Source organism: Temnothorax americanus, unplaced genomic scaffold (genome assembly GCF_048541705.1).
Source record: "Temnothorax americanus isolate GAGA-0224 unplaced genomic scaffold, ASM4854170v1 Scaffold199, whole genome shotgun sequence".
Classification (NCBI taxonomy): domain Eukaryota; kingdom Metazoa; phylum Arthropoda; class Insecta; order Hymenoptera; family Formicidae; genus Temnothorax; species Temnothorax americanus.
The window spans coordinates 50,251-114,528 of NW_027509337.1; the positions used below are offsets into that span (position 1 = coordinate 50,251).

The 64,278-nt window shown below is 43.1% G+C and overlaps 2 protein-coding genes and 3 pseudogenes across 2 annotated transcripts; 1 reads left to right on the forward strand and 4 right to left on the reverse strand.

The window, feature by feature from the left end:
- Positions 1-25,811: 25,811 nt before the first annotated feature.
- Positions 25,812-27,584, reverse strand: LOC143896769 (uncharacterized; annotated as a pseudogene).
- A 7,229-nt stretch (positions 27,585-34,813) lies between these two features.
- Positions 34,814-35,482, forward strand: LOC143896763 (E3 ubiquitin-protein ligase rnf146-like; annotated as a pseudogene).
- Positions 35,483-38,824: 3,342 nt separating this feature from the next.
- LOC143896767 (uncharacterized) lies at positions 38,825-39,376 on the reverse strand. The gene has a single exon (XM_077404779.1). The coding sequence runs from the start codon at positions 39,374-39,376 to the stop codon at positions 38,825-38,827; it is 552 nt and encodes a 183-aa protein (XP_077260905.1).
- A 7,826-nt stretch (positions 39,377-47,202) lies between these two features.
- LOC143896768 (KRAB-A domain-containing protein 2 pseudogene) lies at positions 47,203-56,268 on the reverse strand (annotated as a pseudogene).
- LOC143896764 (uncharacterized) lies at positions 49,527-53,166 on the reverse strand. The gene is made up of 4 exons (XM_077404777.1): positions 52,796-53,166; positions 51,552-52,711; positions 51,082-51,449; positions 49,527-50,235 (listed from the first exon to the last, which is right to left on the reverse strand). Exons 1-4 carry the CDS (start codon positions 53,094-53,096, stop codon positions 49,527-49,529), a joined length of 2,538 nt encoding a protein of 845 aa, XP_077260903.1. The 5' UTR covers positions 53,097-53,166.
- Positions 56,269-64,278: the final 8,010 nt, after the last annotated feature.

Consider the following 64,278-nt stretch of genomic DNA (forward strand, 5'->3'; position numbering starts at 1 on the left):
AATAAGTCCAATATAATAAGTGCAATTATATGGTCGATCTTGTTGCCTGTCATGGCACGCGGTATACCTTTTCCAGCTTTTTTACCTGAAATCAGCGGCCCGATTATATGTGTGTACTTGTATCCCCCATTGCCCTTTATTTGAGCGTGAGCATCATAATTGCGTTTATGAACACTCGTCATCAACAGAATGCTCTTGTACGTTTGCATATCGTCCTCCGTGTAGATATTGTCATCGGGATATTTCTTAAAGATTAATTCGAAAAGACCGCGTGTGCCATTGTATTGTATGCCGTCGATAATTATGTTGTCCGCATGGTTCACGTCAAAACGTTTATTACCGAGCATCATTCCATCGTTGGTGAATTTAACACCGTACGCGATGTCCATACCGCTTTCTTCATCGCCGCTCAGAACTGCCCCGATGTACTTTTGGCTCAATGGACTCAATTGATTTCGCAACGTTTCTTGACCCTCAGATGTTTGCAACTGCTGTCGAACGGACGTCACGAGTGAGTCATCAGTGGTTTCAAAAACATCTTCGTTTGCGAGCACTGTGTGTTGTACGGAAGACGCAGAGGTTATCGACGGTTCATTCGGTGGAGCAACTTTCGATCGTTTCGGTTTACGCGGTTGTAAAGTTTTTGTTATTTTGCTCAAATTAAATGGCACATTTATCGATTGTTTCAACGTAACCGGAGTTGAAGCCATTACAGAGTCGTTAAACGAGGCGTTTGGTCGTTGTCGTTTGAGCTTCGGCTCTTCGTCTTCCCACGCCGTTTCATTCTCAATCTTTGACACGTCAGATTCTTTGCCAGCAACGGTGTTTTCGGCAATCTGCCTTAGAGGTTCAATGACGGGCTTAAAGTATCTCTCCAACGCAATATCTTCCTCTATTTTACCAGTTTTCAAGGCGTGATATTTTTTGCGAATCGAATTGCTCGTTTTCGCAATATCTTTCACGATCCTCTCGCGCTCTCTAATCTCCTCGCTGCTGTCCATGTTGCGCTAACGTTGTTCAATCGACGCGTCGACAACAACTAACCACGTTTTGGTATCGCAAAGTCGTTAAATCCTTTTCTGTATCGACCATTCGAAATCGCGCTGTCCTTGTCTATCACCACGAATCCGTACTTTTGTTGCCAACACGTATGACACAATTTACTGAAATCATCGTAAGACATATCTGTGTTTACGTGATCGCTGTATATGTGTTTCAGATTGGTACCATCCTGTTTAAACAGAATCAATAAATTTGCGTTGTCGCGTATAAGATGCTTCGGTAACTTCGCATACGTCTGACAAAGATAGAAAGAGTCAATGTCCGCGTGCCGGCCCATTGCAAAGTATTCTCTTATCGTATCCTGCTTGTCGCGTGCCACGTCATCAAAGATAAAAATAGAATTCGGGAGCGCCTCGCTCGGCGGAATGACGTCACTGTTATTCGAGAACGTAAAGTAGCCAATCTCTTCGATCGGTGTTAGTATATTCTCCAAATATTGATATTTCGGTTGTTGCAACGATTTCGAGTATACATACACGTTCTCGAAACGTACACCATGCGGACTTTCCAGCAAGCTTATCAAAACGTTTGTCTTGCCGCAATTCGACGGACCGCAGATGATACCGCGTATATAGAAATCGGTAGCATGCCTCCATGTTTGCGTACCTCTTTTGGCATCCTATCATCAAAGTTTGTCACTTTGATCGTCCGCGATTGTCGTACGAACCGCATTTTACCTCCCCTCCACAACGAATGAATAATAATATCCAGAAAGCTGGCCTATTTATAGAGACGTGTAGAGCTGAGATGCTCAGTCGTTAAAATGTTTTTGCTCGTGTCGGATAACAGCGATATTTACGATTTAACCGCCGAGCAGTTAAAGTATATACCAAAGGTCATTCTACTGCGACAGTTTTATAATCACATAGATTATTTGTGGGATAAGCTTCCCAAACATATCAAGACAGATTCGGAGGTTCAGCAATATCGGCGCTGTTTAATACATTATAATTTGCCGTGTCAGCAAACACACATCGACGGTCCGCCGCCGCTGATAAAAAACTGCGGCGAATGCCACCGAAGATAGGTCGAGGTCTGCTGAATCGCGCGATAAACGCGCTTCCCATCGAATTACATATCCCCGGCTATCAATTTTGCGGACCGGGAACTCGCTTAGAAACACGATTGGCAAGAGGTGATCGGGGTATTAATCCATTGGACGCGGCGTGTCGTGAGCACGACATAGCCTACTCGCGTAGCAGCGATCTCGCAGAACGACACGTGGCGGACAATATACTCGCCGCGGAAGCGCGAAAACGTGTCATCGCGAACGATTCGACTCTCGGAGAGAGAGCTGCGGCTACAACCGTCTGGGCGGCCATAAAGGCTAAAACGAAACTCGGTATGGGTTTGAAAACGAAGAAAAAAGGGAAGACCAAGCGAATACTTCTGGTAGCGAAACGCGGCGGTATCCTACCGATCTTGCCGTTATTAGGGGTTCTCGGCTCGTTGGTCGGCGGAGCGGCAGGAGTCGCAAAAGTCGTGAATGACAACAAAGCCGCGCGACGTCAGCTGGAAGAGATGCAACGTCACAATCGCGCCATGGAAGGTCACGGACTTTATCTCGCTCCGTACAAATGCGGACGGGGAGTCTCAAGAAAAAAAAACGTCGAAGGGACGCTAAAAATTCCCAAGGGTGTAACTACCAATGTGCAACTGCAACAATTGGCAAAACGTATGCGCATTCCATATTTTAGAGGTGTTTTCATGCGCGACTCGTTACCGATCGGCGGCATACATCGAAACAAAAGCGGTATCGTGAATTTGGATAATACTGAGGGACCGGGTACTCACTGGGTGGCGTATGCGAAGAAGGGAGATCGTGCCATATATTTCGACAGTTTTGGCAATCTTCGACTACCGAGAGAATTGGCGCAGTATCTAGAGAACAATGTAATAGAGTACAATCGCACGCCTTATCAGCGATACGATCAGAGCAATTGCGGACAACTGTGTCTGCGTTTTCTACAGTCGGTTGACAATCAATTTAAAGACCGGCGTTACGCTGTTTAATTTCAGTATTCATTCAAACATGTCACTGACATTTACGCTCACCGGCAAGAGCAGCATCCTCGCGGTAAGCTACTTTCCCGCCGTGGATTTGAGCGATGGCGATTACGAGCTCGGTCTAACAGATTTTGAAATCTATCACACGATACTGAATATAAATTCGTCGAACAATAAATTCTACTATGACGACGACGACAAAGAGATTACCATTCCCGAAGGATCGTACGAACTGCGTGATATAGACATGTATCTGAAACGCGCTCTTTTATGGGAAAAGCCCATCCAATAATGTCTCGACAAACGAAGATGAACCGCACCCATTGATTATTATTCATGCTAATAGCAATACGATGAAGAGCGAGATCAAGTGCGCTTATCGGATAAATTTCACAAAACCGAACAACATTGGATCGCTGCTGGGATTTTAATAATAATAATAATAATAATAATAAACTTTATTAACGGGTAATAAACCCTTTAGCGTACAAAGAGAAAAGAAAAAACAAGAACAATAAGATAAAATAAAAATTTTACAACATAATATGGAGAAATTCAGGTTACAAGAGTAGTCGAGAAAGTTTTTGTTTAAAAGTTGATACAGAGCCACCAAAAAAGTCAACCCTATTGGAGAAATTACTTGCAGATATTATTAGCCTATTTACACACGAATTTGCGCTATACAAAGTACGGTGATACTCGAAGTGGAAGATGGAGTACTGTCTTAATTCTCTAGTCGGGATGTTAAAATAGATACGTTCCAACAAAACCGGACAATCAATAGAGTGATTAAGAAGCTTAAAAATAAATGTAAGATCAAAGGTTAGTCTCCTATTTTCTAACGATAGCAGATTTAATCTATCTAATATAGTGCAGTATTCATGGCAAGTAATTGACATGGGATTACCTAGCCGATAAGCAGCCATACGCAGGAATTTGTGTTGCACACGTTCAATCAATAGCTGATGACATTCAAAATACGGAGACCAAACTATGGAACAGTACTCCAACTTGGGGCGAACTAACGTACAGTATAATAATTTTAAAGTGGTTATATTCTTAAAAAATCTACCCCATCGGAGGATGAATCCAAGCGTTCTATAAGCAGATGAAACTATTGATTGTATATGTGTATTAAATGATAAGTCTGCACTGAACAAGACCCCGAGATCTCGAGCTTCGCGCACTGCTGAGAGAGGTAAACCATCAAGAGTATAGTTATATAAATATGAGTTACGTCTACGAGAAAAGTGAATAACAAAACATTTAGAGACGTTAAGCCGAAGACAGTTCCTCCTACACCAGGCCTCAAGTTCAAACAAGTCATGTTGTAATAAAAGCGCATCAGCAGGTCCATTAATCCGGCGGTATAATTTAAGGTCATCAGCATACAGTAAGAAAGAGCAGAATTTAATAAAAGCAGCTATGTCATTAATAAATAAAACAAATAAAAGAGGGCCAAGATGTGAGCCCTGCGGCACTCCAGACAAAACATTTATACTTCTAGAGAAGCTATTATTAAACTTTATGACTTGAGACCTGTTTGATAGGAAGCAGGATATCCAACGCAAAAGAGAACCTCCGAACCCTAGAGATCGAAGTTTACACATTAATATTGTATGATTAACTGAGTCAAACGCTTTTCTAAAATCGGTATAAACTGAGTCAACCTGGGATCCACTCTCAACAGTAGAAGTTAAAAAATCATAGTAATTAACAAGATTTGTCGTTGTCGAGCGTCCCGGTACAAATCCAGGTTGTTCCTTTATAATAATGTTTTTACATAGGAAGCTAAGTTTTCGAGCAACAATGCCATCAAAGATTTTCGGCATAACATTTTGTTTACATATAGGACGATAGTTAGTGACTGATTGACGGTCGCCACCTTTAAAAATCGTAGAGACAAGACATTGCTTCCAAAGAGATGGGAAGGCACCATCCCTCAGTGACTTATTAAAGATCAGCCACAAAAATCTTGACGCGATAAAGATACATGATTTTAGTAATAAAGGCGGAATGCCATCCAACCCCGCGGAGCAGCTCAATGGAAGCTCACAAATCTCGTTATACACATCCGAAATTGATATGTCCAGGGATAAAAGATCCAAGGGGTGATTTAAGTTAAAACCGCTGTCAGAGTATTCGTCGATTACATCGCTACTAATATAAACAGATTCGAAATAATCAGCGAAGCAGTTCGCAATAGATTCATCATCCTCCAGTAAATGATCATTATGCAGAATCTGAGAGGCGCAATGCTTGGAAGATCTGATGTCTCTGATAAAGCCCCAGAAAAGATTGGTATTATTCGACAGCGCATGTTCAGATTTATCAATAAAATCAGACCAGCAAACAGCAGACAGAGATTTACATCTAGCTCTAAGATGAGAGAAAGATAGATAATCAGAGAATGAGAGAGTGCATTTATATCTTAAGTGTGCCGCCTTCTTGGCCCTGATTAGAGAAATTAATTCCTTGGTGAACCATGCTGGATAAGTAGATTCAAAAATAACATAAGAGGGAAGTATTAATCGCAAAGTTCAAGTGAGAGTAAAGTAGCTCAGTGGCCTCATCCACAGGAATATTAGCAAAAGCAGAGTCCCAGTCAATCTGACCTAAATAGTCATCAATTGCAGAAAAATCGGCACGTTTAAAACACGGTCTGCAGAAAGAATTCCCTGCAGGATGAGCAGCAGTGGGAAGTGGCAGGGCAAATTCGAGAGCAGGATGATGTGTGTCGCAAGGAAGGAGAGGCTCAAGGGAAGCATGTACGTGAATACCATCGAGAGAGGAAAAAATCAGATCAAGCTCGTTCCCCAGCGCATTGCTTATATTATTGTATTGCCGAAAGTTGCAAAGACTAAAATATTCGTTGACAATATCAGCTTGTCTTAATTGTGAGCCGCCCCTGACATTATAATTCAGAGATGAATTGTTTTGATACCAGTTAATATTTGGCAGGTTAAAGTCACCAAGAATAATAAGTTTAACATTAGGATAAGAAAAACAAACATCCAGCACGGAACGACAATGAGATTCATAAACATCAGGCGAAGAATTAGGCGGAATATAGACAGCGACAATAATAAATACGCGACGGCCGATCCTTACTTCGACAAAGAGATGTTCAATATTAGAAGGAGATATTTCAATACAGCGGCTGGGAAAACAATTACGGACAGCAATTAAAACACCGCCGCCCCTCGAGTAGATGCTAGTATGTTTATCCCTGTCATATCGGAAAACTTTAAAATCACTTAGGCCCAGCTCAGCATCAGAAACACCAGAATTAAGCCACGTTTCGGTAAAAATAACAAAGTCAACTTTCAGCACGGAAGAATTGATCGAACACCGCAGATCAGCCAATTTCGTCCTCAAACCTCTCACATTCTGATAATACGCTAAAGGGTGATAGTCGCGTTTTTTTGGCGCCTATTAGTGGAAGTTTTTACAATTTTCGGCACACCGTTAATAAATCTCAAAGTCATGTCGGTAACACCAGTGTCTTTAAGCGATTCAAACCGCTTCTTAACACAAACGAAATGATCACGCTGTTTCTTGGTTAAATCCTGTTTGATAGCAACTGGCCCAGAGTAACTATTCTTCCTCCTCAGTATGTCGATGGCGTCAGATCTGGATGGCAGTGAGACTCGCAAAGGTCTTGCATGACCCTGTATAAAAGTGCCGAGTCTCCGGATCTTGATACGAGGAGGATTTAAGGGCCGTATCTTGCGTATTATTTCCTCGGCCGTGGCCAGATCATTCGAACCGTCATCAGTCGAGGAAGAGGGAGAATTTGACTCCTCAATGTTATAAAAAATTAAGTTTGAGGATCTTCTCTCCCTCTCGGAAATTTCCTCCATTATTTCCTCGTGATCGATGGAGGCGGAGGCGGATGATATCTTGTTCTCAATCTCCGTGACTTTCTCAGTTAGCCCCTGCATCTCAGCTGCAATCTGCTCGATATCAGCACGATACAAGCTCGCAAGCTCTTCCCGAAAGATAGTGAACTCTTCACGGATTATAGCTCTAATTTTTCCGATCAAATGATCTGTCAGGTCAAAAGAGCCCTGAGAGCAGCAGAGAAATCTGCCGTCGGAGTGAGGGTGACCCGTTCGGGCTAAGCAACCAGGATGAGAGGCGATGCCGCAATCTTCGCAAACAATCGGTTTAACCACTGTCGCACCGCAGCCCTTGCAAGTCGTCCTCCTATCCATGGTGAAAAATGCGAGTACAGGAAGCAGGAGAAGTCAAAAATCCAAGACCAGTAAAACAACCTTCGACCGAAACTTGTATATGTTAGACTAATAATAAACACGTCTGTACTCTCCGACGGACTGTATAAGACTGTGTTTCAGCGAATTCAATTCAATTTTCAGCGAATCGCGTGCTGGAATCGCGACAATGGCACGAATCGGATGTTCCGCTAAATATCATCAACGTAAACATCATTCGCATAGAGTCTAACGTGACAGCGGGTGCATACAGCAACGACAAGTACGTGCACACGATACACGAGTTTTCACCGAGCGTGCCACCAGGATATAAGATATCGGAAACGCCGGCACAGATCATTTACCTTCCGATCATCGTACGGAGCATTTCGGACTTGACGCTTCGCGTCGTGGATCAGGACGGTCGATTGATTGATTTTCGCGGAGAAGAGATCTTCGTTAGACTGCATATACGAAGACGACAGCGATAACGTGAGATGCTCGTACTGAACGAAGCTGAGCAGGTGCGACAGACAAGAAACAAAAAGATAATCCGATTGCCAAAGAAGAAACTCCCTGCATCGAACATTGAATTTTTGAAATTATTGGGTTTCGTCGTACGAAATGGCTAATATCTTAAACATTGGAGGTAAACCGATCTTTAACGACAGCGTCGTCAAGATTGAGACACACACGTACAATCCGTACGCTAACACAACGTTTGGACATAACGATGAGATAAGAATACCCATACAACAGCAGGATATACACGTTGCCGTGTGAAAGCTTTCTCTACGTTGAAGGACGATTGGTAATAAAGAGAAGGAATGACGAATCTGTGACAACGCTTGCGAATAATTGCGTGGCGTTCATGTTCGATGAGATTCGATACGAGCTCAACGGTGTGGAGATTGATTGCAACAGAAACGTTGGCATAACCAGTACCATCAAGAACTACGTATCGCTATCGTATAATGATTCTCAACTCATGCGGAATGCTGGCTGGGACGTTACATCAAGCATACCGGAAGGATACTTTAACTTTTGCGTACCGCTCAAGTTGTTGCTGGGCTTTTGCGAGGATTACAAACGCGTCGTTGTTAATGCTCGTCACGAATTAATTTTGATACGTGCGCGTAGCGATAACAATTGCATTGTAAAAAATCTTGCGACGGAGCCGGAAATCGAATTGTTTAAAATACAATGGCGAATGCCTCACGTTACGTTAAACGAGGTCAATAAGCTATCTATGCTAAGGGCCTTGGAAAGCGGGCGATATCTTAGTGTCAGTTTCCGTTCGTAAGATCTGTACGAGTATCCCATGTTGCAGAGCACGACCAAGCATTCGTGGGCCGTCAAAACGGCGACTCAGCTGGAGAAGCCGCGGTACGTTATCTTTGCGCTGCAGACCGGCCGCAAAAATATTATGTCTCAAAATGTTAGCGTATTCGATGCCTGTAATTTGACCAACGTGAAACTTTATCTAAACTCCGAATTTTATCCGTACGACGACATGAATCTGGATTTTACTAAAAATCGATATGCCGTTCTTTTCGATATGTATGCGCGTTTTCGTAAAACTTATTACGGATACGATTCCTTCGATACGCTTTGCAGCTTGTATACAATCCTGATGGAAGGACCTTTTGTTGTCATTGATTGCTCGCGACAAAACGAATCTGTCAAGAGCGCCACCGTGGATGTGCGAATAGAATTTGATTGTAAAGAAAATGTACCTGCAAATACTACCGCCTATTGTCTCATCTTGCATGATCGTGTAATCAAATACTGTCCGTTGTCGAACGTAGTGCGCAAACTCATGTAAATTGCAATATCAGCAGATATTGCAATATACGCAGATATTACAATATAAGAGACACTGATGTACCGCGATAAGATACAGATTGCTCCGCCATTTCGTTATGATCGTACCGACGTTTGTCGATCTGCAGGGATTCACCGTCGGGATGAAATTTGTCGTAAAGGAGGTGGCGGTTCTGAGAAACGGGACCGTTTTGGCACATTACATTTTTACATGTTCCATGCCATGGAGTCTCCTCGTGAAATCCGACAGATCATGCGCTTCCTAGTTGATTGCGAATCACCATGGACTACGATGAGAGGACGGAAACGTGTCCTACAGAATGGCGAAACATCTAATTACGTCGGCCGTACTTGGAGAGGGCGACGAGACGTCGACTCTTGTGTACGTCAAGGGATGCCAGAAACGAGAATGGCTGGTGGATCTGCTTGAAAATAAAGCGAGAAGACATCTAAAAATTGAGACTTTGGATGCAGATTACGAAGATATCGAATCTTTAAATAATCTAGATATTACTAATACTGTAAGATGTGGAAAACATGTTAAAATTTGCGCATTACAAAATGTATTAAAAATATTTAACTGGTGGTCGCGACACCTGAAAAAATTATGATTTTTTTGAAATAAATTATATATATATGTATATATATACGTTTTATTTCCTTTTCCCACATACTTTGTAGTATAATATAGATGTTTTAGCTGTTCAGAAGCTGTTTTTAGTTGTTTAAAAAAAGTTTGATAGCGGTTCAATAGCAGTTATACAGATCGCAGTTATACAGATAGATGTTTTAGTTGTTTGATAGCTGTATAAAAGCTGTTTCTAGTTGTTTAAAAGAAGTTTGATAGCGGTTCAATAGCAGTTATACAGATCGCAGTTATACAGATCGCTGTTATACAGATAATTGTTTAAAAGCTGTTTTTAGTTGTTTAAAAGAAGTTTGATAGCGGTTCAATAGCAGTTATACAGCTCGCAGTTATACAGATCGCTGTTATACAGATAATTGTTTTAGTTGTTTGATGGCTGTTTTTAGCTGTTCAAGAGGTTTTTAGCTGTTTTTTAGTTGTTTTTAGTTGTTTGATGGCTGTTTTTAGCTGTTTCAGAGCGGTTCAAGAGCTGTTTTAGTTGTTTGATAGCTGTTCAAAAGCTGTTTGATAGCTGTTTTATAGCGGTTCAATACCTGTTTGATAGCTGTTTGATCGCGGTTCAATAGCAGTTTTACAGATCAAATCACCGAAAGTCAATGGCGCGATATCGTTTTCGAGAACATACGTGTCTCGCGGTGACATCATTGCACACGTGCAAAACTGCACATCGCAGATTTTTCGGAAGGCGCAATTGTATGGATGCTGAGATGAAATTAGATATGATAAACAAACGATGTGACAATTGTGAGATGTAGAAGGATGAATTTGAAGGTACGCTCAGTAGTCGAGGACTGGAAGTAAGAGTCGGTTGGCATACTTGATAGTGTTCGGACGTGTTTGTCTTGTCGAAAAATTTCAAGTGTCGCGACTGTTTGTACTGTCTGCACTGTGTGATTTTAACAATAGCATCGTGTATTGCGTCTTTTGAGGCATACAACGTTCTGTAAAAATGGATTTCGAAGAATTACAGTTTGAAGGACATAAAATGGAAGTTGAAGCAAACGTTGAAGAAATGGAAGTGAATGACGAGGAAGAAATGGAAGTTGATGACGAGGAAGAAATGGAAGTTGATGATGAAGCATTATTGTCGGACGATTCGTGTTATGATAGTGAATTGGCTGATGAGGATATTCCGGACGAAATTTTCAAAGGTTTAAATTAAGCAGAAGTGAATATGTTACACCCTCTGACAAAGATGTGTTGCATATACTCTTATTTTACTCCAGGACATGTGAAGTTTTGTGCGTCATGCATTGTCAGAATACGCGGATTGTTCTCGATGTTATACGCTGTTCGCAGACATGACACATGTCCGTATATCCTTATAGATGGTCTCTTTTGTTCATCTTGTGGAGACCCATTATATCTGATTTCACCGTGTAATCTGTGTCCCATGTGTGTTTTTGTGTAAATTTTAACTGTGTAAATAGCCTGTGTAAATAGCCTGCAGTATTTTAATGTATACATATTATTGTGTAAATTAAGAGACAATGGCCTGAATTCTGAAGGTGACTGACTCAAGAGTTAAGGATTTCTGGTTCAAATCCTGCGATGGTAAGCAAATTTTTTTATGTATAATATAAATTTATTTAACGCGATCGTGAACGAGAACGCGAACGGGGGAGAGAGACCGCGCGAGGGAGAGATAACGCGAACGGGAGCGAGAGAGACCGCGCGAACGAGAAGACGCGCGCGACCGGGGGACGGGGGAAACATCTACGATGGAGAGACAACGCGAGCGGGAGCGTGTGACGTCACGCTGACCGGCGCGGCGAAACGCGGGCCCCCTCGCCCCGCTCCGCGGCAAAAATGCGTTCGCCTCGCGTCGCCGGAAAACGCGGACCCCCTCGCCCCGCGGCGCCGGAAAACGCGGACCCCCTCGCCCCGCGGTGCCGGAAAACGCGGACCCCCTCGCCCCGCGGTGCCTGAAAACACGGCGCCCGAAAAACGCGGTTCCCCCCTCCCCCTCCCCCCGCGGCGCCCAAGAACGTAGTTCTCCCTCCCCCACCCCGCGGCGCCAAGAACGCGGTTCCCCCTCCCCCATCCCGCGGTCCCCCCCCTCCCGCGGTTTCCCCTCGCCTCTCACCAACCCCCCGCCCGCGGTCCCCCCCGCCCGCGGTTCCTCCCTGCCCCCTCACCACCCTCGCCCTCGGTATGTGGTCCAGAACCGGCCTAGCTTATCTACTTCCCTCATATCGGTGGACTATGGTATACAGCTCTTAAGATGGCGAACCAATTGTTGTATAAACCGCACGATCAAGCACACTAACTGACTCTCATTTCTAGTCCACAACTACTGAGCGTACCCTCAAATTCATCCTTCTATATCTCACTATTGTCACAGCGTTTGTTTAACATATCTAATTTCACAATGATCTCAGCATCCGTACGGATGCGCCTTGCAAAGAATCTACGATGTACAGTTTTGCACGTTTGCGATGAAGTCACCGCGAGACACGTATGTTCATGAAAACGATATCGCACCATTAACTTTCAGTGGTTTAATCTGTATAACTGCAATTGAACAGCTATCAAACAGTTATTGAACCGCTATGAAACAGCTAAAAAGAGCTATGAAACAGCTATCAAACAACTGTGAAACAGCTAAAAACAGCTATTGAACCGCTATGAAACATCTAAAAACAGCTATCAAACAGCTTTTGAACAGCTATCAAACAACTAAAACAGCTATCTGTATAACTCCGATCTGTATAACTGCTATTGAACCGCTATCAAACTTCTTTTAAACAACTAAAAACAGCTTTTAAACAGCTATCAAACAACTAAAAACAACTAAAAAACAGCTAAAAACAGCTAAAACATCTATATTATACTACAAAGTATGTGAGAAAAAGAAATAAAACATTTATATATACATATATAGTTTATTTCAAAAAATCATAATTTTTCTGGTGTCGCGATCATTGCTTGTCCTCGGATCATATTTCCACCAACCATTTCGACCTTCGTAAAACCATTGGTACTCTTCCTCGGGATGTTCCGACTCCTTCTGAGGCTCCTCTACTTCCACCAGCTGAGGTCTCTTGAGAAAATCCGGTGGGATCTCTTGACGACACATCGGATACCGCTTGCTCTGATTAGCGACACCCTTTACGCACAGATAGCAGTATATATGGCTGCAGGGTAATTGTGCTGGATGGATACAAGGCTGCAGGCATACTGCGCATTCTGGCATAACAGTGGGACCTTCCTTTTCCTCGGAATCCTTATCCTTCTCTTTAATGCCGCCGCCAGATTTCTCCGGCACGTCGAGCTTCGCTTGCGCCATGGCAGGACGAGTCGCGCGACCGCCGACAGGGTCAGAGTCTCATCCGACGAAGCCCGATGCAGCTCTCATGCATGAACGACATAGTGCAAGTGCACCACCCGTTGAATAATAATAAAAAATAGTACGCACTTTTTTGTATGTAAATTTAGTGCAACGATTTCCTCACGCGACACTATTCTTTCAATGACTTCTTTTCGACCATCTTCTTCATCGCTGAAGTAATCACTGTCGTCCGTTAACGCGCGATCCATATCGGAATTATTGTCATCTCGCTATAATTTTTTCCAATCGATGTACCGACGCGTAAGACTTTCAAATCACAGACTGTGATTTTGACTCGCTTTATTCTTTCTTATATACTTTTTCTATTGCCTTTCCTCTTGTTCCCACTAGAGCATCGCGTATTGTTTCTTCTGTTTTAGTGCATGGTGTGCATACACTGCAAATTTTACAATTTCGCATAAGTCAATGGAGCGATATTGTTTTCAAGAACATGTCGCGACATGTCTCGCGATGATTTCATCGAACACGTGCAAAACGGCAAATTTTGCAAATAGCGCCGATGTATGACTGCTGCAATTATACAGATCAAATCACCGAAAGTCAATGGTATGATATCGTTTTCAAGAACATACGTGTCTCGCAATGATTTCATCAAACACGTGCAAAACTGCAAATCGTACATTTTTCGATAAAAAAGCAAACGATGCATCAGCATCATTAGTAGGATATAAAATGACGAATCTGGGGGATACGCTCAGTAGTCGAGAATTGGAAGTCGTGAGTACAACAAATTGTGTTAGAAAAAAGATCGTGTACTAACATGTGTTTTGTAGAAATACCGCGAGAAATTAAATTGAAGAGAACGGTGATAAACGTGCAATCAATAGACAATGCATGTTTCACATGGTCAGTGGTGGCTGCTCTGCATCCAGCCCAAAGAAATGCAGAACGGGAATTGTCGTATCCACATTACACGTCGGTGCTATATCTTACGGACATTGAGTTTCCAATGATGTTGAATCAAATTAAAAATTTTGAAAATCACAACGACATCTCCATCAACGTGTTTAGCATCGAGAAAAAAAACAAGGAACTTGCAATCCTGCCAATACGGATTACTGATCAAAAGATGGACAGACATGTAATTCTGCTGTACGTGCATGACGATAACGTGGGACATTTTGCATGGATTAAGAACCTATCCCGCCTCGTGAGCTCGCAAATCAACAGGCACCGTGGTCGGAAATACTTTTGCGATCGGTGAGTATACATCCTAATAAATAATAAAAATAATTTTTACGTAAAAGATATTACCTTTTTTAAAAAAAAGGTAAAAAGAGGCGCCAAGTACACGTATAGTAGTGTATATGTTGTTACCTAAAAAAAAATGAAAGTGGTAGTATTATATCTCGAAAAAACTTAAGTAACAAGTGGTAGACTTTTATATCTCGAAAAATCTCGAAAAAATCTAAGCAGTAGTATCTTTATTTCCGAAAAATTATAACTCAAGTGATACACGTCACAAAATTATGTTTCCTTATCAAAAAGAAGAGTCGCGCTTCAAGTGATCTATTACAATTACAAAAAAGAAATGATATCTCTTTAAATTAGAGCGCCAATTACAGAGAGAACATGTATATTGCCTCAAAAAATAATTGTTGCACTACTTTGAAAAATCTTTACATTGTGTCAATTAGAAAAGAATGTATGATAACAATTTTATAAGATTAAAAAATTTTATTTAAATTTAACAAGGGAATACAAGATAATTAAATACAAAGTTTACATGTGTATTTTTTAATGGTCACAAAGAATTACAGAGGTAACAGTACAAAATACAAATATTTTATTAAAATATTTAATCCAACGAGAAAATACAATTTGTATTTAAATATAAAATTTATATATGTATTTTTTAATAGAATAAAATATTTAATCACAAAGAATTACAAAGGTAACAGTACAAAATAAAAATATTTTATTAAAATACATAAATTTTTCTTGTAAAAAAACTTGGCGCTGTTAGACCTCGAAATTTTAAATAAATAAGGACAACAGTAAATAAAAATAATTCAGAGAAAAATGCGATGGGAGTAATATTAAATAATTATCAGCGTGGATGTGTTAGTGAATGATATGGGTGTGCGTGACGACGCGGACGGCGGATAATGCGGCTTATAATTAAGTATAAAATAAATTTATTTATTTATTTAAAATATATTGTTAATACCGCTGTAAATATATTGTAAATACATTTAGATATTTAGGAAAATAAATGACTCATATGTATATATGTATATTTTTATACTGTAATAAATTTTACAATACATTATTCTTGTGTATCCATGAATTGTGTGAATTTTCAAATCCTAACCACTTTACATAAACCTCATCCCCTCTTTTGCGCAAAACTTTTTCAACGAGATACACGTCGGGATTAGCAACGCGATGTAACTCGTATTCATTGAAGCCACCGGCGACGGATTTTCCGCAGGAATCTTCCAACAGATACGTCACGGGATTAGTTTTCTGCACTTTGACGATTCTAAACACCTCCATGGTTCAATTTGGTGTGTGTATCTTTTCTTGAAGATTGTCTTGAATTTACTCACGCGTACCGAGTCGCCCACTTTGAATCGCGCGAGAGCAGCGATCTTTACGTGGCTGTACACCGTTGTTAGGAGCTTGTCGGCAATCGCGGGAGTAACATCGATGGGTCGCATGCCGATAGTTCGATGCTTTCGCGCGTTATAATCCGATACGAGACCCGGCAGCGAGTCAATCCATTTGTAATTTCCATTGCGCGTAAACATTTTCCACATGTCGTTCTTGAGCGTGCGATTGAATCGTTCGACGACCGATGCCTTCATTACGGAATAGGTCGAATAGTGATTGATATTATGTTTCTTCAAGAGTTACTGCACGTTTGCGTTGTAAAATTCTTTTTCCTTGTCAGTCTGCAGATTTTTCAGGCATCTCCTGCCGTCTCGAATTATTTTCACAATCGCCGTAGTAACCTCGGTTCTGCTCTTGGCCTTGAGCGTACTACGGCCCATGCGTGCTTGCTCAGCACGTCGATAACGGTGAGTATTTAGTGGTAGCCTCTGTTGAATCGCGTGTATGGGCACATCTCGACCACATCCACCTGCCACAGGTCATCGTATCCGCGCATTATGACGCGTCTTCGCGAATAATTTCTTTTCGCAGGAGCATGTAATTCTTCCACCAGCCTCTGTTTCTCAAAGTAACACTACCCAAATGTAAATCGCCGATTTTGATAATTTTTGAATGTGTTGTAGTAGACGTAAAAATAAGACATACGTATTTTTTTTTATCGGCGAAAAACCTTATTTACACCCCTTTGAATTCATGGGTATCGATTTAATTGTTTTGTATATAAGGATTTAGTATTTTCGGCCCGAACCAAATAAAATAGTTGCATCATAAAGAGATATGAAAAATGAAAAATTTTCGACTCGGTTCGATCATTTTTAGGGGGTAAACCACCCCCTAAATTTGAAACAAAAATTTAAAAAATGCCCAGAATTGCAAATTTTATTGAAAAATTTTGAAACAAATATGTGTTACACTCGCATCCAAAACAAAAGTGAGATTGTTTGAAGGTTTAAGGGTGACCGCCCTTTTATCGAATTTCTTACGTAACATTTAACATTGTTCGGGCGTCGCTTTTCGACGGTCGCCCTGAATCTGGATTCCGCTCAGAGTTGAGCGAGAAGTGTGTGTAACGCGAGTCGTAAATTCGCGGGAGGAATGAGAATTAAAGCACTCGGAACACAGATTGCACAAAGAAATATATATTCTTTATTTCAAGAACGGAAAAGACGCGAGGGGGAACAACGGATCGTGCGCCGCGAATTCGGAAATCTTCTGAGTCGTTCGTACTTTCTGCCAAGTATCGCGAACGGAAATCTTGTCTCGGCTTCTCGTGTCGAAGCCTCTCGCGGAGCGGAGATCTTGTACGCGTCGAACGGAAATCTTGAGCGCGCGGCAGAAGAACGATCGCGAGCGGAGCACGAGCGGAAGTTTTCGGACCCCTCGCTAAGTAGTACACTTAATGAAGAACTATAAGTAACTTAGATCCGCACTTTGAGACGAAACGAGCGAGTAGCGATTCAAGCCGCGATTTTAGAGGGAGAGAGCCGTGCTGTCTTTAGACGAGGATTGATACGCGACGATTTTCGGCTATGAATTCTGGCCCACGACTTGAGGCTAGGAATCCTCAGCAACGACTGAATGTCCGGCGAGCGAATTCGCCGTTTACTTAAGAGGGTTGTTTTTCAGGAACAAACGCGCGATGAGAGCTGAATCGCTATTTGTCCGTATGGTCATATCACGCGTCACAACAGCCGTTTCCGTGCTTCGACAAATAAGGGAGCACTCTCGTAACGCGTGATCGCGATCGATGGGCTTCGAGGGCCGGGGATCGCGGGGAACGTATGTTTCGTCCAAGTTCGACAGAGCTCGAACCACATAAACATCGGTATTTCTCGATGTGAAATATAATAATGTTTTCGAGCCGATGTTTCGCGTAGGAAAGTTCGACGGATCTCGAACAAGCATTATCCCGAAATAATGGTAAACAGTTTCATTTATCGTCAAATTAATTAATATTTACAAACTAGTCTGATCAACCCTTCAATTCTATAAGGGGGTAAGAGAAAACCTTTTTTTTTGTTGGGGGAATCTTCTACCACAGGGAAGGCCCAACGCCGCGCCGGCGGGCCCAAAGGCCCAACCGGACCCGGCGATGGCCGTGCCCTGTGACCCCTCCTAAAAGGGGAAGACCCCTCCACCCCCTGGGCGGGGCAGAGGGAGTGTGGGATTCGACGAGCCAGACCGAAGTCCGACCCGCCGCCTACCCACTAAATCCCCAACCGGTAACCCTCGCTATGACCATGAGGGGAGGCCCCGGGAAAGCCCGAAGGCATCACATTCGTGGGCCCCCCCGCATGTCGCCCTTCAGGGCAAGCCCTCCTAATTTCTACAAGTGGTGGATGAGTGCCACCACCTCATCCACTACCCCCCCTTCGGGAGTTGCCTGTCGGCAGCGGACGAAAGTCTTTCCCAGTCCTCTCGCCCGCCCCCCTGTGCGGGGGAGAGAGGAGGACGACGACGACCGCCGGAGCGACCGCCACCGCCCGTTCCTCCCTCCCCCGCGCCCGCAAGCGAGCAGGCGGACGCCACGGTCGCCGGAGCAGCCGCAGCCTCCTGCCCTCACGCGCCGGGGGCGGCACATGTGACCGACCTCCGTAGGGTATCGGCCCAAGCCAAATCCCCCGGCGCGCACCTCCGCCGGCTTCCCCGGCAGCGAAAGAAGAGCGGCAGGGGGGCGGACCCCCTCCAGAGAGAGGATTGTCCGCCCCCGTGCCGCTCACACCACCCTCCTCGAATAACTCGGCACACCCGCTCCGCACAAGTGCGGTGAGTCGAGAGAAGCGGGTGCCCCGGGACGCCGCCCCGTCGAAGGCCGGCGCCCCATGGTTGCCATTTACGCTGTGACAACGACGACGACGACGTTGCTGCCTATGTTGGCGTCGCCGAGGAGTTTTAGGGCCCGGGACCCGGGGAGGGGCCCCCCTCGTCGTCCTCTTCACTCTCTTGAGGGGAGGAGGGAGGGGAAACCTCTCCCCTCTTTACCCTCTTGTCCGCCTCCTTCCGCGACATCACTTGATCGCAGAAGTTGGCGAACGCCTTCCACCTTATCTCCCCCTCGCGGCCAGGCTGCACAATCGCAGCCACCACGGCCGGAAGGGAGAGATCCTCACCTATGACTACCCGGAGGACACGGCGCTGCTCGTCCCAGAAGGGGCAGAACTCTAGGGTATGTTGCGCCGTGTCCGCCACTTCCGGGTAGTAGTAGCAGCGCGTGGTGCGCTCCTTCCCGATGCGGTGCAGGTACGCGCTGAAACAACCGTGACCGGTCAGCACCTGCACCGCGTGGAAGGCCAGGTATCTAAACTTCCGGCCTTCCACCCAGTCCGCGAGTACCGGCTGGACAGCCTCCGCGGTCCTCCTTCCATAACTGGCTTGTCGGGGGTCCGACAGCCAGTCGGACCACCACCGAAGGAGGGCCTCCCTACCTTGGAGCCTTAGCAACGCCCTCGCCCTAGGGACGATGACCTGTCCGCGCCCGCGCATCGCCGCGATGCTCTCGTACATTGTTGCGTGCATCCTTGCGATAAGATGCGCGGGCGGTATTCCGGCGAGGACGGTTGCCCCCACGTGCGATACAGTCCGGTAGGCCCTGGCGGCACGGATCGCAACAACCCGCTGATGTACCGCCGCCAAGCGTCCACGTAGGCGGGCCGATTGGCCCACCTTTTCCCACCATATCGGTGCTGCGTAAAGCAGCACCGAGTGGACCACCGCAACGTAGAGGCGACGCATGCGCCCTCCTGCCCCGCCGAGGTTTGGCATAAGCCGAGCCAGACAATTAGCCACCTGCAAGGCTTTCGGGGCTACACGGGCCACGTGCTCGCCAAAGCTCCTTCCGCTGTCCAGCCACATGCCAAGGTATTTCACCCACGGAGTGGTCGGGACTCGTACCCCTCTGATCGAGAGACCAAGCCCCTCCGGAGGTGGGCCCCTCTCCCTCTTGTTGTAGAAAACTGTAAATTGAGTTTTCGGGGGCGCCACCTCTAGGCCCAATCTCTCGATCGAGCGCACCACGCTCTCAGCTGCTATATTGGCCAGCCTGTAAAGCTCCTGCCACCCCTCCCCGCTGACTCCCAGGTATATGTCGTCGGCATATCCCGAGAGCCAGCAACACGCGGGGAGGGGAGTTCTGAGGACCCGATCATACCCAACGATCCATAACAGGGGCCCCAGGACCGATCCTTGAGGGACCTCGCATTCGATCAGACGAGTCCTCAGAACACCGTCCCTGTCTGTGAATATCAGACTCCTGTCCCGAAAATAATCTCGGATGACCGCGATTAAGTAATTGGGGACGCCGTACGTTCTCAGGGCGTCCCCTATCACGGGCCAGGGGAGAGAGTTGAAGGCGTTTTTGACATCAAAACCGATGCCCGCCACTACCCTCCCTTCCGCGATTTCGGCCTCCGTCCGAGAGAGGACGCGTTTTATTGCGTCAATAGTCGATCTCTCGGCACGGAAGCCAAATTGGTCATCCGAGATTCCCTCCTTTCCCCTTCGGGACAGGTGCTGGACGAGGCGCTCGGCGATTATTCGCTCAAATATCTTGCCCGCCTCGTCCAGCAGACAAATGGGACGGTATGCGCCGGGCTGGTCCGGAGACTTACCCGGCTTTGGCAGGAACACCAGGCTGGCCATTTTCCATTCTCGGGGGAATCTGCCGGCTCGCAAGCAGGCGGTATATACCCGCCTCATGTCGCCGGCGATTCCCCCCGCGGCCAAGGTCCACGCGCGACCTGGAATGCCGTCAGGGCCAGGGGCTTTGCCTCTTCTGACCCTCTTGAGAGCCCTCGACAGCTCATCGTCGCCGACCTCCCAAGCTACCTCCCACTCGTAATAGGCGGTGGGGGGAAAGTTGACCTCCCCCCCATCCGCAGGGGGGAATAGTTCGCGGACTATGCGTCCGACGAACTCGGGGGCCAGCGACTCAGCCGTCAACGGGGGCGTCCACGGCTTCAACCTGCTTAACACAAGCCTATAGGGGCGCCCCCAACGGATCCTCGTTCACACTGTCGACGAGCTCCTTCCAGGCCCGCTCCTTGGCCGCACAGATCTCACGGGCCAGGTCCTGGCGGGCGGAACGCCAGGCCCGCCCGGCCTCCTCCTCGGAGAGGGCATCGTCACAACGTCGTCCGGCGCGCGCCCTTCTCCATCGGCGCTTGGCGCGGACCGAGGAGCGCCTAAGAGCGGCCAACTCCTCGGTCCACCAGTACGCCTGTCTACGGGGGGGCATCGGCGTGAGCCGGGGCATGGCCACGTTACACGCACGCGACACCAGCCTTACCATGTCCCCAGCGATTTCATCGACGCTATCTATGTCGGCCTCTGCCCCTCCAAGATTCGCAACCTCTCTGCCCTACGTGAGGGCCAGGATCGCAGCCTGTAGAAGGTCTGCGTCCAACTTCTTAAAGGCCCATCTGCGCTGCTTTCTGCCAGCGGCTAGACGGCGGGTGAGCAGACCCGGCGGGTTTCCCCGGATCACCATTTCAATGTACTGGTGATCCGAGAGGGTCTCCATGTCAGAGACCACCCGCCAGTTGTGCAAATCGCGAGAGACGAGGGGTGTGGCCCACGTGAGGTCCACGATGGACCCCCCCGCTTCCGCACGCACGTGTTCTCCCGGCCTCTGTTTGCCAAGCAGAGGCCAAGACCTGCCGCCCACCGCTCGGTGACGTCGCCCCTGTAATCGGTCCGCGGGGAACCCCATAGCGCGGACTTCGCGTTGAAGTCCCCCGCGACCAGGACCCGGCCAGTTGTGCATGATCGCACGCAGCCCTCGACCTCGGCGAGGAGCTGCCCGTATCTAGCACGGGTCCAACTGGGAGGGGCATAGATCGCCACCGCGCAGAGGGGCCCATACTCAATGGCAACGAAGCCTTCCCCCGCACATTTAAGGCTGCACGGGGGGGGACGTCGGCGTTGCTCTCACTGTTATCGCAGCGGAGCCACCCTTGTCGCCAAACTAACAAGGGTGATTGCGGGGTACGCGATATGGCTCCGCCACGATACCCAAACCACACCCGCGCTCGGCCAAGACCTGGCAGAATAAGTCCTGGGCCGCGCGAGCGTGGTTCAAGTTCGCTTGGAGGATTTTGAGGGCCATTTATATGTAACCCACCCGATCCTCCGGTTTCTCCTCCTCTTTGTTTGTCGGGGTGGCATCCCCTGTATCCTCGTTTGCCTCCGTCCCTACGTCTCCCGACGACGACAGCGGGACATCCTCCTCGAACTCCATTTCGAGCGGAGGGTCATTGGCGGTGTTTTCCACCTCCTGTAATGCCCTGACATCTTTATCCACAGGGAGGATAGTAAGGTGGAGATGGATTACCCGTCTCGGTTCGGTCTATGGTCTGTTCGACCTCCATCTGCTCCGGCAGCGATGTTGTGATAGTCGCTGCCGATGTGAGGGCCAACCTGACTCTCGGCAGCCTCTGCGGTTTCGGGGGCTCTGCAGCTACGGTCCCCTCAATCGCCAGGCCTGCTACCTTTTTCCCGGCATGTGTGACCTCAAAGCCAGTGATTTTGAGGTCTGTCTGCGCCTTCCTTTTGGCCCCAGCCCGGGTTGAGACACCGGAAGTCGACCTTGCGGGGTCGCGCGTCGGGGGAGGCTGCCCGCCCTTTCTCTTTTTTGCGCGGCGAGCCTTGCTTTTACACCCAATGCACGCGCGACCCCCGACCCTATGGTCTTGAGGGAGACCCTTTCCCGCGCACACGGCGCACCTCACTGGGGCTTGGCAGGTACGTGCTGGATGCCCCATTTCGCCGCATCGGTAGCACGTGCCGGTGCGGTTCACCTCACTAGGACAGGTCGCCCTAGTGTGCCCCAGCTCGAGGCAGCGGAAGCACTGGAGAGGCCTTCTCTCCAGCATCGCTACCCGAGCCGAGGACCACCCCAGCGTTAGACGCCCCATGCAGGCGATCGCATTGGCGGCAGCGAGTGGGCAACGCACCACAACCGTGCACAAACCGTTGGGCCCCTTACGTATGGGCCCAACATGCACGCTCACCGGCGGTATGCCGCCGTTCGTTGCCACCGCGTGTCTGACCTCGCCTTCCAGCACCGACTCCTCGAAGCTCGTCAGACGAAGATCGGCTGTCGTCACAGGGCGACCAACCCGGACCCCCTCTCTTCCCGAGAGTACGTCCGCCATCCTAGCGGCCAGAGCATCAGCCTTTTCGGAGCTACCCTGACCGGATAGCTCCAGGCTGATGCCCCCTGTCGCAGTCCGCCTAACGTTTGGCGTCTTGGTGATACCAAGGTCCGCCAGCACGATACGCTGGCGGACCAACGCCATACACTCTGTGTATTCATCCGGCGGGCACGTTAGCGTGACCGCCGCGGTGCGTGGCGCTCTTCTCCTCCTCTTAGTGGACTGGGATGGAGAGGGGAGGGGCGTATCTTTTTTCCCCTTCTTCCCTTGATTCATCCCAGCTCTGGTGTTCTCAGCCAGAGGCCTAGCAGGCCGGGTCCCTTCCGACGGTGTAGCCGTCCCGGACGAGGAGGTGGGCCTTGTGGCTTTTTGGGTCTTGCGCCCAACGGCCTGAGCCCAGCTGTTCCCGGTAGCCCCAGCGGGGGACTCCCTCGTTCTGGTCTCCGCAGCCCCAGGGGGTTTCTGTGACACTCCCTCTATGGCAAGAGCACTCGCAGGTTCCGGTCTTTGCGTCCGTATCCCAACGGGTGCAGCCGTTGCAGGCGCTGCAGGAGCAGACTGTCCCTTTGCCTCCTTCTTGCCCTTCTTCTTCTTCTTTTTCCCCCCCCTTCTTTCCGGGGGTCCTCTCGTCCCTATCTGCGGGCTTCCCCCCCCCCGTTCTGATCATGTACATCAGGCACGTGCGCCGGGAGAGACGGTTTCGCAATTTTCTGAGAGGGGGGTGTTCCTCCCTTAGGTGCAAGAGGTGCGACCATCCGATTGACGTGCTCCATCAGCTGATCGCTCATCCTCTTCACTTTTTCCTCAATGGAGAGGACCAGCAGTTTAGCTAGTCTGTCCTCCATTGTTGAGGCGGCAGTTGTTATGCCGGAGGTATTTCCTCTTACTCCTGCGGCAGGGATCGCGGGATCAATGATCCGTTTAGTTCCCTGAACCGATAGGCGAATCGCAGGGGGCATTCCGTTCATCGCTATGTCTGCGAGAATTTCCTCCCTCGTGCAACCGTCCTCGCCCCCGACCTCCATCTTGTCGACCGGGCGGTTAGTCTCAATGCCAAATGTCTCGGCCATCTCCACATCTTTGTCCTCAATCTCCGACGATGTGGTAAACGCCGGTGGGAGAGGCCTTTTGCCAGCCTCCCTGTTGAGAGCTGGTCTCGACCTAGACGATGACGGTGGAGGTGCCCTTTCCTCGGAGGCCCGTCGCGATTTGAGGTGCTCTATCTCAGAGCGGAGCTCACGCAGTTCCTTTTGAAGGGACTCATTTTGGGTCCGTTCTTCGTGTCGCGCCTGCTCCATTCGTGCCCTCTCCCGTCGCAGGGTCTCCATCTCTTTTCCCTGAGCAGTTAATCGCTCTCGTAGAGATTCCATTTCCACGTCTCTTGTCAAGCCCACCTCCGGGGCCTCATACCTTTCGACAAGAGCCGTGACCGCAGCCTTGATACGGGCCGCACCCTTATTCAACAGGCCTCGGTGTTCACCTTTCAAGTTGGTAGATTTGTCCGCGACCAAATCGATGCTATTAATAGCCTCGAATACCTCGCTGGGGAGGGTTGCGGATGGGGCGTTTTTAAGCTCCTCAGTCGCCACCTTTTCCGCAAGCCTCCTGCTGTGGGACAAGTTCGCTGGAACCATATTATCCCTTAACATCTTTAACTCCTGAGCCTGGGCAACAAGCTTTTTATTCGCATCCTTCAGTTGCTTCAGGTAGTAAGCCCCGGTTTTGGGGGGGCAACCACGTGCGTCTTTTCTCTTCGCTATACTTAGCGTAACGCCCATCTTGGCCAATTTTTCATTGGTCTCCTCTAGGATCCCTTGTGCGCGCCTGAACGTCTCCTTGGGCAGGTTGTCTGCGGACTGAGGTTTTTCCTCCTGGACCATTTCGACTACTTCAATGCAGTCGTCGTCCTCTTCGTCACTTGATTGACGATCATTCTTTTTCGGGAGGTGGTCGTACTCCCTAGCCGCTGTCTCAGAAGGAGAGGCGACGTACTCATCCTTCATCTTTTTTGAGTGTGATCTAGTGTTACCACTCTTACCCAAGTCGAGCTCAGAATCTGATGTAGTGGAGAGGATCGTGTTCCTCGTCCTTTTCTTCGTAGTCCGATTCTCCGGCTCCGATTCGCAATCGGACAGGGGGGGACTGTTCCCCCCCTCGAGACGACGAAGCGGTAGCCATCTCCACCCCTTTAGCTCCACCTTGTCTGGTGGAACGAGCAATAGCTCCCTTCACTGTGCCGCTCGCCCTCAGCGATGCGGCTCTAATCGATGTGTTAAGCCCATCGTTGGATGACGACGGAGGAAGACTGTATCTCCCTTCCGCCGGGTCCTGGGGGTCCGACTCCCCTGAGCCAGTAAACGTTAAATCCTTAAGAGACATTTCCCATTAAGTTTTTGATGGTTTCTTTTTGGGGTGTCCTTCCCCTAGGCTGGTTGGCATCGCCCGCCTCACGAGCCCAGCCTGCCCGAGCCCTCGGGAATCCCCGGGTTCGCCATACCCGTATTGAGGGCGCCTCCCAAAGGCCCCTAGGGACCCCCAGAGACCGCCCCCGATCCCTGAGGCACCATCCGCCAGCCGACGCCGACACGGGAGCCCCACCACCCCCACCCGCACGCAGCGAGAGGTGGCCGGCCGAAGATCTCGATCCCAGCCCCGGCCGAGTAACTCGATCCCGGTCCCCGCCGCGCACGAGCAGGGACGTTAGCACACCCGCGCCACCGCCGACCGGACGGACACATACGCCTCCGTCACCGTCATCGGCGCTTGTGTCCGATGACCAGACCCGCTGGCCCCGACCCTGGAATATGTCCAGGCGGCCCAGCGAGTCTCCCACCCAGGAGGTAAGAGAAAACCTACCCTTAATAAGAGTAAGAAACCAGGATCGTGGCCCTTAGCATTACCCAGGATCACGACGGGGACGTGGCCGCGTGGATCCCATTTTATTTTTTTGTGTCCTTTTTTATTTGTTTATTGTTTTGTAATTTTTTTGTGTTTTTATTTGTATGTTGTTTTTTAATTTTTATATTTGTATTTTAACAATTCAAAAAAAAAAAATTAAATTAATTAAATGTTACATTATAACTAACTTTAGAGAGAGTAATATTAATTAATGGCTATTCTTTATAGTCTTTACAATAATGAGGACGCTTTGATTGCTGGGATCAAAAAAGTGAGTAAAACATATATAATGTGTACACCAAGCGCACCTAATTAAAGCATTATCTTCACAATACTTGCAGGATGTATCATAATTTTCAAAACAGTATCGGACAGGAGTCTTGCATTTAGGTGGTTTTTCTCGAATATATCCACTTTTATACCATGCATATTTAAACATGTTTACAAACCTGGCTGAAGAAAACTGGTTATGAATCAGCGACTGAAGTTTTAATACATTGTTTCTTGCATGTAAATTGACATCAAAGCCATACAAAATTACCAGATCTGAAAAATGTTTTAAAAAATTTTTCCATGGTCTGAACCCATAAACATCTAGGGGTTGAATCATACCAGTTGTCCCAGCAGGAATTGTAAAAATATTGACATCTTTGCCTTCTAGACAAACGTTGTCAAAATTTTTCTTTGTTGGTCCTGTCCACGAATCTAAACATAAAACCGATTGTTTATCAACCACAGATAAGTAAATATCTTTGTACTATTGAACTGCCAGGTCAGATGATAATTTCCCAGATTTTGAAGGTACTACGACAATATTTTCTGCTTTATATATGTTCATTTCAACAACAGGTCCGAACTGCCCACCCGTTTCTTGTAAAACAATAAATAAAGGCGACTTGAGTAATCCACTAGCTGATACAATCGGTTGCATGGTATAGCTATGTGTTAATGAATTCTTCGATTGTGTTAAACATTCAACTTTTGCTGTTCCTTTAAAAGATAATGTTCGTCCTGCATGTGATTCATAATTAAAACCAGACTGATCTGAATTATGAACATTATCAGCTCCTAATAATGAGATTTGTTCCCTAATTTTGGATACAAATTGATTTGCTTCTTGTACTAAATCATCTTTCTTTGATAAAAGCGTTTGGGTAGTGAATTTATTAATTTTTCTGGATACGATTCCGTGTTTTATTTTAAAATTGTGAATCCACTTTGATGAAGCCGTGAAAAGTTCTCGAGGTAGTTGTACTCATTTCTTGCATTTAAAGCCCATTTCTTAATATCAATATCATGAATTGGTTATTAACTTCAAATGTGCATTTTAAAACTGTTTCATGACATATTTGCTAATTTCCAATAATTTTTCGTTCCTTGTGCCACCTTCTTTTATTTGCTTTTCCCATCTATATAACATTGTAATATTTTGAACTTTTTTAAATTTACTTCGTATGTACACATTCAAATTTTAAATTTTTCTTTGTACCAGAATGCCAATATTGAACAGTTTTTTCTTTATATTCAAAATCTATCATGCTTTTAACTTTTTTATTATTATTAATAATAGCGTTATAATCATCATGGAAATCTTCTTCAATTGCATGGATTTCAGGAAACGCAGTATTTTCTTCGCAACATAAAGTGGTATAACTTTCAAATATCAAGGCAGAATCAATGGAGTCTTTAATTATATTCTCCAATTGTGACGCAAAAGCTCTCTCATCATCATTAATAGCTGAATCAATATTATATTGTAGATAATTAAAAGCTTCTTGTAACAATTTTAAAATGTTTCTTACATTTATCGTCATTTTTTTGTATACGTTTTCGGTATAAAAATACGTAATTGGTGAGCTTAAGGTGTTTACTGATTTTTAAATTAATTTAAGGATGTTTTATAGGGACAGGTCCAGCAAAAAGTCATGGAAATCTTAAAAACACCGATATTAATTCTCTAGAGATCCAAAGACAAAAAAAATGTATACAAATAGTTACGACAAGTCTTAAAAAACGTAGATTTAGTGACTGTAAATAACTGTTACTACTATTTTTTTCTTAAACAAAGTCTCGGCAAAATAATTTTTGACAGTGAATTTGCCCTGAATTCAACTTTAAAAAATTAAATCTGTGAAAAATTATAAAATAAAGTAATTGCTCTAAACTCGTAATTTTAGTCATATTCAATAATATAAATTAAGTATATTGTATAAACATGAAAATTATATTTATATTATAATGATATTTGCTGTAAATATATTAATAAGCTACGCAGCTAAATGTGACAACACTATACAATCCAAAAAGGTTGGGAGGCCTGTTTTCACACACACGTACTTATACAAATCAATGCTATATTGGAGGTTATTGAAAAAGCTTGTTGTTCAACCGTATTATTATCGCACAAAAAATGTATCGATGGAAAGGAAAAATCGCTACTGAAAAACAATATAAGAAAAGACTTGCGCAACAGAAGAACGGATATAAAAGAAAAAAAATCCAGTGCAAGAAAGTATTGAGAATGCTGAAGGAAGTGTTCCAGAGGTTATGCATGGACCACGTATCGTCGAATTACAATTTTTAGGTGAACAACTGTGGTGCATCTCATGTAAAGAGGCATTATTGCTACAATTTCTGGAGACTGAGATACATCAAGGGTTAGCATCAGAACTAACTATTAGATGTCACAAATGTTTGCTGTTGAATAAGGTCATTACGAGCAAAACTCATATTCATGAATCCGGAAATAGATGCAACCTTCGTTATGACATTAATTCAAAATGTGCACTAGGTAAAAATATTATTTTTTTACTTAAAAGTTAGATTTTAAAGCTGTATAATGTAAGGTTAATTTTTATTATGTTTCATTTTTTTTAGGAGCACTTCACAGTGGATTAGGCTGGTCACAATTAAATAAACTGTTTGCATGTATGAATATACCCTGCTTCAATTTTATAACTTTTAAAAAATATGAAAAAGAAGTTGGATTAGCGGCAGAAGCAGTGGCAAAAAAAAGCTGTAAAAATGCTGTAGCGCTAGAAAGGCAGAGATCTATAGATGAAGTAGTTACTACCGAAAAATTATTGTAATTATCTAATTTTTCATTGGTTTATTGTCCCTATTTTCCTGGTTACAGATTCTTTCTTCGAAATAAAAAATGAAAGTATCAAAAAAGTAAGATTACTTGCTTGAAGTAACCTTACTTTACTATAATAATATATAAAATAATACATAAAATAATAAAGACACCTTACTCAAAAAATAATCCATAATCATAAAACTTAGTATAGGTTTTTGAATTGTATATATAATTATTAACCGAAGTTCTGTAAATTATAATACTTTAATGACAAAATTAATTTAGACGTTCTTAATGTCAAATTCTAAATTATTACGCGTATTAATAATTCTTTTATGTTTTTAAGAAATAAATTTACATTTTTTACGGATTTTTAAGTAACATTTTTGTTCGAGAAGTCGAACATGGGCCGCGCGCGCCTGACAAATGCGCGTCCGGCCAACACGCGCTTATCAGATTGCGCGGCTCGCCGCGGCGCGTCGTCGGCTCACGTACAATTACTCGCGTTTAAAGTACGTTCGAGTAGCAATTTAAGGCGAAGCCGCGCAAGGACCAGCATCGAATCCTACCGCTATACTCGGCGATCTCGCCTTGAGGAAGCGTTGAGAGACTCGAATTATATTTTTTGCCGCGTCGAGTGAGACTCTGTCTCTTCCGAGCAGTACTCATTGAGCGTCGAGAGACTTCTCCTCCGCTCATTGCACTCCTGTGGAGCCATCGTGGAGACCGTGGCCCCCTCCAAGCCCGACGCCCCTTCCGGGCCCGGCACAGTGGAAGTGGAGGCGCGGAGTGGCCCCACTCCGACCACGGCCAGAAGGAAGAGGTGCCGAACCAGGACGCGGAGCCAGCGACGACGGAAGCGCCTCTCCCACCCGCCGGTACCCCAGGAGCGGCACACGAAGGAGGCGGAGCCCGCTAAACCGGTGTCGCAGGAACGGCACCAAGAGCCACCGGCCCACGTGCTATCTCGTCTGGCCAACCAGCCAGTACCGCAGGAGCGGCAGGTAACGAAACGGGAGCTGGACAAGGGACAGGCGATACGTCCGTGGAAGCTCATTCCCTTGGAGCTCCCGGAGGTGCGCCGCACCAGGCCAGCCGGACTGAAGCTCCCGAAACGGGATTGCCGCATTTCTCGGCCACCGGCTCTCCACTTGATCCGCGGTAAGGAGACACGGACCACAGCGTGCCAGACGGTGCTCAGGAGAGCTCTTCTGGCTCCGGCATTGCCAGAGGACCCACCGGATCAACCGACGGACAAGCCACCGCGCACCCCGGGCTCTAAAATCGACCGCAACAACAACTCGGTCCTCTCAGAGCCCCTTGCAAAGAAGGCCTTCCGCCAAATTAACTTTTAACAGTGCATTAGCACTTACATTTTTTGATTAGGCGCCTACAAGGCGCCGCCTAAGACCACGCAAACACAATGTATATAAACTAGACAGAATATATTGTCATTTGTTACCAAATCTTGTCACGCTGACTCACCGCCACCGTCCTGATCCCTATTGCGACCCCACGATATCGAACAATTTTTTTAATTTTTAAGAATTTATCGCATTCTATTATAATGCTTTATCGCTAACTGTTATAATTCTTTAGTTATTTTTCTTCACTTTGGGAGTAAAATATAATAGTTAAAATATATTTTTAAATTATTTTTGTAGTAATGTAGTAATGTGTAGTAATTTTAACAAAAAATTGAAATAAAAAGTATTCTCAATTGTATTTTTTGAAAGTTGTTTCCGATTATTATATACAGGCCTGAGGAATTCCAAACAGGATTTATTATTCCACACCAAGAGTCACAGAGCGTATCACCTAATGATAAAGTTCGTGTGATGGTGTCTTATGACATGGGATGGAGTACAAGAGGATCCAGTCGAAATTATGATAGCCTAAATGGCTTTGGTGCTGTCATTGGTCATTACAGCGGAATGGTCTTAGATTACGCGACTTGCAACAGAAAATGTAAAAAGTGTGATAATAATGATGGACACGTTCCTGACCACGATTGTCGTCGAAATTTCTACGGTTCTGCAAAAGCCATGGAGCCTTGTGTACGGAAAAAACTAGTCGTCGAGAGTGAAATCCTCAAATCCCAAAATGTAGAGGTTGGAGTTTTGATAGGGGACGACGATAGTTCCACCATTGCTGCTTGTCGAAGCGCTAGTAATCATTTTATCCTCAAACAATCTGATAAAAATCACGCGTCAAAAGGTGTCAAAAAACAACTCTATGGTATTAAAAAAAAACATAAAGAGCTGACAAAGGAGGGTATTACATATCTTCATAAGTGCTTTACGTATGCCATTGCGCAAAATACAGGAAATAGCATAGCTATGACCGCAGTTATACGTAGTATTCCACATCATGCTTTCAACGATCATACTCAATGTGGCATATGGTGCGGTTACATAAAAAATAAAGAAAATTATGATCATCGTGCTGTGCCTGGAGGATTTAGTAATCAAAATTTGTTTCAAGATTTGAAAGAAGTGTTTTATAAATTGACTGATAACGCTGCAAAGTTTGCCTGTGGAGCCTCTAGTAATCGCAATAAAAGTTTAAATGCCACAATGGCAAGTAAAGCCCCCAAATCCCGTTGTTACAGCATGAGTGCATCCGCAGATTTTCGATTTTCATGCAGTGTAGCTCAGAAAAATCTTGGGGAAAAATACACCCAAGACATAGCAAACCAAATTCAGCTATCATCCGGAAAGCACCATTTACGTCATATCTCCAAGACAGACAAAACTTATTTGCAACGGAAAGCCCGTATAAATACTCATCAATATAAAAAAAGCGTATGGAACAAAAGAAACTTCGTAGCATTCTGCGCTATCGAAGAGAAAATAGCGAAGGGCTTACATATAAAAGTAATTGTGGCTTATTGACTCAGCCAGCTGTACCTATTGAGGAAGAAAATAACGAGCGTGATAACGAGAGTGATATTCCGATCATTCTCTTTGATCTAGAAACTTCAAGCCTGAGACGAGATTGCGACATCTTGCAGATTGCAGCTAAATCTGTCAAAAAGCATTTTGATATTTATATCAATCCAACGCAGCAAGTCTCCATAGGTGCGACTGCAGCCAATGGTTTAATCAATTGTTATGGAGATCTTATGCACCATGGACTCAAAGTGTCATCAGTTCCAATGAAAGTTGCATTGGAAAAGTTTTTGAAATGGATTGAGAGTTTTGAGACGAAGTGTGGTCTCGCTGCTCATAATTTATGTTTTGATGGTCCTAGATTATATGATGCTATAAGGAAACACAATCTCGACGATAAATTTTCTAGTTTAATACATGGTTTTGTGGATACGCTACCCATAATTAGACAAATGACTGGAAAAAAAGATAAAGGCGCCTGTACATTAAGTGGATTAGCGAATTCACTAAATATTGATGCTGTAGGAGCACATAACGCAATCTATGACTGCAGTCTGTTAGATAAAGTATTACATGCTTTAAAAATTACAAATGAAATCTTATTACAAAATGTCACGTTATACGATCAAAAAATAAACGATTGGAACGTTCAAGATCAAGATAAAGAAAACTTTGTAATGCTAGCACCACTCGAAAAAATCTTAGGGGCAGCGACTCGTAAAAAATTGGCAAAAGCTGCAATAAGCCTAAACACTTTGCAAAACGTGTACTCTACATCTGGAACTGTTGGTATTCAAGAGTTTTTCAAAAAAAAGAAAATAAGGTTGTCCATTTTTACGGAAAAACAATTAAAAAAATTATTGATTTTCTTACTAAAAAAAATTAATTATAAGATTATTAGAAAGTATATTGTATACGATAAAAGAAATGTTTATAAAATATGTTTATAAAAGAAATGCTAATGTTTATAAAATGGATATAATTTATGAGTATAACTTATTTTATATTAAAAAAATGTTTCTGTTTGTGTCGTTATATAAAATGTTTATTTGTATTTTGTTTTAATTATTTGTGATTCTCCAATTAAACACGGAATGTCTACTTTAATATTGTGTAATTATTGAAAAGTTCTTGTCTCAAAAACTAACAAAATTAATTATAAACTTATTTTTCAAGTATACATGCTTCACGGACGGAGCAGCTGATTGCGGTGTTGCCACACTTCCATACTGCGCGCGCCGATAGTCCGATCACGAGTCCGATCCGTCAATAATTTCATTAATCTTTTTGCAATTTCTTCAAAACTATGTTGTAAATCGTTTCAAATTTTGTTGCTATATTTTTGTTTGTTGATGATCTATTTGTGTGTAAAATATCACTATATTCGTTACATTTTTTAATGTCTTTTTTAACACTTTTCTCTGTAACGCCATAAGGTTACATGTTAAAACTCGGATATTAAAAAATTGATAACTTTTTATCTAAATTGTGAATCGATCTGAAATTTGGCCCCGAACTTTGAAAGAGTATACAGAATATGATACTAAATTTTCATCAACTTTGTTACATTTTGCCTAACTATATAAAACATCTTTAATCGAGATTAGAACACCGTTGAAACTCTTAACGACCAACGCAATTGTCCGAGAAACTTTCTTCTTTGAAATATGGACTGCAGGATGTGAATGTGAATGTGAGTGTAAATGTGAATATAAATATGAAACAATATTTACTCAATTTTACGAATATTTTTTTAAACAAGCGATTAGACAGATTTGGATGAATAGGCCACTAATGTATTAAATGTACAATAAGATTTGCGAATGATTCGAACATACATGTCCTGGAAAGCGAATAGTAGAAATGGGCTCGGGGCATCTCATGTAAACAAAAGGCGCTTGCCTCCGCAGAAAGATAAACTCGCTTGTTCCTGCGCTACTGCCTTGTCCCCACTCTTTCGCTCGCGCCTTTGGTTGTCCACCTTTCGATCAGTAACCCGTATTGGCAGGATTGCAAGTTCCTTGTTTTTTTCTCGATGCTAAACACGTTAATGGAGATGTCGTTGTGATTTTCAAAAATTTTAATTTGATTCAACGTCATTGGAAACTCAATGTCCGTAAGATTTAGCACCGACGTGTAATGTGGATACAACAATTCCCGTTCTGCATTTCTTTGGGCTGGATGCAGAGCAGCCACCACTGACCATGCGAAACATGCATTGTCTATTGATTGAACGTTTATCACCGTTCTCTTCAATTTAATTTCTCGCGGTATTTCTACAAAACACATGTTACTACACGATCTTTTTTCTAACACAATTTGTTGTACTCACGACTTCCAATTCTCGACTACTGAGCGTATCCCCCAGATTCGTCATTTTATATCCTACTAATGATGCTGATGCATCGTTTGCTTTTTTATCGAAAAATGTACGATTTGCAGTTTTGCACGTGTTCGATGAAATCATTGCGAGACACGTATGTTCTTGAAAACGATATCATACCATTGACTTTCGGTGATTTGATCTGTATAATTGCAGCAGTCATACATCGGCGCTATTTGCAAAATTTGCAGTTTTGCACGTGTTCAATGAAATCATCGCGAGACATGTCGCGACATGTTCTTGAAAACAATATCGCTCCTTTGACTTATGCGAAATTGCAAAATTTGCAGTGTATGCACACCATGCAGTAAAACAGAAGAAACAATACGCGATGCTCTAGTGGGAACAAGAGGAAAAGGCAATAGAAAAAGTATATAAGAAAGAATGAAGCGAGTCAAAATCACAGTCTGTGATTTGAAGGTCTACGCGTTGGTACATCGATTGGAAAAAATTATAGCGAGATGACAATAATTCCGATATGGATCGCGCGTTAACGGACGACAGTGATTACTTCAGCGATGAAGAAGATGGTCGTAAAGAAGTCATTGAAAGAATAGTGTCGCGTGAGGAAATCGTTGCACTAAATTTACATACAAAAAAGTGCGTACTATTTTTTTTATTATTCAACGGGTGGTGCACTTGCACTATGTCGTTCATGCATGAGAGCTGTATCGGGCTTCGTTGGATGAGACTCTGACCCTGTCGGCGGTCGCGCGACTCGTCCTGCCATGGCGCAAGCGAAGCTCGACGTGCCGGAGAAATCTGGCGGCGGCATTAAAGAGAAGGATAAGGATTCCGAGGAAAAGGAAGGTCCCACTGTTGTGCCAGAATGCGCAGTATGCCTGCAGCCTTGTATCCATCCAGCACGATTACCCTGCAGCCATATATACTGTTATCTGTGCGTAAAGGGTGTCGCTAATCAGAGCAAGCGGTGTCCGATGTGTCGTCAAGAGATCCCACCGGATTTTCTCGAGAGACCTCAGCTGGTGGAAGTGGAGGAGCCTCAGAAGGAGTCGGAACATCCCGAGGAAGAGTACCAATGGTTTTACGAAGGTCGAAATGGTTGGTGGAAATATGATCCGAGGACAAGCAATGATCTGGAGACTATTTACAAACTAGGGGACGCGCAATGCGAACTTTTGATCTGTGACATGCTTTACGTAATTGACTTTGAAAAGAAATGTCAATATATATAGAAAATACAACCCACGTTACAAACGTAATATCAAACGTGACAGAAAAGATGCTCCGTGCAAGGGTGTCTCGGGTGTACAATAACATTTGTAAAATGGATTATTTGTCCGTTAAGATCGAAGATCCACTTCCAAACCCATATTTAACAACATACTCAACTATATTCATTGGTTTCATACAGCATTATACAAATACTTGATATCGGGTATATACATGCATGCACAATCACGTTCAACATTGCACACGATATTGTTTAGCGTGTGATTGAGTCACGTGCGAGAAACAGCACAATGAGTGAGTACCGCTAATTTTCGTATATACTTGTGCAAAAAAAACTTTTATAAACATAATTGTATTTTTTCAGTTTTGATAAACCCCGCTACACGCCTCGTATTTTGGGAAAGAGATTTGCCTTAACATCGACCGCATATAAATTTTTAGATATTGGAATCAACGCTGGACCTATGTTCTCTGTGGATATACTTATTGGCGATAACCGAGGCAATCGGATAATTCTGCCTAATGCAATGTGGGTGACATTCATCGAAAAACGTGCAGGTATTCAGCGACTCGTGCAGTCGCCGGCACCATCATCGCTAACGTTTCGAGATTTGGAACTCGTTAAAATACGCGACGATTACGGATAAGACTGCTTCGATACGCTTTGCACCGTGGTTACATTTCTGACAAAAGGACCTTTTGTAGTCATTGATTGCTCGCGACAAAACGAATCTGTCAAGAGCGCCACTGTGGATGTGCGAATAGAATTTGACTGCAAAGAGAATGTACCGGCAAATACTACCGCCTATTGTCTCATTTTGCATGATCGCGTAATCGAATACTGTCCGTTGTCGAACGTAGTGCTCAAAATCATGTAAATTGCAATATCAGCAGATATTGCAATATAAGAGACATTGATGTACCGCGATAAGATACAGATTGCTCCATCGTTTCGTCATGATCGTACCGACGTTTATCGATCTGCAAGGATTTACCGTCGGGATGAAATTTGTCGTGAAAGAGGTGGCAGTTCTGAGAAACGGGACCGTTTTGGCACATTACATTTTTACTTGTCCCATGCCATGGAGTCTCCTCATGAAATCCGACAAGTCATGCGCTTCCTGGTTGATTGCAAATCACCATGAATTACGATGGGAGGATGGAAACATGCCGTACAGCATGGCGAAACATCTAATTACATCGGCCGTACTAGGAGAGGGCGACGAGACGTTGACTCTTGTGTACGTCAAGGGATGCCAGAAACGAGAATGGCTGGTGGATCTGCTTGAGAATAAAACAAAAAAAAATCTAAAAATTGAGACTTTGGATGCAGATTACGAAGATATCGAATCTTTAAATAATCTAGATGTTACTAATACTGTAAGATGCGAAAAACATGTTAAGAATTGCGCGTTGCAAAATGTATTAAAAATATTTAACTGGTGGTCGCGACACCAGAAAAATTATGATTTTTTGAAATAAACTATATATGTATATATAAATGTTTTATTTCCTTTTCCCACATACTTTGTAGTATAATATTGTTGCGCTCGCCGAGTCGTTCGTTCACTCACACACGCTCACACTCCCGACGCTCGCGGAAATAAGTAAACACTGCAGTGATTAAGGAGAACAAACTTAAGGTTTATTAAAGGCTCGCGATACAGAGGAGCGTTGACCACGTCCGCACGGTCCAGCAGCTCGAGAACAAATCCCTCAGCTGTTACATTAAATCAATAAAATCAATAACTGGCTCGTTACTAAGGACAGGCTACATTCGACTTTCCGTTGCACGCTTCAGCTGGGTGTCGGAAAGGTATACCGGGCGGCATGCACGCAACACTGCCCCCCTTCTTTAGATTGTCGTCCCGACAATCAAAAAGGCAGCCTGCTAACTAGGAAAGCCGCTGACTGGACGGTTTTTTGCTCTCCTCGTACTGCTGCACCGAGTTATTGAGCTCCGTCCATTCCAGCCTCCACAACAGGTCCTCTCCATCGTGCGACTCCAGGATACCGGAACGGCTTCCTGCCCTACCCTGGGTTGTTGCCACAGGTTACCGGGTACCGTCCTCTTCTTGGTCCCAACCGCACTCCGGAGCTTCTTCTTCTCATAGAGCTGGCCAGACTCTACGACGAAGATCCTGCTTGACCTCTGACTCCTGCCGCCGGTGCTCCTTTTCCCTCTTGAGCTTTGCGCGCTTGGATCTTCTTTCTTCGGGATCAGAGGGGGAAATACTTCCGTGGACCCATCGCTCTAAGAGCTCTCTGTCCCCTGCCCCGGCATTCGCTCTCAGTCTCACGGGAAAACCACGGACAAAAACTGTGAGAGAAGCAGTCCAGAAAGGTTTTCCAGGAGAAGACTGCAATTTCCCTGCCGTCATGCTTTATCCGTATGCTGTTAATATCTGTAACAAAACATTTGAAACGCAGAAAAATCGAACAAAAACTAATTAGTAACTTCTTAAAAATATTTAAGTACGGGCCCAGACTCAGGTCGAATCAAATCAACACTTCCCCTAATACGAAATCGGAAAATTATTCCCTTTCCTGAAAAGGAGCCAAACGATCTGCATGAACAATTTTATTTTTACGACGAGGAGACTCTTGGATACAATACACAACATCACTAAGTCTTTTAATTATTACCCATGGTCCTACCCACGGACTCTGCAATTTCGGGGCTTTCCCCGCAATTCGTTGAGGATTATAGAACCAGACTTTTTGTCCCGGTTTGAAAAGTACTCGTCTAGAACGTCGATCATACCAGGACTTAACGTTTTTGGATCTAATTTGTAGATGATGTCTAGCAAACTGATGGATGAGATCCAATCTGTTCCTTAAATTGGATATGTATTCTACCTCTCCGTCCTCCTCCCTTATTAACGAAGGAGGACTTCTTCTAAGAAGATCTAAAGGTAAACGTAAATCCTGTCCTAGATACGTTTCCGCCGAAGTTACTCCAGTGGTTTCGTGTTTTGAAGAACGAAAAGCTAGTAGAAACAAAGGAATCCATCGATCCCAATCTTTTTGACTTTCACAAATGAACTTTGCCAAATAATCTAAAATAGTACGATGCTGACGCTCGACCTGCCCATCTGATTGTGGATGGAGAGGGGTCGTACGAGTTTTTCTAATCCCCATCAGAGAGGTCATTTCTTGGAAAAGCCGGGACTCAAAGTTTCTCCCTTGGTCTGTATGCAACTCCAAAGAAACTCCGTGTCGAGAAAATACCTGATTTACTAAAGATCTTGCCACTGTATTGGCTCTTTTATTTTTAAGAGGCATAGCTTCTGGCCATTCAGTAAAGCTATCGACTACCACCAGTAGATATCTATTTCCGTTTGTAAAAGTAGGCAAGGGACCTAAAATATCCACTTGTATCCTTTCAAAAGGAGCTCCTACATTGTAGATTTGCAAAGATGATTTTCCCTTACCGATGGGACCTTTCCTAGCAATGCAAATCTTGCAGGTAGCACACCATCTTTCTACATCCTTTTTACAAGTGGCCTAATAAAAACGTTTCCGAATCTTCTGTAACGTTTTATTAATGCCAAAATGTCCCCCAGAAGGTGAATTATGGGCCTCGTTCAGAATTTCTTGAATCCTTTGTTTAGGCGCGATAATTTGAAGAATGTTCTTCTGTAAATTTGGGAAGAGCCATTTCTTATATAAAACACCATCAATTATTGTCAACATCTCCCAATAAGTCCAATAAATTTTTAAAGAAGGCTCTCCAGGAGAAATTTCCTGCCAATCAAATCGTCTACCAGCCTTTTTGGCTTGAATTATTTTTGAAACAACCGGATCCTGAAGTTGAGCGGAACGCCATTCCTGGGAATTCTCCTCAGCGAAGACTCTACGTCCACAAGTCTCTTCTTTCGATCCTTCGTTGAGCTCTATTTTTGTACAGTAACGACAAGACGTCTCCAAACACGGACGTCTAGACAAACCATCCGCATTACCATGAGCCTTTCCGCTCCGATAACAGACGTCAAAATCGTACTGCTGCAGACGCTCCAACCATCTGGCCAATTGCCCTTCCAGATTCCGGAAAGACATCAACCATCGTAAAGAAACATGATCCGTTCTCACTAGAAATTTCCTTCCATATAAATAGTGATGAAACGATTTCACCGAGTCTATCACTGCCAATAACTCACGTCGGGTGACGCAATAATTTCGTTCGGATTTGTTTAACACTCGGCTAAAATAAGCGATCACCTTTTCTTCTTTTCCCTGAAATTGAGAAAGCACCGCCCCGATACCATGATTTGAGGCATCGGTGTCTAAAATAAACTGTCCTTCACCTGAAGGAAAAGCTAAAATAGGAGGAGAAGTCAAAACACATTTTAAATTCTCAAATGCCTCTTGGCATTCGGAAGACCAGACAAATTTATTATTTTCTTCCGTCAATCTGTACAAAGGTTTAGCCAAAATAGAAAAACCTTTGACAAATCTCCTATAATACGAGCAAAAACCAAGAAAACTTCGCACATGCTTCCGTGTTTTCGGAAGCGGCCAATGTTTAACAGAAGAAATCTTATCTGGGTCAGTTGCAACACCCTTTGCAGATATTACATGTCCAAGGTACTTTACTTCTCTTTTTAGAAATACACACTTCTTAGGATTGACTTTTAAATTAGCGTTTTGTAAGCGAAGAAAAACTTCTTTTAAATTACGCATTATTTCTTCAAAATTCTTTCCAAAAACAATGACATCATCTAGATACACAAAACAAATCTTAGAAATTAATCCTTTCAAAATTTTCTCCATAAGTCGCTCAAAAGTAGCAGGTGCGTTGCAAAGACCGAAAGGCATAACCGTGAATTGCCACAAACCGTTTCCGCAAGAAAAAGCTGTCTTTTCTCGATCCTTAGGATCTAATCTTACCTGCCAATATCCACTCTTTAAATCAAGAGTACAAAACCACGAATTCCCCGCTAAACAATCCAAAATATTGTCAATCCTTGGAAGAGGGAAGGAATCTTTCTTTGTTACGGCATTTACCTTTCGATAATCCACACAAAACCGTATAGAGCCATCTTTTTTTTTTACTAGAACAACCGGAGAAACCCAAGGGCTGCTTGATTCCTCAATTACTTTTTGGTCTTTCATCTCTTCCAAAATTTTATTTACTTCCGTTTGTAGATGAAGGGGAATTCGGCGAGGTACCTGCTTAATAGGGCAAGAATCAAACAATTCTATGGTATGACATAATACATCACAATTCCCGGCAATAATATTTTCGGAAAAGACATGATAAAATTCTTTCAAGAAATCAGCAAAGACAAGTTCCTGTAAAGGATTTAAATGTAAGAATTCTTGCTCAAATATCGGAAGAAGAGCAGGACAGTCCTCAGTTCGAGAACAAATTAGTCCGTGCTCAACTTCCACACTCTTCGTCAAACCGAGAGTGTTCTCTAAAAATTTATCCAAAACTTCCGCTTTCTCAAGAAAATCTGTCCCGAGAATACATTCGTCATTAATGTCTGCCACATAAAAAGGCATCTCAAAATTAAATTTGCCCAAAGAAATTGTGGCTAATACGCGAGAAGTTACCGGCACCCTCTCACCGGTAGGATATCTGAGATAACAAAAATCAAGAGAAACTTGCTTCAAATTATTCGCCAATCTTAAATTTAAAACCGACACATCTGAGCCCGTATCTATTCTAAAAATACAAGATTTATTGTCTAAAAATCCATTAACACAACAACGTTTGCGTGAGTCCGTGCCCACGCTTCCGAGACGGCGCACAATATTAGTTCTTCCGCGCGCGTAAACCGGAGCTCGGGCTTCGCCTGTCGAGCCAGCCCCGATCAACCCGACAGAAGCTAATTTTTTTGTTTCTGCGCGGGACATTCTGAACGGAAATGCCCGGTTGCCCCACATCCCCAACACTCCTTTGTTTTTCGGCGCTCATTTCCCTTTTGTCCCTTCGAAAATTTCTTTGTTTCAGGAACTTCTTTTTGGACGGAATGAGAATCTCCCGACGTAGCGTCATTTTTTCCCGAAAAACAATTTTGATTGATAAATCTGAGCGTCTTCGAACGCTCGATCGCTATTCGAAGCGACGTTACTCCCTCGACTTGAAGGGTACGCTTCACAAAACCGTCGGACAACGCGGCGACAAATTGAGAGCTCGCAATTTTATTGCGAACCTCGTGAGAGCATTCTGGATACGCTTTCTGTGAAAGCCTCTCCAGATCCGCGCCCAACGCTGCGAAATCCTCGCCCGGGCGCTGTTTCCGATTTGTGAACTGAAGATAGTAGTTTTGTGCAAGTTCACTTTCTCCGAAACGTAATTCCAATTTCGCCTTTAACTCTGCTCATTCGCAACGGCAATTAGCGAGAATTGAGAAAGAAACTCGCGTAACGGCGCCGTCCCGTCGTACGTATCGGGCTTTATTTTAATGCCGTGAGGAATTTTATCTCCGGACGCGTCTACACCCGCGCCCGTCACTCGCACCGCGCCGCTCGCGTTTTCACCCGAAAGAAAATTATTGGAGGGACTTAGCTCTAAAATCCTCTCCTGCATTCGATGAAGCTCGTCATCGCGCTGCTGTATCATCGCCGCGAACTCGGTTTCCCTCTGCATGCGCTCCGCGCGCATCTCACGAATCTCCTGCATCACTGCCTGCAGCGTAATCACTTCCGCCATCTCCGGAGCGTTCGATTGTGGAGTCGCTGATCGGAGCCGTTTTCTCGTGGGAGCGGTCGAAGCCATTTCGTCTTGATTAGCGCAGCTCGTCTATTTTTGATCCCGGACGAGCCCCCAAAATGTTGCGCTCGCCGAGTCGTTCATTCACTCACACACGCTCACACTCCCGACGCTCGCGGAAATAAGTAAACATTGCGGTGATTAAGGAGAACAAACTTAAGGTTTATTAAAGGCTCGCGATACAGAGGAGCGTTGACCACGTCCGCACGGTCCAGCAGCTCGAGAACAAATCCCTCAGCTGTTACATTAAATCAATAAAATCAATAACTGGCTCGTTACTAAGGACAGGCTACATTCGACTTTCCGTTGCACGCTTCAGCTCGGTGTCGGAAAGGTATACCGGGCGGCATGCACGCAACAATATAGATGTTTTAGCTGTTTTTAGCTGTTTTTTAGTTATTTTTAGTTGTTTGATAGCTGTTTAAAAGCTGTTTTTAGTTGTTTAAAAGAAGTTTGATAGCGGTTCAATAGCAGTTATACAGATCGGAGTTATACAGATAGCTGTTTTAGTTTTGATAGCTGTTCAAGAGCTGTTTGATAGCTGTTTTTAGCTGTTTCATAGCGGTTCAATAGCTGTTTTTAGCTGTTTCACAGTTGTTTGATAGCTGTTTTATAGCTTTTTTTAGCTGTTTCATAGCGGTTCAATAGCTGTTTGATAGCTGTTCAATTGCAGTTATACAGATTAAACCACTGAAAGTTAATGGTGCGATATCGTTTTTATGAACATACGTGTCTCGCGGTGACTTCATCGCACACGTGCAAAACTGTACATCGTAGATTCTACGCAAGGATGCTGAGATCATTGTGAAATTAGATATGTTAAACAAACGCTGTGACAATAGTAAGATATAGAAGGATGAATTTGAGGGTACGCTCAGTAGTTGTGGACTAGAAGTGAGAGTCAGTTAGTGTGCTTGATCGTGCGGTTTATACAACAATTGGTTCGCCATCTTAAGAGCTGTATATCAAAGCCCACCGATATGAGGGAGTACGCAAAACTTTGCAACCCGATACGTAATTCTAAATTCAAGATTGTGAAAATCAGCGAACCGCAGATGAGAAACTGTAGCAGATTGTATAAGAGGAGAGTCGACGTAGTGCGATATCTATTCCGTCGCAAAGTCGGAATCGCCGATCTCCGATCGCATCAAGATTTTCTCGATCTCCAAATAAATTGGTTCATCCTCGTAAGAGAAACGTTCCCTTTTTATCAAGATGGAAATGAAAGGGCCTGAAGAAATGGAAGTGCCTGGAGAAATGGAAGTAAATGAAGAGGAACATGAACAAGAACATGAACAAGAAATTGATGATGATGCAATTTTGTCAAACGATTCGTGTTACGACAGTGAAAAGTTTGAGGATGTTTCGAAAGTAATTTTCCGAGTATTAAACCAGGCTGAAGTGAATGCCTTAATTAGATGAATTGAAAAAGATGTGTTGCACATACTTTTATTATACTTCTGGTAATGTAAAATTTTGTGCATCGTGTACTGTGAGATTACGAGGATTATTCTCAATGTTGTACGCTGAGCGAAAACATGACACCCGCGCCTATATACTGATCGATGGTTTATTCTGTGCGTCGTGTGGAGGCCCACTACATCAAATAATGCCGTGTAATCTCTGTTCAATTTGCACTGTTTGTGATTGATAGTGCTACGTGGCAAAGACATGGTGTCCAAAGGCTGTCTGTATTGCATATCAATAAAACTGCAGTTTATGCTTACAGCTTCTTTCATGTGTTGCTTCTTTCTTACTTATCTGTGTTCAAAACTCTAAATATTTTGTATAAAATCATTGTTGTGTTGCAAATCCGAATGGCGCTGCGAAACACCGATAAGCGGCTCTTCCTACGAAGAAAAGTGAAAAGGACCGCGGTGTCACGCTAGTCGCAGGTCATAAATTATAGCTGCCTGCCATAGGCGCTCGCTCGCATTTGAAGTGTGAAATGACATCTGTTTATAAATACTATCGGCCGAACATCGACGCGAGGCGGCATTTGTTTATCGAACATGTCCCGACGCGCTCGCCTGATTCCCCCCCTCCCCCCTAGAACCTCCTCTATCTCGAAGCCTTCCCCCCCACCAAGAACGCAGATCACCCTCCCCCCGCCCCCCTCTCGGATGACGGCGGCGCTAGAGTCCCCCCCCGGCAGACTCCTCGGCCGCGAGTCCTTCCCCCCGCCCCTCACCCCCCTGAGATTCCCGGCCTAGAACTCTTATATATATCCTACTCACGAATTATTCCAGAAGTATGCAGAGCTTTGATCAACGTTCTACGTCATTTTGCAAAGGTAAGAACTAAATTTATTATTATTAGACGTATAATTCCAATTAATTCATTTATTTGTCATTATTTTATTATTTATGCAAAAAATCACAAATTATCTTTTATATTGTCCATATTTAAATACTCAGTCAACATTTGAAAAGGCGGAATTTCTTCTTGTTGTGCATTGTCGGTAGCCTCAGAAATCTCTGACAATGAGTAAAGTAAAGAGGGAGGGCGTGTTCTATCGCTACTTTCCTCGTAATAATGAGAATTAGAAGTATTGGACAAATTCTCATCATTGAATTTACTCATTGCCGCGTTAAATAATATATTATTCAATAGATGCTTTACAATAGTTTGTACTCTAGGCGTAAGCTTTCGCAGTTTATTTTCAACATGTTCTCCGTACGTTGCACACTCATCTCTCTGAACTGCACGTTTTAGAATAGCATACGCTTCTTCTTCACCATCTGAGGGGGATGCCGAATATTGTTCCCTCATTTTTTTATTACAGGAAAAAAAAAGTTTGACTTCCCTCTCCATTGTTCGATCATTTATTCCCATCCCGCTGATTGTGAGATTTATCGAGTGTTGCTTGAGTATCTTGAGTATCTGGTAGTATTTTGAATATCTTGAGTATCTGAAACTAAGTCATCTTCTTCTTACAAAAATAAAAACATACTAATATTAAATACAATACTGGAGTATAAATATAATCACTAACTAGATAAACTAAAATTGCTATTGCATTTTTCCAGATTCCCTGCACAGAAAACGAGTGGAGGAAGATTGCAAAAGATTTTGAAGTTTTGTGGAATTATCCACACTGTGTCGGAGCTTGTGACGGAAAACACATCGTGATACAAAACCCAAGAAACAGTGGCAGTAATTTTTTTGGTAAATATGTATAATGGCGGACCCAGCCCCAATGACCTTGACCTTGACATATGTTGTCAAGGTCACCCTCCTGAATGACCTTCGGAAGGTTTTAGCCGTCGCTCGTTACTCGTTAAAAAGTTATAAACAAAAAAAATTTGTAAAATATAGCAGCTATTTTGAGTATTGGAAGGCATAAATGACTAATATATATGTCGAAATAGTTCACGCATACACTTTCCACGCGAACCTAGGTCCACCCCCACCCTCCCCCTGCTTTCGGGGGATGTGCGGTAGCCCGTTCCTTGTTTACGTGTATACTGTTTATGCATACACAATATATATGTCGAAATAGTTCACGCATTCACTTTCCACGCGAACCTAGGTCCACCCCCACCCTCTCCCTGCTTTCGGGGGATGTGCGGTAGCCCGTTCCTTGTCCGACACTGGTATGGAGAATTTAAAACGCGGTAGAGCACGGAGGTCAACTTTGGAAGCCAAAGAAGTGAGGGACGAATTTATGAGATACTTTACATCAGACGAAGGACATGTACCGTGGCAAGATCATTACTGATAATTTAATAAAGTTGTAATAAAATAAAATACAAATAAATATATATATATATATATATATATATATGTTACGGGCAAAGTCCGCATGGTGTGCAGTGTCGGCATTGCCCGGGCAATGTCTGCATTGCACAACGCGACTAGGCAAAATAGTTTATTAACGGACATTGCCCGGTTTGATGTGGGCAAAGTTAACACTGCCCATCCAGCGATGGCAATGTCAGCAACGATTATCACATTGCGGACTTTGCTCGGTTCTAAGTGGGCAATGTCGACAATGCTAAATCTCCGTGGGCTAAGCTGCGCTAAATGTCCGTCTATTTAGCGCAGCTTAGTCCACAGAGATTTAGCATTGTCGACATTGCCCACGGAGTCCGTAGTAGTCTAGGTTTCCTAATTTTTGGGGCAGATATTTATGTAATAAAATTATTTGGTGCAAATTTTTAACAGTATTTATTAGAATATAGATCATGATACAATAGTATATCATCCCGCGCTCACGCCAGTGTCGCCAACTGATCCGCGGGGACTGAGAGCCACTCGAGAGTCGGGCGGTGGGGATACGCACACGAAAAAGAAGCACGTTCGCACGTGCGAGTCAAAACTTTGGCACAATACAAACTAAACCTTTCAATTCTTAATTTAAATCACAAAATAAAAATATTGCAACGCATTTTCGTATTACAAGTACATTTAAAAAATAAACAGTAAAAAACTACATAAAGTGTACATAAAAAATTTCGTGTACCTTTAGATTATAAAACTTTGGCACAATACAAACTAAACCTAATTCTTAATTTAAATCACAAAATAAAACAAAAATATTGCAACGCATTCGTATTACAAGTACACTTAAAAAATGAACAGTAAAAAACTACATAAAGTGTACATAAAAAATTTCGTGTACCTTTAGATTATTACTTATTTTGACATGGCAATGAGTTGTGACATTTCGAATTACATAAAATGCCTGCTTTTTTACACTTACAACGGTTTGTTGTGCATTTAATTTTGCAGCTACATTTAATATGGCCCTGAGATCCAAACGCTGATTGATCAGCATTCATACTACGTAGTGACATCTCACACAGTGGCACATCTGCTGAAGTTAGAAAGATTTCGTTACAAATACCGAACTGATTTCGAGAATAAAGAGAAGATGCCGCTCTTGGTGCCAATCTTATAAAATCCATCTTCTGTCACATCTAATATGACGCCTATAATATTTCTCGGATCACCTTTATTGCGATCAACACTTGGCAATGGAATAGTTACGGACGTACCAACTTCAGCAGGTGGAAATTTTTTTTCACTTAGACGTAACATTTTTTTGGCTTGCTTTTGAATACCATCTATCGCTTTAATTTTGTTAGAAATGAGATCACGTTTGACTATGCAATTCCGACATAAAATAATAGAAGCTTCTGCTTGTGATTCGCCGCAAAAATTATGAACAGACGCCTTGCATTCTATGCAGTGATATATCACCATCTCCTTTCTCACAAACAGAACATGTTACGACAATCGATGCAGAATTTACATTTTCAGGACAATTAATGTTTTCGCGAACTTCTTCAGCAATGAGTGTATTGTTGGTGTTCTCAGATGATCCGTTGTCATTATGTACTTCAGTTGAATCAATTATGTGTTCTAATTCTTCTTCTGTTACTATATCATTTATTACCGACGACGGTAATTGGGATGATTGAAGACCAACGTGAGCCTTTCTTCCAAATATTGCTTCATAGGGTGTTTGTTTGATTGCAGAATGCCAACTAGTATTTTTCTTCCATTGGCAGAAACGTAATCCTTCACTCCATTTAGACAAATTGTTGTCCTCCATCCAGGCGACGAGTATATCCTGTACATCTCGGTTCGCACGTTCAACGCTACCCTGGCTCTGAGAATGTCTTGGTTTGCCGTGCACTATTTTAAGATCAGGCCACATATTTTTTAATTCCTCTATAACGCTGTTACAAAATTCTCTTCCGTTGTCTGATTGTAAGACGGATGGAGCACCGATAACGCAAAATATGTCTACAAGATTATAAGCGACTTCTGCAGCAGTCTTGGTCTTTAGCGGGCGAAGATACACAAATTTGGTTAAGTGTTCTTGATAATTTAAAATAAATTTATATTCTCCATCCTGGCTTGTTTGCATATCGATCAGGTCTACTTGTGCTCGGTGATTGATTTCTTTGAATATCAAAGGCTTAACTACAACACCTTTTTTGGGGTGAGCTTTCTTCTTTTTACAGATGAGACAAAGCTCAAGGTAAATATGAATTACCTCTCTCGTTATATTTACGTATTTCGTTTTAATATTCTTTTCTAATTTATGTTTTCCGCCATGTCCGGTTTCCAGATGTGCCGCATGGATAATATCAAAAACTTGTTCATTATGTGTGTAATACTTAATCTCCTTCTCGTTTTTTAACAAAGATTGAATAAGTTTCTTAGATTCACCTTGTTATGTGTTGACAATCTGGTTGGTGTTGTGCGAATGAGATTAAGAATGTCAGGAATGATGAAGAAGCGTAAAGAGCAAAAAAGTTTAACACAAAGAATTTAGGAACAGCATAAACATAGATCACAAGAATGAATGGTGCGTAGATCAAAGATGTTTAATATGAAAGACGTAGAAAAATCAGGAACGTAGAACGCAGGATGAATGGCGCGCAGATCAATGATGTTTATCGCGCAGGACGCAGGAAAATCAGAATCGTAGATCGCAAGGATGAATGACGCGCAGAAAAATCAGGATCGTAGATCGCAAGGATGAATTGCGCGCAGAAAAATCAGAATCGTAGATCGCAAGGATGAATGGCGCGCAGAAAAATCAGGATCGTAGATCGCAAGGATGAATGGCGCGCAGAAAAATCAGGACTGAGTTAAATCTGTAAATAACAAATCCAAATAATTTAAAAGTCTCAAAAAAGGGGTATCAATTCGTCATTCGGCGTATTCGGTGTATCAACGTAATTCAGCATTATGATAAACTCAAAGCGGTGTATCAAAAACGTCATTCGAAATCTCTTTACAGTTTCGAACTATTCGTCATCAGCGGTGTATCAAAAAACATTCATTCGAAATCTCCTTACAGTCTCGAACTGTTCGTCATCACGTAAGAGGTCTGAATCTTACATCGCAGTCTCGAACTGCTCGATCACCTTTAAAGGTGTACGCAAGAACATTCGTTGTCCTTCACCATAATATAAAGCTGATCGCAAAAAGCTACGCGGTAATCACGCAACATCGTGTTGCCCGTCATGACCTCGAACGTATGAATCCGCGGTTAACTCAATCGTAGTAAAGCTTACTCTTACCTTTAAACTTCTATCTACCTTCTTACGTATAAAGACGACGAATTCGAATAATCCGCTATAACTCCATCATTCGAGCAATCCGCTATGACTCCATCGAATCTCCTTTCGAAACTCCCTTCGAAATGTCTCCGTCGAATCTCCTTTCTCCGTCGAATATCCTTTCTGTACGTCTCCGTCGAATCTCGCACTCCACTCTTTCGAACTCGCACTCTTTCGAACTCGCACTCTTTCAAACTCACACTTTTTCGACTTTATCCCTTTTATCTTTCGTTATGATATTTTCCTTTTCAAAATAGTTCGCGATATCGGAGAGAGAAGTAAGCAGACAGACAAGAAAAAAAAACAACAACACGAGAAATTCATCGTTGCTAAAATCGATTCTCTGAAGCCGCGTTCGTTGATCGTCACGCTTTCCTCGATCGCGCTCGCGACGTCCAAACCGACGTTAAAGCGGCGTTAATTTCGAAACATTTCCGCCCGCCTTCGACGACAGAGTTGGCGAACAATTTTCGTCTGGATTGAATGGCAGAACACAAAGCTTGGCAATGGGTCGTTTAAAACTTGAAGAGGCTGTGCGAAGGGTTACTACTCTTGTTAATCCGTCAGGTCCTGGATGAAGTTTCGTGACTCTGCCTAAAGGCCACTTGGATGGCGGGTAACGTTCGTCGGTCATGAGAACTAAAGATCCCTCTTTTATATCATTAGAAGGATGATACCACTTTGATACAGCCAGATATCTTTGGAGACATTCCACTGACCATCGTTTCCAAAAACAGTCAATCTTCTTTCTTAACAGCTGCCATCTATTAAGACGAGTCTCAGGTTCAGACGATAATTCCGGTTCTGGAATAGTCGTGAGTGATTCCCCTATCAGGAAGTGTCCCGGGGTCAAGGCAGTGTAGTCGCTAGGATCGTCTGACAGAGGGCAAAGTGGACGAGAATTCAATACTGCTTCGATTTGAATTATCACAGTGTTCAATTCTTCATAAGTTAACAAAGTATCTCCGATCACTCGAGTTAGATGAAATTTCGTTGATTTTACAGCTGCCTCCCACTTTCCTCCAAAGTGAGGAGCTGATGGCGGATTGAAGATCCATTTAGTACCGTCCTTTGCTAGAATAGAAGCGAGTTCACGCAATTCCTTAGATGCTATACTAAAACGTTGTCGTAAAGCAATATCAGCGCCAACAAAATTTTTTCCACAGTCGCTTTGAAGGGTAGCGCAGATGCCTCGACGAGCAGTGAAGCGTTTGTATGCCGCAATAAATGCTTCAGTCGAATAATCGGTTACTATTTCGATATGTATGGCTGAAGTAGCTTGACACACAAAAATCGCAAGGTAACCTTTATAGTTTCGAGCCGCCCGCCCTCTCCAAGTTTTGAGCATGATGGGACCAGCATAATTTAACCCAGAATGTAGAAACGGTCTTGCTTGAGTAACTCGAGACATTGGAAGTTGACCCATAAGTTGCTGAGCTCGGATTCCACGATATCGAGCACAACGAATACATTTGAGAATGAAGGAGCGAATAGGAGCCCTGCCTCCAATGATCCAATATGTTTGACGGATAAAGCTCAATGTAACTTGCGTTCCGCCGTGAAGTGTGCGGCTATGAGCGTCGTCAATAATGAGTGTGGTGAGAGGGGATGTTCTTGGAAGGATGATGGGATGTTTTGATTCCATGGAAAGATCAGCGTAATGTAATCGTCCTCCAACACGTAAGAGTTCATCTCGATCCAGGAATGGGGTTAATTTAGCCATAGGATGAGATCGTGGAAAAGTGTCTCCTTTAGAAATAATCAGTAAATCATTAGCGAACCAAGAATGTTGCACTTGTTTGCACCAAAAATTTCGGCTTTGATGTATCTCTTCCGGTGTCAGCGGCCAAAAAAGAGAAGTTTGCGGCTTTTTCCTTTTCTTTAGACGAGACAGAACACGACGACAGAGAGCTGTGATTCTAAACAAGAATGATAAGGAGGAATATCTATCAAGCAGTGACCAATAAGGTTTCAGGGATGACACGGTAAGTGAGACCATTCCAGGTCGCTCTTCGAGATCGGTCTCTGGCGAAAGTTTACTAACAGCTTTTGGCCACAAGGAAGATGGTTCGGATAACCAACTGGGACCGTTCCACCAGAGATTGTGATTAATGAGTTGTTCTGGAGTTAGTCCGCGGGAAGCGCAGTCTGCTGGGTTCTGTTTTCCTGGTATGAAGTGCCACGATCCTTGGGGTAGCATCTCTTGAATAGCAGTAACTCTGTTCCGCACAAAATCTTTCCATCGCGATGGATGTGTGGTAATCCAGTAAAGAGTGACAGACGAATCAGTCCAAAGGTGTACAGGTACATCAGATAGATCCAACACTTTCTGAATATGTGTCATCAATTTCGATAATAGGAGAGCGGCTGAAAGCTCTAACCGCGGAATTGAAAGTAATTTAAGTGGAGCGACTCTAGTTTTTGCACTCACTAAGCGCACTAAATATTCATCATTGCCTTGTGAGACCCAAACGAACACCGCAGCAGCCATTGCCATAGAAGAAGCGTCTGAGAATCCATGAAGTTCTACTATACGTTTGGACGATCCAAGTCCTAACCATCTCGGAATAGAAAGCTTTTGAAGTGTGGTCAACTGAAGACGAAATGAGATCCAACGATCGTGTAACTCCGAAGGAACAGAATCATCCCATCCACTCTTGAGTAACCAAAGTTCCTGTAAAATTATCTTGCTCCGGATCATCACTGGAGAAATAAAACCTAGAGGGTCGTACATTTGAGCGATTTCAGAAAGTATCGTTCGCTTGGTAACTCGATCACGTTGCGATGATTTATCAGAAAAAAGGAAGGTGTCAGTCTCTGGATTCCAAATGAGCCCGAGAATTTTCACAAGGGATGGCTCAAATTCAACTGGAGAAGAAGATTCAGAAGAAGATTCGTTGCTACTGTCCAAAACTGGAGGCAATATTTCTTGATTGTTACTCTTCCATTTTTGCAAGGGAAAGCCGCCCGCCATACAAAGCTGTGTAACTTGGTGCACTATCTCTTTGGCCTCAGAGATTGTGTCGGCACCTCCAAAAGTGTCATCGATGTAGCGGCCTTTCTTGAGAGCTGGAACAGCTTTAGGAAAACGCGCACCTTCATCCTCAATAAGTTGTAGTACCGTTCGGAGTGCGAGAAAAGGGGCACATGTGAGCCCGAAAGTGACAGTGGTGAGTCGATGAGGAGCAGGCTGACCTTCTGAATTGAACCAAAGAATGGATTGTAACGCCCAATCATCTGGGTGTACGGCAATTTGTCGGAACATCTTGACGATGTCCGTAGAAAAGATAAATCGATGTGTGCGAATCCAAAGTAGCACGTCGGAAATATCCGTCTGAAGTTTTGCACCTGAGTGGAGAATTTCATTAAGAGAAACTCCGGAGCTAGTACGACAGGAACCGTTGAATACCACCCGTAGTTTGGTGGTAAGTCTGTCCTCACGAATGACGCCATGATGTGGAAGATAAAAAGCAGGTGTACTATCTTCAGAGATGGGAGCTGCGACCATATGACCGAGTGTCAGATAATCTTTTAAAGATTCTTCATATCTCTGCTTATATAGTGGGTCTGAAGAGAAACGTCTTTTCAAGCCTAAAAAATATCTGAGTGCAATATTTCGAGAGCTCCCCAAGGAAGAAAGGGGTGACTTCAATGGGAGACGAACGATATATCGACCTTTTTGATCTCGTGAGTGTGTATTCACGAAATGTTGTTCACATGCCAATTCATCTGGCGTAAGGTTTGATCCAGGTAAGGAGATAGTTTCTTCTTGTTTCCAAAATCTGGTGAGTGACTCTTGAAGTTCATCATCAGTTGAGCAGTGTAGGATGCGCCCCTTTGCAGGAGATCCGCCAGTGTCGATGGAACCAGATAAAATCCATCCAAAGATGGTCTGTTGAGCGAGGGGTTCGTTACCGCTTCCTCGTTTTATTCCTTCCAGGATGATAGACCCATAATAATCCGCTCCAATGATCATATCCACAGGACCGGAGATTGCAAACTCTGGATCTGCTAAAGAGAGTCCTTTGGTATGATTCCAGGATCGATTGTTGGTATAAAATGAAGGAATCTTGATAGTCAAAGTAGTTAAGATAAAGGCTTTAATAATACATTCTGAAAAAGAATTGTGAATGGACTGTAGCCTAACGGTAACTAAGCCTCTAGTTTTCCCTGAATAGGTTCCGCCTATGCCGAGAAGAGGGATTGAAGCGGCACAACGTTTTAAGCGTAAACGTTGAGTAAGATCCTCTGTTATGAAGGATAATTCCGAGCCTTGATCGATAAGAATGCGTACAGTATATTGCACATTATTCAAACCAATAGCGATGGCTCGACAAGTAGCAAGAAGTGTCGTATTCCGTTGTAGAGAGGGTAGATCTCGAGGTCGACCTAACATTGCTAGTCATTCCGCATTGGATGTAGAAGAATCTTCAATCGTGGACTCCGGCTCCTTCTCGTTAATTTGAGAGAGAGCAACTGCTTTTCCACCCTGCACTTGACTTCCTTTACCGGGGTGAATTGAAGTATGATGTTGTTTTCCGCACTTCAGGCAACGTCTGGTACTTCGACAATTTCGTAGAGCGTGGCCTCCCAAACAATTGAAACATCTACGTTTTTGAGCAACAATATCGTATCGTTGATTACTGGTTTTAGATTGGAAAGTTGGACAGCCAGACAAATTGTGAGATGCATCACATAATGGACAACAAGGATAATTAGTGTTTGAATCAGAGGAGCCTACATGAACGGCGTTTCCGAAACGCGTCGAAGAACTGTGTCGATTTGAGTGTTCTTTGCTGCTGACTGCATTTGGATATTCCAAAGCCAAATTTTGCATCGCTTGAGTTCTTCCGATTACGAAATCCTCGAATTGTTTAAACGTCGGGAAAGTTGAAGTCGATCCAAGTTTTACCTCCCAAGCCTCTCGAGAATCCGCGTCGAGCAGCTTTACTAATAAATGAACTAGAATCGGATCCCAGTAGTCTACGAAGCATCCCAAGGCTCTCAATGCTCCGATTGATTCAGTAGCAGAAGCGAGAAGAGAACTGAGTCCAGAAGCTGCCTTTGTCTTCAAAGGTTTAAGATTGGTGAGACTATCTAAATGCGCGGAAATGAGAAACCGTTTATTTTCATAGCGTGTTACCAATGTATCCCACGCTATTTCAAAACTGTCACCAGACATCGGCAGATTGGTGACAAATTTTAAGGCTTCTCCTGACAGGGACGTCTTTAAATAGTGCATCTTCTCTACCTCTGGTATTTCTGCGTCATTTCGAATAATGGATGTGAATAAGTCGTGGAAAGACCTCCATTCTTGAAGTTTTCCAGAGAATTGCGGCAAGACGATTTTCGGCAAAGATTGATGTCGTCTGTACGATCGAGACGGCTCACCGGAATTTGATGTCGGACGACATGATCTAGACGGCTCACGAGAATTTGATGCCGCCGATGGCGTGGAAGAATGAGAGCTTTCCAATTCATCTCGTTGAGAGCGAAGTTTTGACTTAGCCAAAATATAAAACTTTTGACAACGTTCAAATATTTTATCTGTGATGTATCGGTGATCTTTTAGCCGTCTATCTCCCGAGCGGCATAAATCCACATGTTCCTCTCGAAAGTGTTGCCAGTTTTCGTCGAGTAATTCCAATCGAGCGTTAATAAGTTGAAGAGATGCCTCATCATGATCATCTTCCGTCGCTGCCTGCTGAATTAATTTGTATCGACTGCGTTGCAGCGAAATCCTTGTATCAATACTTGACATAATGTTAAGCACAACAAAATCCGGCTCGAAGGACCAAAAAATGTTATGTGTTGACAATCTGGTTGGTGTTGTGCGAATGAGATTAAGAATGTCAGGAATGATGAAGAAGCGTAAAGAGCAAAAAAGTTTAACACAAAGAATTTAGGAACAGCATAAACATAGATCACAAGAATGAATGGTGCGTAGATCACAGATGTTTAATATGAAAGACGTAGAAAAATCAGGAACGTAGAACGCAGGATGAATGGCGCGCAGAAAAATCAGGACTGAGTTAAATCTGTAAATAACAAATCCAAATAATTTAAAAGTCTCAAAAAAGGGGTATCAATTCGTCATTCGGCGTATTCGGTGTATCAACGTAATTCAGCATTATGATAAACTCAAAGCGGTGTATCAAAAACGTCATTCGAAATCTCTTTACAGTTTCGAACTATTCGTCATCAGCGGTGTATCAAAAAACATTCATTCGAAATCTCCTTATAGTCTCGAACTGTTCGTCATCACGTAAGAGGTCTGAATCTTACATCGCAGTCTCGAACTGCTCGATCACCTTTAAAGGTGTACGCAAGAACATTCGTTGTCCTTCACCATAATATAAAGCTGATCGCAAAAAGCTACGCGGTAATCACGCAACATCGTGTTGCCCGTCATGACCTCGAACGTATGAATCCGCGGTTAACTCAATCGTAGTAAAGCTTACTCTTACCTTTAAACTTCTATCTACCTTCTTACGTATAAAGACGACGAATTCGAATAATCCGCTATGACTCCATCATTCGAGCAATCCGCTATGACTCCATCGAATCTCCTTTCGAAACTCCCTTCGAAATGTCTCCGTCGAATCTCCTTTCTCCGTCGAATATCCTTTCTGTACGTCTCCGTCGAATCTCGCACTCCACTCTTTCGAACTCGCACTCTTTCGAACTCGCACTCTTTCAAACTCACACTTTTTCGACTTTATCCCTTTTATCTTTCGTTATGATATTTTCCTTTTCAAAATAGTTCGCGATATCGGAGAGAGAAGTAAGCAGACAGACAAGAAAAAAAAACAACAACACGAGAAATTCATCGTTGCTAAAATCGATTCTCTGAAGCCGCGTTCGTTGATCGTCACGCTTTCCTCGATCGCGCTCGCGACGTCCAAACCGACGTTAAAGCGGCGTTAATTTCGAAACACACCTATAGATAACACATCGTATCTTTTAAGACGTCTGTAATCGGTGTGTGTCTTTTTGGTCCTCACCTTTGCTTCTTCTACCGCAGAAATTAAATCTTCATATGCGTTTGCATTTTTTATTAAAAAAGAATTTACACGTAGCTTTAAAGATTTTAACTTTTCTTCGAACTTTTGACGCATTTGATCTCTTTCTAAGTCCGTATCACACATGACTGACATGACACACAAGTAATGAATACAATTTTGCTCAAAACTTCAAAGACAAGATACAGTTTTGCGTAAAATATTCGACAATTTTCCACTGCTACGAGTCTCGTACATTAACGTAATCGTATGATACAATAGTACATCATCCCGCGCTCACGCCAATGTCGCCAGCTGATCCGCGGGGACTGAGAGCCACTCGAGAGTCGGGCGGTGGGGATACGCACTACGCACACGTGCGAACGTGCTTTTTTTTCGTGTGCGTATCCCCACCGCCCGACTCTCGAGTGGCTCTCAGTCCCCGCGGATCAGTTGGCGACACTGGCGTGAGCGCGGGATGATATACTATTGTGTATCATGATCTATATTCTAATAAATACTGTTAAATTTGCACCTAATAATTTTATTACATAAATATTTGTCTCAAAAATTGAGAAACCTAGACTACTACGGACTCCGTAGGCAATGTCGACAATGCTAAATCTCCGTGGACTAAGCTGCGCTAAATAGACGGAGATTTAGCATTGTCGACATTGCCCACTTGGAACCGAGCAAAGTCCGCAATGTGATAATCGTTGCTGACATTGCCATCGCTGGATGGGCAGTGTTAACTTTGCCCACATCAAACCGGGCAATGTCCGCTAATAAACTACTTTGCCCAGTCGCGTTGTGCAATGCTGACATTGCCCGGGCAATGCCGACACTGCACACCATGCGGACTTTGCCCGTAACATATATAAACTTACCTCAGAATTTTTTTCATCACTCATAGTTGACATGGTTTTTCTTGGTACATCAACATCTAGCAAGCAACTCAATAGTTCATAGGCAAACCATTTTCCCTTCTTAGGAGATAAACCACTTTTTTTTTAAGTTTTGCAATTTTTTTTGTCCGCGATGGAAAGCTGTCCGCAAATTCTTGATTTTTGTTTATTTCGAAAACCCTGCAATTGTATTTACTTGCGAGCTGCTTTAGCTTATCATTTTTCAACGTGTTATTTTTATAATCGGAACTTTTGTTGTCCCATAATTCCGGCGAATTATGATAATCTTCAATAAATAATGTGGTTTTCTCGATATTCTACTCCATGTCGCTTGCTACAAGCCGCACCGATCCATTGACTGTTGGATAACCGACGACATCTTTCAACAATCTGAATCTTGTTGAAAAATGGCGCATGCGACCGGCAACACCAATCACAGTGTAGCATGCTACACTGTCGCATGTTACATGTTGCTTTATGTTGCTTCGGCTGAAAGACTCCATGTCGCATGCGTCATTGCCGCATACGACATATGTTGCCAAAATGTTGACTCAGTGGAATTCCGCCTTAAGATACCTCACAATCTTTGCATGAAATTTTATAGACGACATTGCTGTGAGAAAGCTTGTCAAGATTGTCCTTACCCGTCTTAATGAATCTTTTTAAGGGGTGTGCAACCGAAAAGGGAATCTCTACATTGTTGACTATTTTAACTTTTTGAATTTTTCAGACGTGGATTTGACGTAGGGAACGGTGAAATATTTGACATTATTTGACTCGCACGATAGATCGACTCTTCTCTTTTTCAAAATAAACTATACTACTAAATCTGTAGATTCAAAATTTGCAATAAGAAAAACGTAATAAAAAACTAATTTTCCGTATACAAATATATATATAGTTATAGAGGAAAGTCCTCTATTATGAGATACCACATCTATTTTGCGTGATTGCCGAAAGTTTATGTGCAGAACTGAAAAATGTAGTAAACAAGTGCACGCACGATCGAATAATGAATTTTCCACCAAATAAGATTTTACTCTAAGGGCAATCAGTTTATGATGGAACCAACAAATAGAACCTATTAGTTTAGCAGAAACCTCGCTATCACATATTAGAAGCCTATCTCATAATAGGGGACTTTCCTCTATGTATATTCGCTCTGTGCGTTTGGTTGGAGGGGATAGCACGAGCTACGAAAGCGCTCGGGTGAAAGAATAGTGAACTCAGGGTGGAATATTTTCTTATTCAACTAGGCGTATTATTATTAAAAATGGGTCATCGTAGTTGTTGCGTCAGAAGTTGTAAAAATAATGAACTGAAATAGGAGTTCCAGTAATTAAAGTGATATAAATACCGCTGTGCAGTCAACCTCCAACTATATAGTAACAATCATACGCTACGTTTACGCGAGCGTTACTTCTGTAGTAACTTACGATAATTCGTTCGCGTAAACGGGATTTTGTAGTAACTTACGATAATTTACTCCGCGTAAACGAGTGAATTATCGTAAGTTACTACAGAATAACGCTCGCGTAAACGTATAATATAGATTATGCGCGTATAGCAATTTTTACTTACCAAAATTATTAACAGTAAAATGTAAAAAAATACATTGCATCTATTGCACAAGAAGCTTTGGTAATAATCAACATATAATAATAAACATATCTCATATCTCATCGTTGTTTCCACTTTTATTGCATGGCGATAGCGGTAGATGGCGCTGAAACGCACGGAGCGAATACAAATGTTCTCTTTACAAAATAAAGTAATTTTGCTTATTTATATGCAAAAAAAAGCTGATGAATAAACATATAAAGAGAAAGTTATAGACAGAGGAAGAACATAGACAATTAAGTATTCAAGGTTAATTTATATGATAAAGAAAAATATTTTTTCTAAAAGCTTTTTAGTAAAAAAAATATACTATTTCAATTTACATCTAAATAATATGTTATCGATTTTATCAAATGTGTAAATAATTCGCTAAACTAGTTAAGAGTATTTGATTTTGACTTTACATAGGTCGACGTCCAGAGAAGTTTAAAATCATATCTATTAACATAGCTGGCAGAATATGCAATAATATTGTTAATATATAGTACAGAGTAAAATTACCGTGTTGGGCGAGTAGTCCAGACTAGTCCTTCCAAAGGCATCTCAATTGCTACAGTGTTGAACAAATTTAAAACGTGTCATGTGTGCCTGGCTTGTACAGTTTAAAACAAATGTGGAACCTGCTGTAAAGCTGAAAACAAACAAAAATATAAAGTAATTAATGAATTAAATATAATTAACATGTTTATAATTTACATAAAGTTTTGCAAGATCTGCGTCAAGTTTCAGAATTAAGACAAAAATTTACGTGATTTGTGCTATATTATAATACGATATTACATAAAATATTATTAACAAATTTTAATCATGTTTTGACAAATTATTGAATTATGTTTTTAAATGTAAATATATTTTAAAATTCTTAAATTATTTAAAAAATTCTTAGTTTTATATAATAATAAATGAAATAGGATCGATATAATATACAATCAACTTAGAGAGAAAGCTTTTTATCTCAAAAACTGGATCTTGGTTGCCTAATAACATTATTCGCGTGAATTTATGTATAAATTCAGTATGAATATCGCATAAGCTGCATCCATCTTATAATAGGCACTTATAGGATTGTTAGTGCGCGACTAAGCATTCCTCGATCTTTGAACTTAATAAAATAGATTGAATAAAATTCATAGGGTCATATTCTAAACATAAATTGATGTAAACCGAAAAGTACATTTTTATTCCGCCAACAAATAATAAACAATTAAAATTCTTTGAATCAACTGCAATTGGCTAACATCGTCATGACAATAATTCGACCATTGGTTTTGGTATAAGATTAATCGTCAAGACATTTTGACCATGAGTTTCGACCAATAGTCGAATTGTCATGACGATGTTAGCCAATTGTAGTCGATTTAATAAATTGATGTAGTTCCAAATAAAAAAAAAACTTTTATGTTCATAACTTAATAAAGTTGTAAATGCATACATTATGTGTACGTTAATGATCATACGTAGTCAATCCAATCTTCCAAGATACGACTAATATAGCTTTGATGACAATATATTCACTGATACTATATCTTCAATAGCATTTATTACATAATAGAGACTACTCGTATTATTTCTTTTCCGCTACCAACACAAATTCCTATTGGACCATAAATGTTATCTATCCATCCTGGCATTGGTTTTTTTAGCGATGGCATCACTAAAATAAAATATAAGTTATATTTGTCTATTAATGTTAGATTACTACTTAATTCTCTTAATATTATTAAATTATTCTTTACCAATATACATTATTAACCAAAATAATGAAAGAGAAAAAATCTCAAAGCTCTCTAAACATATTTTCAAATCTTGTTCAGTATAATTTCTCATAAATATATATCAGCAAATTTATTCATGTATTATAAGCAATAATATGGTTTAACAATATATTTGACTAATTATATTACATAAATGCAAAAATTGAAGTAAATACGTTTCTAAAATATAGTAAAATTTAAAATATGTATTGTCACGACTTTTTCACTCCTGGACCGCTCCGGGACGTGTGCCGGATCAAAAGGAGTAAGGAGAGCGGGATGACAGGCCTCTCTGACGATTCCCTCGCACCTCCGACACTTCGCGAAACGAATTTACCGTTGGGCGCCAGACGCGTCAGTAAGAGATGTTTTGAGAGATCTACCCCGAGAGCTCCGAGGGGGGAGCGGGGCGGGGGGGACTCGTAGGCGAGGGGGAGCGGGGCGGGGGGGACTCGAAGGCGAGGGGGAGCGGGGCGGAGGGGACTCGATGGCAAGGGGGAGCGGGGGGGACGACTCGTTGGTGAGGGGGAGCGGGGGGGGGGGCGGCGGGGGGGTCGGGACATGTTTATTAAATATTAATAAACATATCGTATTGACAAGGGGTACCGCCGCGCCGAGGGGGGGGGAGGTAGGTGTCCACATTCTACGCCAAGGGTGGTCCGCGGAGGGGGGGGTCGTCACTTTATCGGCGCGGGGGTATTACAAAAGCGCCGTTCGGCTGCTGGAATTTAATTGGCGAATATAAACAAAACAGCGAGTTAGACACATGGCTCTGCAATGATCTCACTCTTCTAGAACATGCGAGCCGCCATTCGGTTACGGCGTCTCACTACAAATAGTCCAGTCAAATTAGACATTTGAGCTCGGAAGTAAAGCGGTATCAATGAAACCTTTTTAGGGTTGTTGGGGGGATGTAGAAGAGCTTATTTCTGAGTTGTCGGGCTAATCGGACCGATGGGTTTTTAAGGGGGGAGAGGGAATAAAAAATTTCGTTTTTTTGCAATAACTCGGCGAATTTTGACCGTACATGATTTACTAACCTCTCATTTTGTAGCTCTTTTAAAGCCCTACAATTCATTTCCTGAGGACCTTAACTTAAAATCAATATTTGTCGAGTTCTAGCGAGTCCCGAGCGCACTCGACTCGACATGCGACGCGCCGTCGCATGGCCGATCGTCATCGCGGCGGCGCGCCGCCGCCGGCGACGAACGGCCACGCGTTAAAAGCGCGACTTCCAGAGGCTTCCCTGGGCTCAATTTTTAACAAATCTGAATGACTACCCCTCGTTTTGTAGGTCTCTTTGAGCCCTACAACTTTGTCAGTGGCGGCACTTTCTATCTATTAATGGAAACGAGATAAACGCAAAAAACCGCGACAAAATGCATTTTTTTTCACTTTCACCGGCTAGAACTCGATAAATATTGATTTTAAGTTAGGGTCTTTAGGGAATGAATTGTAGGGCTTTAAAAGAGCTACAAAATGAAAGGTTAGTAAATCATGTACGGTCAAAATTCGCCGAGTTATTGCGAAAAAAACGAAATTTTTCATTCCCCCTCCCCCCCTTAAAAACCCATCGGTCCGATTAACCCGACAACTCAGAAATAAACTCTTCTACATCTCCCCAACAACCCTTAAAAGGTTTCATTGATACCGCTTCACTTCCGAGCAAAAGCCGTTTTTTTGTCTAATTTGACTGGACTAAAAAGCGAGCGTCGATGGTCCGACGACGGTTTGAAGATAAAATAGCCGAGGTAAACAATAGATAAAATTTGTCACCGATGACGATTTAACCGTTGCGGAGTCCTCTTCATGTTTTTTCTAGGAAGAACCGCTGCCGATTACGATTTAACCGTCGCGGCGGTATTCGGTTATGGCGTGGCATATTACAAAAAACGAGCGCCGATGTCCGGCTGCTGGAATGTATAAACAAAATATGTCTAACGATAATTATACGAACGCATAGCATCCATTGTCGCCAGGATGATTATAGATCCACATCTTGTGGATCAGTCTTCGGCTAGTTTTCGCGACGCGAACGTTCATATTCGAGGGTGAAGTATTCAATACAGAAGAATATTTTTCACGATAAAGGAGATAGCAATAATTTCGATATGGATGTAGACGAGGATCGCGCGTTAACGGACGACAGTGATTATTTCAGTGATGAAGACGACAATCATGAAGAAGTCATCGATAGAATAGTGCTAAATTTACGTACAAGACATTGCGCAATATATTTTTATTATTCAACGGGTGGTGCACTTGCACTATGTGCTCCATGCATGGTTGCTCTATCGGACCTTGATTTCGGCATGTACGCTCGCCTAAAACACTATGTTGAGAGACGCGGAATGACACATAGCCGATATTGTTCAAGATGTCATGAAGTATTGTATATGATATTTCCGTGTAATGTGTGCCTGATTTGCACACGATAAGAAAAAAACATTATCGCGGCTCTTAAAAGTTCATACTCGGGGCTGAAGCTTTGTGTCAAATGGGCGTATAAAGAAAACATTTTTTTCAAAAACAGTGAACAAAAATAGAGATGGACAATAATTTCGAGGCAATAATGGATGCAAATTTATTCGACGAGGATCGTCCGTTGTCGCCGGACAGCACTTATAACAGCGATGAAGATGATAACCGTAGAGAAGTTATGAAAAAAATAGTGTCGCGTCCCGAATTTTTAGCATTAGATGGACGTACGAAATGTTGCGCAATTTATTTTTATTTCAGATACGGTTCAGATAACCTGTGTTATTCGTGTATGATCGCTGCACCAGACACCGGTGAGCACATACGTAAATGTCGAGAGCATGTAACCGAACCGTACGAGGTAATGAACGTTTAATTTTGCACAGATTGTCATAATACTCCATTGTTCCAAATATATCCATGCAACATGTGCCCGATTTGCATGAAGTAATAAAAAAAAAACATTATTGCGAGTGGGACATTATACATAACGTGCACAACATGGTGTGGATAATTGAAGAGAAATCTGTGGAGCCTCCAAAATCTGACGATGATTTAATAATGGAATGTATTACAACAGATATCACCGATGGTTTGCGTGAAGAAGATCAAGGAGTGAAATTGACGAATGTGCGACGAATATCGCCGGTGCAGTTTCTTTGCGATTGCAAACTCGGTATACGCGGAACCGGTCAACGCTTCGCTAGACAAATGACTGGGATTCTAACGTGAGACGAAAAGTGTATCGACGGCTGCGAGACGAGTGCGTTAGCGAGGATGAATCACGTGCAGCTCGCCGTGCTGACGTTGTGCCGTATCATATTAAACCTATTGTTGACTATCGCTATTGGGCGTCTAAATTTTGTGAACAGCTCTATGATTGTAAGGCAACATACATTAAGATTCATACAGGATTGGGAAATACGTCGAATTGGTGGTGATGAACAATTCGATACGTATGTATATGTACCCTGGCCGTCTCAATAATCCTAATTATCTATTGATGCTTCAAAGAACCTATGAACGTGACCTTGATGATATTAATAATTGGGAGGATAATCATGGATTTAATGTCCCCTACTTCAGTCCTGGTTATTTTATGTCTGCGCACTATGAAATTCAACATTGCAAACGATATTGTTCAGCGTGCGATCAAGTCACGTGCAAGTGCTCCATCGAAGAATGTGACGTGATCTAAAAAGACAGTATTAAAAACAAAACATGGAACATCTCGATGAAACGGAACGCAACCTGTTGGAACGATCCGACCAAATCGCTACCTTGGACGAATATTTTGCATGGATACGGCGATGCGAGAAGTTTATTGAGCAGCTCGAAGAAGACTGTTGTTTCAAACGTCCGCGGCTCTCAATCACAGATGAGAGCCGCGTAAACAAACA

Bases quoted from the DNA above. Each gene is read 5' to 3' on its own strand.
- LOC143896767 (XM_077404779.1), bottom strand. From the start codon at position 39,376: ATGTCTTTCCGGAATCTGGAAGGGCAATTGGCCAGATGGTTGGAGCGT.
- LOC143896764 (XM_077404777.1), bottom strand. From the start codon at position 53,096: ATGATCATTGGAGCGGATTATTATGGGTCTATCATCCTGGAAGGAATA. The intron at 52,712-52,795 runs GTCGATATATCG...GATATTTTTTAG, and splicing joins ACACTCACGAGATCAAAAAG to GCTTGAAAAGACGTTTCTCT. The intron at 51,450-51,551 runs GTGAGTGCAAAA...ACACATATTCAG, and splicing joins ATGAATATTTAGTGCGCTTA to AAAGTGTTGGATCTATCTGA.